The sequence below is a fragment of the Xyrauchen texanus genome, chromosome 13 (genome assembly GCF_025860055.1).
Source record: "Xyrauchen texanus isolate HMW12.3.18 chromosome 13, RBS_HiC_50CHRs, whole genome shotgun sequence".
In the NCBI taxonomy this organism is placed as follows: domain Eukaryota; kingdom Metazoa; phylum Chordata; class Actinopteri; order Cypriniformes; family Catostomidae; genus Xyrauchen; species Xyrauchen texanus.
Window position 1 is genome coordinate 7,998,489 of NC_068288.1, and position 72,089 is coordinate 8,070,577.

Below are 72,089 nucleotides of genomic sequence, written 5' to 3' on the forward strand. Positions count from 1 at the left end.
TTTAGTAAGCTAGTTTTTCTCACTGGATTGTGAAAAGTAGGCGTTACATAATAAAATTGATCCAGGTGGTCTGAGGGGTGGGGTTAAAGAGTAAATCATGATTTCAGCAGAAAAGAAAAGTTGTTTTAGAGGTGGAGCAAATTATTATTAGGAATAATGTGCACAATAACATCAACTAACAGCAACTAGCAATGAGACAGTACAGTAAAGACAACCCTTGGAGTAGTAATAAAATATTTTATTAATATAAATGACAATGGAGTAGGTTTGGTCTTTGGCAGACTACATCTGCTTTACGCATGCTGCTGCTGCTGCTACTGCTGCTTGACATTGGTCCATGTGCTGCTGCTGTTGGAAACATGGGTTGCACTTTATTTTACTTTTTATTTTTCAGTATACTTACAGGATACTTACCCAAGAAAGCACTGAGAAATATTAGGTAACTGTACTTAAAAGGGGTTAAGGTTAGGAAAAGTTTTGGGTTAGTCCCTAGTAATTACTGTAGTTGTTGTAATTATATAGTAAGTAAATGTAGAACAGCACTGTAAAATAAAGTGCCACCTGTCATGTATTTACTATCGAAATAATATGATGACGGATAGTCTTGGATTGATGATCTTTATTTGCTGATTAACCAAACAGATTTGTCCGTTAGGATCTCATACAATTCAACTTAAATTGCTTTGGTATACTGCGCACACACTTGAAGGCACGCTCCCTTTTTATCTGTTATTATAACAGCCAATCACAAACACTGTTGCTCTCACAGCCAATCAAATGAAAGTTAACAGTATTCAAATACAAATGTTAATACACAACACCACCAAATCATGTTGCATGCTGCTGCTACTGAACAAAATCTCTATCAACAACCCCCTCTGTAAAGCAGATCTAGACAGTTGGAGCTGGGGAGGAGGAGATGGGTAAATGGCTTGCAATGCTTTACAATGCTGAGCTGCTGGACTTGATTCGAAGCTGTTGTGGTGTGTACCAGTTTTTACTGAAGGGTGTAATTACCTGATTGTTTTACATAAAGGCGTATCAGGAACAGAACCGATTGGCCTGTGCCATATAGAGTTTCCTAACTAAACTTAAAAGGACATTAATAGTCATTTTTGATTTCAAGTTGACTTTAAAAACTGAGCATGACTATTGTTGCCAGTTCCTGTACATCCCATCACATATTTTTTGTTATTGTAACAAGCTCTTGTTCACACTGGTTATTATGCCGATGTTCTGTTTTATACTGCAGTACTCTCATTGATTCTCTAAATATGATCAACACCAAGTAGATGTTATGTGTCTGGTCATATGCACATATAAATCCAATAGCATCATGGTCTTAAGTATAATTACCCTGGGAAATTGACTGAATGCTTTTTTTACCGTCGCCCAGCACTTCAGTCGAGAGCATCAGGACAGGTTGCATACAAAAATGTTCATTAATGTATGAATATTCAAACCATCTCTTCAATATCATTGACACGCATGAACTTTGTGCCGGTCACCATTTGCAACAGGTGACCACAAGTAATTATGCAGATTTATTCAAGACATTAGCATGATTAATTGGGTGCTAACCGAGGTGGCTACACTTGAATTAGTAAGCATTTTGAATAATTATCATGCATATTTTGCTCTTTCTGTGGCTGGGATTTCTGGTAAACAAAGCTTTAATTACAAGAAAACATCTGGGAATAGAATGACCTTCATTAATCTTACGCAAATTCCCTCAGCACTGCACCCCGATGCATAATTATTACATTAATAACAGAGGCTGAACTATATTAGTCCACTTCAGTAAATTCATATTATTGCCCTTTATTAACAACAAAACTAAAAGATATAACCTATAATACACTACATAAAACAAGCTACATTTAAACAATAAAGGAACGTTCCAGGTTTAATACAAGTTAAGCTCAATAGACAGCAGTTGTGGGATAGTGTTGATTACCACAGAAACTAATTTCGGGTCGTGCCGCGTTTATAAAAAAAATAAAAAAGCAATAATCGTGTTACAGTAAGTCATTTACAATGGAAGTGAATTGGGCAAGTCCATAAACATTAAAATACACACCATTTCAAAAGTATAGCCACAAGAAGTAAACATCCTTGTTAACATAATTTTTGTTTGATAAAATTAGTTCTGCAGAGGGTTTACCTGTGATGCATTGTCATGGCATCCGAGCTGTAATATTTGATTTAACTTTAAACTGATATGGTTAGTAAGCTATTATATTGCACGGAAATAATTTTAATAATAGATAATAATAATAGTGAATGGTTACATCTTGTGTCTATACTTTTGAACAGTGTATATCTTATCATTTATGGACTGGCCCCATTCACTTCCATTGTTAATGATTTACTGGTGCTTTTGCTTTTTTTAAATTAGCGAGGGACAAGTGGATTTTTTGTTTTGTTTGTTTTTTGTGATAATTAACATTATGCCACAAATGCTGTAGATTCAGCTTAACTTGTATTGAACCCAGAACAAACTTGTTTCTATATCTTATTAATCAGCTAACTAATTAATATTATAAGTCCAAACATAAAGCTTTTCCAAATAATTTTGAACACTCCGCACAGGAGACTAGGAGTCAAAGGAGTTTATTTCAATACGTTTTATGTTAGCATGTTGCTAGGCTAATGATGCAATACTATAATCAGTATAAAAATAAATAGCCCTCCCAAATATTGTTTTGTTTTTAAACAGTCTTTGCATTTGGTGTGCCTATGGTACCTTAAAATGCTTCCTGCGTAGGCAGCTTACTTGTTTATGGAACAGAGGAAATGTGATAGATGAGAACGGCAGAGAGAAGGGTGAAAGGTTTGTGCTCTCGGCATTGATTCTGCCTCTTTGGCCTGACTTCACACAAACAGATCACCAAATATGAAAAGGACCAGGATCTAGAGGAGGGGATCAGTTTTCCTTGAGCCTAACCACTTTACCCATTAGAGCTCACACAGTCACACACACACACACACACACACACACACACAAACACACACACACTTCATGTCAGGGTTGTCATACAGTAACCTGATCCTAAGGCCTCCTGACATGCTGTGGTCTGGTCTGGGCACTCTCTGCCCAAACACTCTGGCTGTAAAACAAAGGAATTGCTTCCACATGTTTCGAAAGGCTGTATAGTCTCAGGGTACAAACCTTAAGACTTGGACCCTCCTCTACCAGGACACTTCTCTCTCTCTCTCTCTCTCTCTCTCTCTCTCTCTCTCTCTCTCTCTCTCTCTCTCTCTCTCTCTCTCTCACACACACACACACACACACACACACACACACACACACACACACCAAAACTGCCATCTAGTGTTTCTTTGCACTATTATTTTGAAACATTTTCCTTTTCTCAAGACAATTGGATAATTCTATGAAACTGATACTTTTCCAGCATAATTTTAGACTTTAACATTCTATCAGAAAAGATGTTTTAAAATGCTTATTTAATCCTTTTTAAAATATTTTAAAACATATTGGGATATAATTTTGCCTTATTTTAAAGTAGAAGTTAAGTGTGAGTTAAAGTAACAGTCAACAAGGTTTACAGTTGTACAGTTTTGAAATTTTACAAGAAAACTACAAGATGCTTCTTACTAGAAAATGTATTGCTGATATTCCTACAAATACCCAATACTCAATGTCAGGGTTGGGAGGGTTACTTTTGAAATGTATTCCACTACAGATTACAGAATACATGCTGTAAAATGTAACATGTAATGTGTTCCGTTAGATTACTCAAGGTAAGTAACGTATTCTAAATGCTTTGGATTACTTCTCCAGCACTGGTAGATTTTTTTCACTTGTTTTGACTATAAAAACTCTGCTAGGACAGAAAGACAAAATACACATGTTATATATACATTTTATGAAAAACCTAAATATCTTATGCAGTGTTGATTCTAAAACAAGATAAATCAAACTGATCTTGTTTTAAGGATTTTTAGATATTTTTACAGGAATACAATACAACGATTATTATCAAGAAAATGATGTTTGCCCGAATTTCAAAGGTCTTACTAGAAAAACATTTATTGTGATCCAACGTGAATTTATGTGTGAATGTAAAGTGGCTAGAAATAGCATTTTAGCTTAGCGTAAAGCTGATAATTTACACAAGGTTTATTTATATTTCTTCTGCTTCAATCTTCTCTGTCTGCTCATGTAACACGTCATAAGAAAGTGTTTCACCGCTGTTCAAATGCACTTTGGATCGCATCATTTATATGGATAAATGTTTTCCATCTGAAAGGACTAAATATTAAATAAACAAATGACAATAAAATGCAAAGTAATCTCTTCAGTAATCAAAATACATTTTGAATGTAACTGTAGTGGAATGCAGTTACTTATATTTTGTATTTTAAATACGTAATCAAGTTACATGCATTCCATTACTCCCCAACACTGCTCAATGTCAGTTGATTACAATAATAATAATTCAACAAAATCATGGTATGGCTGGTATTGGAAAATATCACACAACATGATAGAAAAAAATTGATAATGTTGATGCAATTATGAGTTTCTTTTTTCTTTTTCTTCTTTTGAATTTAATAGGCAAAACATATGATTGTAACTGGATTGACATATAACCTGTGGACATAACTTTAAATCTTTAATAATATATTCAAGTATTATAACAAATTAAAAATATTACAAGTTAACAAAATTAAGATAATGATATAGTGATCACAAAAATACAAGCATTTTTCCTTATATATATATATATATAATTAACCTGTTATGTTTGTTTAATTGTCACTTGTCAGCAACAGCCAGCCTTTAAAACATCACTCTATCACATAAAACGGGCATGTTATAAACATCCTTTATAGCTGGAATAAAGTGGATGAAGCTTGTTTTAATGTTACGTTTGTTTTAATTTAAAAAAATTACATATTAAGATTTTAAAATGTTATATTGTGACAATGCACAACATACATAGATAGATTACAGACATGGTACACTTTGTCAGCTTTACTGACAGTTCCTGCATTATTCAAGAGATTTTTCCACATACAAAGCAAAACCTGTACCCTGTGCACCTCCACCAAACTCCTAAGCCACTTCTCCTGGCCAGCCTTGACACATTGGTTCTTCATTAACCTAATTAAATCTAACATAATAATGAGGAGGGCTTCTTTTACTGGCTAGCAGACAATGGCTCATTTGCACATAGAGACTTAATGAGAGCAGGACGGCAGGTGCAGACAGAGGATCATTATCAGTAATGACAGTCACCTGTGACCATCCCCACCTTTTTACAAGGTTCATTCCTTTAAAACAAACTTAACAAGAAAATCACAGAATATATAAGTGCAGACAACAGCATAACAAAACACATATTTTATGTTAATAAAAAAGTTAGCACATAGAAAACCATTTTTTTTCACCCCACTACTTAACAAATACAACAAGGCCTTTTGAAGCAGACTAACAAGTCAAGAGTAAGTTTTTCTCTCTGATGGACATAGTGTTGCCGCCCTCTGTTGGTAATACATGCACAAGGTGCAAGCAATGCACAATGCAACAGACCAAATAACCATGTACACAAATATGCTAATAAAATGTTTGCAACATTTTTGCAAGTAAAATCAATCAGCTTTTACGATGCATACAAAGTATAGCCATTATGAAATAGGCTTTATAGAGGATTGCAGAAGTTTAAGATGATGACTAGACCCCGTAGGCAATTATTAATAGTAATTTTGACCTATTATTTTTCCTTCAAATGTCTTATAATATGATCCTCTGATCTAATCAAAACCCTCCAGACAGGTATAATATTAAACTTTATCTCTCTGTGCCACCATTCAGATGTGAATTGAGAATGCCTCTCAAATTCCTGAATTTGAATTGAGGAAGCAAGTAGGATGTGTGAGAGATCAGCCAAGCTTGATTCCACCCTCCACTCAACGATCACTCTCCCCGGATGACTAATCACACACACCTGTTCACTATTAGCAACCTCATCAATTACTTCATCAACCAGCTCATAAAAACACTCACCGTGATTCCAGTCCTTGTCAAGCTTCCAACAGGAACAGACCGTTTCCTCCCGTACCCTGAGAACCCTGAATACCTGAGTATTCCGCTTCCTTACCTGACTCAATACTAACCCGTTGCATTGTTGTTCTGCCATCTCCAGATCTCCCATCCGATCAGTCCTAGAAGAAGGAATGGATTAACGAACTGAGACTGAGGATTATGCCACGATTGAAGTTATCTGGTTTAACTGTTGTTCTCCGTACATCCAGCGATCTTCACCAAACCTGCACCTGAAAACTCACCTTATACTCACCTTGCACGATTACCACCTAAAATAAAGCTGTGTTTGGATTCACTTACCTCTGCCTCCTTGTTTATATCCTGACAGAAGGCTTGACCCACACTGCCAGTGAATCCAAACAACCCGAAGACTGCACTTCCGCAAACCCCGCTTCCTCTCTGGTGTACGTCGCCAACTCCGCTTCAAGACCAGCGCTCTTCTCAGGTCGGGTGGAATATTGCAACGGATTCTTGCTGCAATCCTCGCTCATCCTTGAACAACAACCTCAATTGTATCCTACAAAAGGATCAAAGATCTCCATTATGGACCCAACAGTTCGGCTCTTGGCTCTCAGTCAGGGGAATCAACCCCTGGAGGCTTTTGTCGTGGAATTTTGTGCCCTGGCAGATCAGGTCGACTTCAATGAGGTAGCCCTTAAAGATATTTTTCGTTATGGGCTAAATGAGCCAACTTCTTATATGCCTGGTGGTCGCTGTTCCCTCAGCCTGGTTCAATATATTGACCTCGCCCTACTGTTCGCTGGTCCTGCGTTCACCATGGGGGAGGTGGACACCGAGCCAGTGTTCCACAACATAGCCAGCAAACAAACCCCCACACCAGTCAATTCCCTTGAGCCTGCACAGTCCACTTCATCTGCCCGGAGGAGAAAGAGAAGACGGGCTTCCGTATCCCAGCCCACGCCTGCCCCGGTCTGCGAGCCAGAGCCCACGCCTGCCCCGGTCAGCGATCCTGAGCCTTTGCCAGCCACGGCCAGCGTGCCTGAAGCCACGCCGACCAGGAACAGCGTTCCAGCGTCGCCAGTCGCATCAGCCCGGAGGAAGAGGAGAAGGGGAAAGGTCTCTGCCCTCAAGCCTCCGCCTGCCGCAACCCTGTGCCCAAAACCCCCCCCTTGGCTCTGCCCTCAGCGCCCAGAAAACCCAAACTGGCGCATACCACGGTAACCCAGCCAGCGCCAGCAGCCGTGACCGTCCCGGAGCCAGCGCCAGCAGCCGTGACCGTCCCGGAGCCAGCGCCAGCAGCCGTGACCGTCCCGGAGCCAGCGCCAGCAGCCGTGACCGTCCCAGAGCCAGCGCCAGCAGCCGTGACCGTCCCAGAGCCAGCGCCTGTAGCCTCGACCGTCCCGGAGCCAACGCCTGCAGCCTCGGTCGGCCCCATGACCATGCTCCCTGTTGGCCGAAAGAGAAAGAAGGAAGAGGGCGCCTTCTCCCCAGTCTCTACCTACCTCTGCTCCGCCCTCAGAGCCTTCCACGGCTCTGCCTGCCTCTGCTCCGCCTCCCGAGCTTTCCAGAGCTCCGCCTCCCGAGCTTTCCAGAGCTCCGCCTCCCGAGCCTCCCAGGGCTCCTCCTCCGAGCTTTCCAGAGCTCCTCCTCCCGAGCCTTCCAGGGCTCCGCCTCTCAAGCCTCTCGAGCCTTCCAGGGCTCCGCCTCTCAGGTCACTCGAGCCTTTCACGGCTCCACCTCCTGAGCCTCCTACGGCTCTGCGCTCAGAGACCCCAGAGCCTTCTAGGGCTCCGCCTCCCGAGCCTCCTACGGCTCCGCCCCTAGGGGTCCCCACGGCGCCACCTTCCTCGGCGCCACCTCCAGAGCCTTCCAGGCATCCGCCTTTAAAGCCTCCCACGGCTCTGCCTCCTGAGCCTCCCACGGCTCTGCCTCCTGAGCCTCCCACGGCTCTACCTCCTGAGCCTCCCACGGCTCTGCCTCCTGAGCCTCCAGAGCCTTCCTCAGCTTCGTCTCCAGAGCCCCTTGCAGCTCCACCCCCAGGGTCTCCGGCGGCCTTGCCCGCGCCTCCTTTGGCGCCACCACCCAAGTCTTCGTCTGCTCCGTCTCAGAAGTCCTCCTTGGCTCCGCCAGCTCCCCTAGTGGCCACTCTTCCTCCCAGGCCCCTTGAACCAGCCCTAGCCCTATGGCCACCCCCTAGGTTACCTAAACCTGTCCCTGTCCTGGAGCCACATCCCAGGCCCCCTAGACCTGTCCCTGTCCGATGGACACCTCCCAGGTCCCCTGAACCGGCCTTTGCCTTGTGGCCAGCTCCCGGGCCACCCAAACCTGTCCCCTTAGTGTGGCCTTCTCCCAGGCCTCCTGACCCTGTTCCCATCCTGTGGCCTCCTCCTGACCCAGTCCCTGTCCAGTGGCCTCCTCCTGACCCTGTTCCCGACCTGTGGCCTCCTCCTGACCCAGTCCCTGCCCCATGGCTGCCTCTCAGACCTCCTGACCCAGTCCCCGTCCTGTGGTCACCTTCCAAGCCCCCTGATCCAGTCCCTGTCCCACAGTCGCCTTTCAGGCCCCCTGACCCAGTCTCTGCCCTATGGCTGCTTCCCGGACCTCAACCCAGTCACCTACCAACTTCGCCTGCCTGCTCAGTACCGCATCCACCCCACGACGTGGGGGTCCAAGGTTCGCTGGCGCGGACTCTGGAGGGGGGGTACTGTGAGATCAGCCAAGCTTGATTCCACCCTCCACTCAACGATCACTCTCCCCAGATGACTAATCACACACACCTGTTCACTATTAGCAACCTCATCAATTACTTCATCAACCAGCTCATAAAAACACTCACCGTGATTCTAGTCCTTGTCAAGCTTCCAACAGGAACAGACCGTTTCCTCCCGTACCCTGAGAACCCTGAATACCTGAGTATTCCGCTTCCTTACCTGACTCAATACTAACCCGTTGCATTGTTGTTCTGCCATCTCCAGATCTCCCATCCGATCAGTCCTAGAAGAAGGAATGGATTAACGAACTGAGACTGAGGATTATGCCACGATTGAAGTTATCTGGTTTACCTGATGTTCTCCGTACATCCAGCGATCTTCACCAAACCTACACCTGAAAACTCACCTTGCACGATTACCACCTAAAATAAAGCTGTGTTTGGATTCACTTACCTCTGCCTCCTTGTTTATATCCTGACAGGATGGAGAATTTTAATTTAAATTTTAACTACTGTTTAGGAAGAAGAATTCAAATGGAATGAAATTCATAAATTCAACTATTGTAATACTTTACACAACACATGGTCTATTTCAAGAAACATCAGGTGATATTAATAATAATTGAAATGAGACTTGAACTTTATGGGTTTATTCAACATGTCAGGGAATAAATAAGCATTATTTGTCCAAATTAGTGATATCTGAATTTATAGTCACAAAATGTTATCAACCGGATGGGCCCTTGTTACATATCTAGGTTTGGAATGCAGAAGTAAACGATAATGGAAGACCACAGCAAATTTATATTTTACTAAAAATCACTATTATGCCTTCACAGCTTTTCAAAATAATAATAAATAAAAGAAAGCGGTGGATTATAGCAGTCAGATGAGAGAAAGATGCCAAATTATCTGTCATTCCCTCAGCAGCTGTATTAGAAGCCTCATCGCAGCTGTGGTAGCAACTTTTTTTTAACTTATTCCAGGGTTATGTAGGCTGAATGCAAAGTATCAAGTTATAAATTTAGAGTAATTTCAAAATTGCAAGACTGAACCACATCATGACATTCTGTAAGAAGGGTCCATTTCTTTGAATTTCAATTCAGTAAATGTCTCTCCCTGCTTTTTATTCCATTTCAGCTTCCACATCAGTTCTAAATTTGTTAAATTTTTCCCCAACCCTGGTTAGGCACATTTCCCCAACAATAAATTAGACTCACACTTTTTCATTTTTTCTTTCTTTTTTGAAAGGCGATTGTTATTTATAGTCAATTTGACCCCAGCAAAAACACTGTTTTACATAGGTGCTAGCACATATGCTGATTTTGGGGAAACAAATAAGTTGATATTTTAGCTTAAAGAGCTTTACAGAAGTAGACTGTTGGTTTAGAGATTCCAATGAGCAGGACTGAAGGGAAATGTTAAAAAGGTACTCTTGCAAAGTTAGCAGTTTGGGTGGGATACTGAATCAACAGGGAGAGAATTTTATGGCATATAAAATGAGAGTGAGAGTGGATTAAAAAAATTGAATCTAGAATTTGAATCTAAATCCTGGATAAAACAAATTATGGTCACAGACTCTGGAGTCTTTTTATAGAGATTGGTTACCTCCTTGACATGTGCACAAGGTAAATGCTCAGATGGAGTGTACTGTATATAAAGTAGCAGAAGAATATAAGTTGTAAAATATTAATATTGGACCCTCTGTAGTCATGGAGGTTGTGCCACCATGGATTTTCCCAGCAGTTATTACTCTGGTTAAAAATAAAGAAATACATGATGGGAATGTCTGTCATTTTGTGGAGGGACACAAAAGTACTAACTATTATTCATTCATGCAGATATTTACAGATGGATCTAAGGATCCAGATACTTCAAATACTGGTATTGGTGGGCTCTATTTTCATGAGTGTCCAAAGTGCAATTGGCCATGGTTTGGAGTGCTTGCGCTATCTGTGAGTGTATGAGCACAAACTGTGAGTATATTGTATATAAGTCTAAATTCAGTTCTTACATTTGTAATTTAGAGATTCCACAGGAAGGTGGTAATAAAGTCCACGTCCAAACTCTGAAAATACAGTGGAACATCAAATTATGTCCCTGATGATCGGAGTTGTAGCTATTTTCCAAGCATATAAAAGGAGCGTGTCGCTGTATGTGCACAAAAGAACGTAGGTCCACATTACTATTATTCTAATTCATTACATCCAGTCCATTTACACTACCAACTTCTTATAAATGTGCTGTCTTTGTTTATATCACTGGTGCTTAACAGGGGGTGGACTATATAACTTAGGCTCATATAGAAAAGAAGATGTATTAGATTGCGACTGGGACATAGGTTTCTATGCTACGTTGTTTCTGATGGGAGACACAACTTCGGTCAATGATTTTATTGTGAAGAAATGGAAACAGTTGAACATATTATTGTGCAGTGCAGACAATTTGCACAGGAAAGGAAGGTACCAACAATTTATGTAATATTGAAGAAGGGACATGTTCATTGGAATGGCTATTAGGGGATGGATTGAGGAATATAGATGTATTCTGGCTAAATGAGCGCATATGATTAAGTAATGAAGTGTAATTTGGACATAAGTAATGATTGATAAATATTAATGTAGCCTACATGCATACCGAAATGACAAGATTTGGGTAATGGTGCTGAACACGTAGCAGCCTAGACCTCTCATTTGGATCAGATTTTTTCTTCCTATGCAAAAGACCTTTTCGTTGAAACACCTGACACACACATAAATTCTACTCCACTATCATATCTGGCACAACTTTTAATGCATGTGTCACCTTTGCAGTTTAAATACACTATAACTGTTACACTTTAACAGAGCACTTTAAATTATTAGGATTTATTATGAATAAATAGACGTAGCTAAGGAATTCTGGGCCCCTTGAAAGAAAATTGATGTTGGCCCCTCAACCCATGTCTTATATCCGATCAAGGGTGCTATATACCTATATATGTATATATATATATATATATATATATATATATATATATATATATATATATATATATATATATCCATAATACTCACATTGTGTACAATTTAGAGATTTATATTATTGAATGGTTGTTTGATTTAAGTTTCTTTTTTTTATAGCATATCAGGCTATAAATGGGATAAAATACATATGAGGATAAAACAGTTGCTTTGCCAAAGTTTGCAAGGTTTCAGGCATTGTGTCTTGATAAAAGGTTTGCAAAAAACGCAATTGTCTGGCACGTGACTTATTGGCTTAACATGTCACTTGTGAGTAAGCCAATTTGCTAACAGATAACAAGTCAAAGAACCTATATCAGCTTGTGCCAAATAGAGTTGCATGACTGAACTTTGGTCATTACTTATTATTGAAGTATATTGTTAAAATATTAAAATATAATATGCGAAACATTAGGGTTTGTGACAAATGGATGGCATGCTTTTTTTCATACAGTATGTCTTAGAAAAAAATGCCCTTATTAAAAGCCCTTGGAAATCAATTTCAGGCTGGAAAATATTGCCCCTTAAAAAAAAAAAAAATTATACTAATTTCTGACCCTGATTCATACTCCCATTCTGCCTGACTATGAAAGCAGCAATGGCAGCAATCCAGCTCCAATTCAATTCCTGAATTTGCACTGAATTTGAATTGAGGTAGCAAAAAGTATGTAGAATTGCAATTTGTATTTAAGGAAGTAGAATTCCCCGCGACCCGACTTCGGATAAGCGGTTGAAGATGGATGGATGGATGGATGGAAGTAGAATTAAAATGGAATGAAATAAAAAGAAATTATTAAGACCATTTTTATGTTGTTGTTTTTTTATAATACATTTGACTTTTCAGTATATCATGAAACATGTTAAATTATTATCATATGCATAACAAACAGGATATTTCCAGAAATATTACATTGTAAACAATGTTCTTATATCAAGTAAACAGTGCTGAAAAACATTGAAAGAATTACTTTATTATTGTAGTTTTTTGGTGCAAGTGATTCATCTCAATGTAGCTTTTAAATTACAACATACTTAAGATATTTTTTTAAGTTCAACAAACAGGCACAGCAGCGAGTTAGATTGATGCATTCATTTATTTGAGTTCAAATTGACCTACACAAAATGTTGATGTGATTCAGATCCATTTACCCTCTTCCAGGCATGCACTGGTGCATGAATAATATGGTTCCATTGTTTGGCCATTTGCATGCTATTTACATTATTGTTGTTCATTTTGTCACAGTAGGTAACTGGTTTTATGATGTCAGGATAAGTTTCTCTAATAAAATGATCAATTTGTTGATTGTTAAATTTTTCGTGTTTTATGTACCAAGTGCAGAAGTCTGTGCATGCCATTTTAAAATACTTTCAAAAATAGTGTTCATGTGATGAGTAAAAACGTGATATTATTACTTTAAGACAGCAAGCACATCATTCTACATGAAAGATATGATTATAGGGATGTGCATGAGATGCTCAGAATATTGAAACGTTTAGTTATCCTGTAGTAATCATAATTAAGTTGACAGAGTTTAAGGTATTTTTAATTTGAAAGTTACTTAATTTAAACATGTACAACTAATATGTTAAATGGAAAGTTGAAATTTTAAGTTAATTTAAGTTAACTTATAATGAAGTAGATTAATTCAACTTAAAAAAGCAATGCAGACTTATTTGCATTTCTTTATATTCTACAAACATATAACTTTTTCTAATATTAATAATCAATAATAATGTAATAAAATGTAATAATGTTTCAAATGCCATGTATGGAAATTTGTATTTCATATATTTCACTATATTTAATATATTTTAATTTTATGGACCATGATGGAAGAACACTTAATTTCCAGAAATGCGCTCAATCTATTTAACAATCATATAATCTACTAAAAATATAAACCATTTCTGGTTGCGTACAGCAAAAACTAAAATCTGTTGATGGCTATTTACATTTTTGTTTTTTGAGAAAAAAAAAATATTTCTATAAGTAAAACAAAATAGGGAATAAATAGGCATACTTGATAAAAAAATAACATGTCTTGGACTAATGAAATTGTGTATTGTGACTGTAAATTCCACTTCCTATCATTCAAATTCAATTTCCTGTGGGGCGTGGCTAATTAAATTCAAATTCCAATTTATGAATTGAAAGGGAGTTAATTCTGTAATTCTGAATTTTGCACAACTTTGGTACAGGGTAGCAAGGCCTTGTTTTAGCAAACTATCATCTGGAACACTTACCTAAGCTTGTGTTTCATTCCACATATCGCTTTCCTTGTCTTTCCAGTTCGACCTATGAGCTGCTTCCTCAACTCTTATGGTAACATTTTATTTCATGACACTTATTTTTTTACATAAAATGAAGACCAGAATTAGAATGCCTTTGGTATGTATTAAGGGACATTTTATCTTACCTACACTTGCAAAATGATGACAATATTTCTAAATGAGATTTGCAAATGTTAAATAGACAGAACACAACAGGCTAAGTAAACACATGGATCATACATTAAGATGCTTTCATATCTCTTTGAAGATCATTAGACATTGAAATGTGAAGCCAGTGGGGTATCAGTTATTTTCACATAGGTCCACTAAACAACATGTGTAGAATGAACTGACATTAGGGTCTATTTCATGTCCAGGTCATTTGGCCTGTAGTTGAAGGGTATTTACAAAATGAACAAAAAACAAATCACAGGTGACAGAATAATCACAAGGGTTGGTTACAAACATTTTTATTAGGCAAACGATTTGTGCAGATTTATTTCAGTCAGCACTGCAGTAAAGACACTGATGACAACCCAAAATAGAGACACAAACTAAAAAAAAAGCACAATGAACAATAACTTTAAAAGCTGAAGACATTTTCATGGTACATTTTCTAAAGTTTGCTCTGCTGTATCACAATGCAAGAGTACACCTGTAATCAGTATCACAAGACGGCACAAAACACACAGATGAATAAAAAAACACATTTGTGGGGAAATGCTTATGACAAAACACACAGATGAATAAAAAAACACATTTGTGGGGAAATGCCTATGAGGAACAGTTCACAAAATCTAAATTCTCTCATCATTTACTCACCCTTATGCCATTACGTGTATGACTTCTTGCCTCGCTGCCCTATCAGTCAATGACTCAACAGACAGCGTTGCATACAAAGGTACCTCCAGAAACTGGTTTTGGACAGGCTACTGAGGCAGCATAACGTCACATCGTTGCTAGGATACAGCAACCGTTTAACGCCATCTGGTGTCCACTAAAAGTAACGCATCTGCTTCATTCAAAACAATCCAACCACAATGGTCTGATAATCTAGAATAAAATCAAGAGTTTTGGCAATACCCAATTGTATATTTAATAACGAAAATACTACTTTCTCGATATAAATGTAATAAGTTCGAAAAAGTGAATAAAAACATACATTTATACACAAATTGGATATCAACTGTCTCTTCGGATGACTTTTTTCTTCTTCAGCTCTACAGATCCACATGCAGATTTAATAGACAACGAAGGATGCATCTATGCTGCCTTCAAAAATCGATCAGATGAAGGTATCTCAGTAGAAGACACGAACATTGAATTCGGACGTGCATTGGTCCCTTCCTGTCTCTGTATACAGCCTCCGGAGGCAGCATTTTGCTGGCTTTGGACGCAGCCTTTCTTTCATCTGCTGAACTCAAATAAAGATTTTTAGAAGAATTTCTTAGCTCTTTTAATCCATACAATGCAAGTGAATGGGTGCCAGAATTTTGAAGCTTCAAAAATCACATTAATCAGCATAAAAGTGATCCATAACAATGCATTGGTTAAATCTATGTCTTCAGAAGCAACATGGTGTGGGTGAGAAACATCAATATTTAAGTCCATTTTTGACTATAAATTCTCCTCCCTGCTCAGTCAATCTCCAATTTAACTTCTTGTGTTTTTGGTGATTCACATTCTTCATGCATATCACCACCTATTGGGCAGCGGGGGGAACATTTTGGCAAAAGAGGATTACATTTATCTGTTTCTCACCCACACCTATCACATCACTTCTGAAGACATGGATTTAAAGTCATATGGATTACTTTTATGATGCCTTTATTTGCTTTTTGGAGCTTCAAAATTTGAACACCATTCACTTGCATTGATTGTATTGACCTACAGAGATGATAAATTCTTCTAAAAATCTTCATTTGTTTTCAGCAGAAGGAAGGAAGTCATACACATCTGGGATGGCATGAGGGTGAGTAAATGATGAAATAATTTGTATTTTTAGAGGAACTTTTCGTTTAAACTAAATCCCGAATAAAACAAAGTATGGTTAGAGACTTTTTTTATAGAGTTTTTAAAAGATACAAATTTTGGATACATCCTAGTCTTCGTGCTTCCAGTTCCGGGAGGTGGCGATGATGCTCCAAATAGTGGTGGCCAATCGCTTGTACACACATAAGAAGAAGTCACAGGCAACGGGCATGTCCGGTTCAGTCCCCACAACAAACATGGCGAATCACAGTCGTTGTTTACAAGTCTGTCTTCTCGCTTTGAGAACTTATTTCAACATTCAACGTAATTTACTTCAACGTCTATGTTCAGTTCAAAGAGCATGTCACAAGCAGCGTCTTCGCACAAGGCGACAGGTAACGTTTTTAATGTTTTACAGAGTTTCCACGCGCCCTGGAAAACCTGAAATGTATGCAGTTTTCAGTCGTAGAAAAGCAGTGGAAAGTGTCAAAAGGTAAACGTTCTGGAAAATATGATTAGGCTGTATGTTTATAGTGTTCTCTTTTATTTCTAGGAAAAATGGATAACCGTTTACAACCTTTATTTAATCACTTTATGATTTTGCCTAATGATCTGTTAAGCATAATTAGTGTTTTTTAATTATTATAAAATATGTCGAATTTATTTAAACATATAGTTACGTTCGCTTTATATCTACATGAACTTCTCATCAGTTTAGCATAATATAATCTTTATTAAATATATAGATTACATGCTCAATACAGCATTTTTGACATAATATTATTGATTACCTCAAACAAGAAGATCATTTTGATTTCTCCTCTTAATCTATATACAGCTGTGGAAAAAATTAAGAGACCACTGCAACATTATCGGTTTCTCTGGATTTACTATTTATAGGTATGCTTGAGTAAAATGAAATTTTAATTGTTTTATTCTATAAACTACTGACAACTTTTCTCCCAAATTCCAAATAAATATATTGTCATTTACAGCATTTATTAGCAGGAAATGACAACTGGTTAAAATAACAAAAAAGATGGCGTGTTTGCAGACATAGAATAATGCAAAGAAAACAAGTTCATATTCATTTTTAAACACAATACTAATGTTTTAACTTAGGAAGAGTTCAGAAAACAGTAATTGGTGGAATAAACTTTTTTTCTTTTTATAGTCATTTCCAATTGTATACCTGCCGTGATGCCGTAAACCCTAAAACGTCTGTAAAACAATGATTTAAACAACTTTACAGCTCAAAGCCATTAGTTGACTAGTTGTCACACGTTTATTATATTATTTTAATTACTTATATTGGGGGGCATCAGAAATGGTTTGAGTTCCAGGGCTGAGAAAGAATGTTATAAGTAACATTGCTAACACTGTTCAACATTACAGAGAAATGCTAAACCGTAATAATGCGCTTTTAAAATATAAATTGTACAACTGCATGCATGAAGTGAGCATCAGCAACACCGGCAAAAGCGGTAATGATTATGAATGTGTTGGAAAAACCAGCTAGGAGACTGCCTTATCATTTTGTTAATTTATAGAGAGAAATGCACATTAAGGTTGTGCCGACAGACGATGATCTCAGGGATCGATGATGGTCAGAGTGATCACCAATATCTGATGCCTTTGAAGATGTCAAGAAAATATTTGGCTCATTTTCCCATTAATGTATAAAGTAATTATTATCAAATTAATATTACAAATACTTTTCCCGTAGCCACACAGACACTCGCTTGAAGAAACACTTTATTATATTATTAAGAACAGGTGACAGAAAAGTTGTCTATGCGCATGTGTGACGCTCTGTTTGTACGGCGGTGTGCAGTCTCGTTGAACACGTGCATGTAAAAGGTTCTCACTGTTTCTTGGTCTCTGTCGTCTTTTTTTTTTTTTTGCAAGAACAGTATCGTATATGAGTGTACTGCAAATGAAAATGAACGAAAATTCACTGATCCCTCAGCCCGGGTGCTGCTGATTTAATTGGATATTGCTATATATATATATATATATATCGTGAAGGAGGGAACAAAACAAATGTATTCACACACATAAAATGTTTTCCCAGACAACGAAATACCCGACCGTTAGAGAATGCACAGATGAAGTAGGTTAGTTTCCAAAGAGATGTTGCCCTTCATAACTGTTGTAAAGCCATCTTTCAAAAAGTTGAACAACACACATTTTAATTGCACTTCATTTTTTTCCATTTTCAGTTGAATTTTTTGTTAAAATAAAATAAAAATTGCTTTAATGTGTAGGCTTAACCCTGCTTAACGAAAATTACCACCTAGCGTCTAACCAGTGGTAATACTGTTGTTCTTCAGTTTCCTGTTGAGGTTTATTTTATTTTTTTCTGCAACCAACCAACCAACCAATAAAAACTTGGTGGACCAAGACTCTTCTCATCGACTAACGTTTGGTCGACTATTAAAATGATAAGCTTCACATTTCTGCCTTTTAAACACTCCAAATCTTGGCCACATTCACTTTCATTCCAAGTGTCACCTGGATTTTTGCCTCTTTATTTTTAGAAAAGAAGATATGAGTCCATAATTTTTTTTATGCTAATCAACATTATGCCACAAATTATGTTGAGTTATTTTCATGCTATTAGACAATGTGTTCATCTGAATTGAAAAATCCACTGATTCTCTTCACAGATAGCCCTGGTTATCATGAATAGACGGGCATCTGTTGTTTGGACACATCCCCAAATGCAAAATTGGTGGGATACCGTTGTACCAGAATTCAGTCCGAAGCAGTTCATCCAGAACTTTAAAGTCTCGCGGGGGTCTTTTGACTACATCTACTGTCGTCTCAAGCATGCAATGGAAAGAAGGAACACTAATTTCCGCTTGTGTATACCTGTAAGAAAGCGAATCGCCATTGCCCTCTGGAAGCTGGCCACAGGCAACGAGTACAAAAGCGCAAGTCAACTTTTTGGTGTAGGCGTCAGCACTGTGTTCAACTGTGTGCAAGACTTTTGCAACGGCATAATTAAAGTTCTCCTGCCTGTACACATAAAATTCCCAGATTCTAGAAAGCTGGTGGAGATGGCAGATTGTTTTGAAGATCGCTGGAAGGTACCACAATGTGTTGGTGTGATAGACGGAAGCCACATCCCAATAATAGCACCTGAAGAGAATCCTCGAGACTATTTTAACAAAAAAGGGTGGCATTCAATAGTGATTCAAGCTGTAGTGGATGGGGAAGGGCTTTTTTGGGATTTGTGTGTTGGCAATCCTGGGAGTATACATGACGCAGGGATCCTAAAGCATTCTCAGCTGTGGAACATGTTGAAAGATGGACAACTGATGAGCCAAAACAAAGTAAATATCTCCGGCCATAATGTTGGACACTACCTGATTGGAGACTCTGCATACCCCTTGCAAAACTGGCTCATGAAGCCATTTTCAGGCACATTGACCCCACAGCAGTGCAGGTACAATTTCAGGTTGAGACCTGCAAGGTCTGTTGTGGACAAGAGTTTTGGGAGGCTAAAGGCACGATGGAGTTGTCTTTTAAAAAGGAATGACTGTAAGCTGGAGCTGATAAAGAAGATGGTAATGACCTGCTGTGTGCTACACAATATCTGTGAGGAGAATGGAGATGACTTCAGTGAGGACCTTCCAGCCATGTATGTGAACATGCAGCCCCCTATCCAGGCATTATCTGAGCATGGACAACCAGAAGGAACTGATGTACGATCTGCATTGTTGGACTACTTTAACAGACAGAAATAGTGAGATTATTTGAGCACCAGTACCTTTTTTTTAACTTGTTGTTTTTTGTTTTGGTTTTTCACTACTTCTTACTTTCCTATTTCAAACCTGCTAACTTGTACACATTTTGACATCAGTACACTGGTACGATTTGTCACTTTACGCAAAAAGCTGGTGATGCCTTTGTTTTCAATTGTGCACGTGCAGTACTCAAGTCTAACAGCAAGAGGCAGGAACGTCTAGCCTGCCGAAAAGTAGAAGAAGAAGAAGAGTTCTAGGTCCTCGTGGTGGCGTAGTGACTTGTCTCAATCTGGGTGGCGAAGGACGAATCTCAGTTGCCTCTGCGTCTGAGAGTGTCAATACGCGCATCTTATCAGGTGGCTTGTTGAGCACGTTACCGTGGAGACCTAGTGTGATGGAGGCTCACGCTATTCTCCACGGCATCCACACACAACTCGCCACGCACCCCACTGAGAACGAGAACCATATTATAGCGACCATGTGGAGGTTAACCCAACGTGACTCTACCAACCCTAGCAACTGGGCCAAATGGTTGCTTAGGAAGCCTGACTGGAGTCACTCAGCTCGCCCTGGATTCGAACTTGTGACTCCAGGTGTGGTCAGCGTCTTTACATGCTGAGCTACCCAGGCCCCTCTTGTGACCATGTTTAAGCTAAGGAAGCCAGCACCTTATACAAAACCTGTCCATCCCATATTCCATGTTCATATGAAAGTCTGTGTAAAGATGACGTTAGACAAAGTTTGCTACTGAGATTTGATTTTCTTTATCACTTTTATTATGAATCTTTCTTTTATCATAAGATATTACCTACAGAGCAATACAATTTAATTACAGTATACACCTATATGGTGTCATGCTGTGATGTAGAACAGTTGATAAAAGTAGTTCATATTAACATTACACTTGCTAGACATATTGGTCAGTGCCTATATTGTAGGCTTTCTTTTATCATAAAATATCAACTACAGAGCAATATAATTTAATTACAGTATATGCCTAGCGGAAAAATGAATAGGCTTTAAATTAAAATAATAATGTTCTTGACAATCTGGGAGCGTAGTGGGATTATGAAAAATAATACATTTTTATTTTTATTACATGTACTTTTTTGTGTTTATCACTGTCTTGTTGTTGTATTTGTGCACTGGAAGCTTCTGTCAACAAGAAAATTTAAGTGTACTTGGCAATTAAATTCAATCTGATTGTAATCATTTTCTAGATATATGAATACAAGACCATAATATAAAATAGGTAAAGTATATTGCTTATCCAATATCATATAGCCAAAGCCCATAACTGTAAAATAAAATTAATAATATTCTTAAAAGAAGATGGTGGTGGGTTTAAGTAAATGATGGCCTAACGAAATTAGACATTACATCATTCTATGTTGGGGGCTGGCCCTCAACCTCCGATCCAACAAGTCCCAGATGTGCTCAATGGGATTGAGATCTTCGCTGGCCATGGCAGAACACTGACATTCACTGGCACAACCTTGAGGCGGATGGGCTACAACAGCAGAAGACCCCACCGGGTACCACTCATCTCCACTACAAATAGGAAAAAGAGGCTACAATTTGCAAGAGCTCACCAAAATTGGACCGTTGAAGACTGGAAAACTGTTGCCTGGTCTGATGAGTCTCGATTTCTGTTGAGACATTCAGATGGTAGTGTCAGAATTTGGCGTAAACCGAATGAGAACATGGATCCATCATGCCTTGTTACCACTGTGCAGGCTGGTGGTGGTGGTGTAATGGTGTGGGGGATGTTTTCTTGGCACACTTTAGGCCCCTTAGTGCCAATTTGGCATCGTTTAAATGCAACGGCCTACCTGAGCATTGTTTCTGACCATGTCCATCCCTTTATGGCCACCATGTACCCATCCTCTGATGGCTACTTCCAGCAGGATAATGCACCATGTCACAAAGCTCGAATCATTTAAAATTGGTTTCTTGAACATGACAATGAGTTCACTGTAATAAAATGGCCCCCACAGTCACCAGATCTCAACCCAATAGAGCATCTTTGGGATGTGGTGGAAAGGGAGCTTCGTGCCCTGGATGTGCATCCCACAAATCTCCATCAACTGCAAGATGCTATCCTATCAATATGGGCCAACATTTCTAAAGAATGCTTTCAGCACCTTGTTGAATCAATGCCACGTAGAATTAAGGCAGTTCTGAAGGCGAAAGGGGGTCAAAAACAGTATTAGTATGGTGTTCCTAATAATCCTTTAGGTGAGTGTATATGCTACCTGTCAAAAGTTTTGAAGCACACTCATTCTTATATTATTTTCTTCACATTATTGAATAATAGTAAAGTCATCAAAACTATGGAATAACATAAATGGAACTATGACAATTATGTTGTGACTAAACAAAATCCAAAATAAATCAAAACTATGTTATATTTTAGCACCTTCAAAGAAGTCACCCTTTGCCTAGAATTTGCAGACATGTACTCTTGACATTTTCTCAACCAACTTCTTGAGATATCACCCTGGGATGCTTTTTAAACAGTATTGAAGGCGCTCCCATCTATGTTGGGCACTTATTGGCTGCTTTATTATTTGGTCCAAGTCATCAATTTTAAAAAAATGTAAAATGAAATAAAATTAATATGGTGGCGCACAGTTATATTTTTGTCTACAAAACTAATTTCAAACATTTAAGCATGTGCCTTCAGATCAAAAGATATTTAAGATCATGAGAAACATTTCAGTCAAATGTTTCAAAATGTTGGACTGGTAGTCTATTTATACTTTGGTATATAGGCTGTTTTTGAAATTACCCCCCTTAGAAGTCACAAGCACTTCCAATAGGAATACATTTCCTTTCCCAACTTTTGGTTGTGAAAGGGTTAAATTTGTATAGTTCATATATATTCCCAGGCTGAGATTAACTTCCATCTGGTTTTCACCATGTGGGGTTATTAATTAATTCATACACTTGAAGACATGTCTTTAATAAATCACCCTCCTGTGATTTACAATTCTTTATCAAGTGTTTATACCTCAATTCGAAAATTCTGAAGAAATGGTGTTCGCACACCCGCTTGTATAGGCCAACAGCGCGCTTAAAGGGCACAAACACCATTGCCAATCTCAGGTTTACCATTATTGTACAAGGGGTGCAACTAAGCCATCAGAAGTATTTCCCCATAGCAACTCTCACAATGTCTCGTTCCCTTCATCTCAGGGAACCGAGGTTACATGTGTAACTGGAGACATTTTCCCAGTCCACACTACCCATTGAATACAGTGTTTTCAAATGTGTATCCACTTGGGAGAGTTTTCAAAAATATCACTTTTCGCTGGACAAAAACTCCATCTCAGTGTGGATGACAGACCAAAACGTAGAGAAAAAGATGTTTTCAAATGTATCTGGATTAATGTGGATGTAGTCTAAAGATGTCTGGTAAGACGTGTGCTACATCCATCAAGATGCAGAACAAGCTGTATGACGGATAAATGCTAAGAGACATGACAAGTGTGAGTGTGTTAATCAAAAAAAAAAAAATGAAAAGATGGTTTTGATTAACTAAAAAATACAACGTTGGTTCGGATTTAGCAAAATGGTCACCAAAGTTATCTGGTTCTAATGGTTCCTTTATTGTGGTCGATGAACCTTCATTGAATGCAAATTTAAATTTTTCCATGCATGGGCTTGCACTGGACGTGTCATGAAGATGGCACTAGCGTGAATAAGGTCTATGGGACAGCTATATTGACAAGGACAGAGCTTGGGAACCTACATTTCGAAGTATTTAGGAGGGAAATACAGAAAACAACTACAAACTCTGCTATTCCTCCTACAAACAGCAAAGATTCAAGCCAGTGTACTTTGTAGATGGGGAAAGGTTTTGGGGAGGGCAACAGCCAAAAATGTGTCATGTCTGTGGTTGCTGCTTTAGTTTCATGTGGTAGTCGTAGTAAGCTGGCCGTGATCTCTTTATGACAAGTGGTTACAGGGGAGGGGCTTGGTGACATCAGCCAAAAAGTAATTTCATATTAGAACAAGTTTATTACATTTTGATTAAAGATCATAATAATGTGCACCAATAAACATTTCACAATGAAACCAGGAATGAGTACTTTTTGTTTTTTTTAAGTAGCCTACATAGGGTTGAAATTTCCATTTGTGTAGGTAAAAAGTGTGCAAAAGAGAATAAAATGTGTAGAAGTCCTGTGTTCACTGATTGTTTGCCTCTTGTCCCTCCATTACAGCAACCATGCGTCCCAATAGTCCTAGCATAGAATTTGTAGCTTCATCCATTTTCTTAAGAATGACAGCATTAAGTTCTCTGGCATGCTCCATAAACCGTTCATCAGCAGTTTGTAAGTATTCCAACAGCTCCTTATTTGAACCTTTCTTCCTTATTCTGATCTGCCGCAGACACCTTCTTGGTTGTGACTGAGAAGAGCTGAAGGACGATTCAGCTCGCTCCAGCACATCATCGACTTCCACCAAACTGTCTTTATGCAAAAAAAGAATAGCAGCAAATTACTAAAAAGACCAAGTGCCGTTCACATACCAAAACAATTTCAAAACAATAATTTCCAAATAATAATTAAAAAAATCAATGTAAACAATGACACGCTTCCTGACTCCACGTGATGCGTGATTTTTATTTTATTTTTTTCAAGTGATGTGTGACCCTATCGACAAGCTTATGTCATCCCTCTCATGAGCTCACGTCAGAGATGTATGGAAGCGAACATTAGTATATAAGTATTGATTTGTTTCTCAAAATAATCTATCCTTTGCATTCAGAAGAACTTTGTCAACTGGATTATTTTGATGCACCCTAAATATGCATTTTGGACCGTCAAAAAATGGAGTACATTCGCTTGCATTGTTTAGAGGAGGAGGCCTAAAATGAAATCCTAATAGTCTTAAATTCTGTTTTGATGAAGAAAGAAACTCCGATACATCTTGGATGGCCTGAGGGTGAGTAAATTATCAGCGAATTTTCATTTTTGGGTGAACTATTCCTTTAAATTAGCTACTAAAAACTTTGTTACATGTAAGCTGCTTAACTAGATGGGTATCATAAACCAAATTTGTCCTTATACAGCATAGCACTGTACACAAATAATGTTATAAAAATATGTAGGAAAGCTAAAAACAAAGTCAAGGAATAGTGAAAGCTTACCAACATTAGATACAGTGGGTATCAGTGATTGCGCTTTCGTCTCCAGCATGGCTGTTGCTGAATTAAAGGCCCCAGTCAATTCTCTCGCTTGTAGGTGTTCAAGTACCTCCATAACGTCGTAGTTGGCCGTTTTATTGCTCCGTTCACTGACGCATTTACGTAGGTCCTTCTTCTGGTCCCTGAACTCTTTCTTAAGTTTTTTAAGCTTGTTTATGACTTGTTCAGATGAACGACTGAAACCAGCGTTCGCCATTTCTTGGCATATCTCGTCGTACACTTTTTTCTTTCTTGTCAAGGTCTCCAATTTCTCCTGGATATCCGAAGAAGACCATATCCCAAGCAGCACGCTGGTTTCCTCCAAAGACCACTGCTGTATGGTTTTGTTCTCGGGTGTTTTGCTGCCTACAAAGAAACATAGTTACAAACTTTGCACAATAGTTGTTTCCTTTGATAAACACTTAACATTTCCTATTGATGCTGCTTGGTTATCATTTTGATTCCAACTGATTAGCCAATTAATCATTTAGACCGACTTCAGCTATCAAATAATTCACGCACTCACTCACTCACTGACTGACTACATGGACACCAAAATGTGTCTTATTGCGAGAAAGCGGCGTTCACTTTTACATGCACTGTATAAGCAGCGTCCTCTTTACTCCCGTATACATGTGGCTCGATCAGCAAGCAGCTTTCTACACAGCAACGTAATTGCCTTGCAACACTTGTGTAAATAACAAACATGACATACAAGGAAGACTTCGCTATTTTATTCTCCCTTGCCTTGCTTATCTCCAGTTATTCCACAGTTGTTAGTGTTTGTTTTCTTAACTTTCCAACGTGACCTGCAGCAGAATTGCGCTACAATAGCGGGGTTTCACTATTACATAAAACTCAGCGATTCCCCCAATGTACGAGCTCATATATGCGAATTTGAGAGACAGTCAATATTTTATATTGGTGTGAATAAATGGGTATAGTTTATATACCTGTAAGAATGCCACTTAAGCATTAAGATGACTACATAAGCCATGTTAAAACCCTTAAACCTTCAAGCGGCTTTAGGAAATCAGTGTTCTCATTTACATAACGTTTCAGCTGCTTTCTGCAAAAACCCTGGAATTAACATTTTTCTAAACCAGGATTCACTGACAAAAAAAAATAAACATTTTGTTAATTCATGATTTTTCCAAGTCTGGAAAACACTTAAAATTGCCTGATATTTGCATGTTTTCTGTGACAGCGGGAAACCTGGCCAAGTTCACTATTTTCACATTCATAAAATATTTATTACTTGACCTTTTTCACAGACTGTGATGCATTTCAGCCTTGTTTAGCAGCATTAATCTAGCAAACTTTATTATATTTGCACTTTTTAATTATTTAGTGAAAATTATTAACATTACACTTTGTACCATATTACCCTGGAATAAAAATTACAAAAAAGTACCACAGATGCGATGAGGTTTCTAAAACAGCTGCTTTTAGAACTGTGAACGAATAATTATTTTGAACCGGTTCGTTTTAGTGAATTAATTGAACCAGTTCACCAATTTGGTCAACTGGTTCAACTCATTGACAAAAAAGCGTTGAGTGAGTTGAACCAGTTCACCAACTCTTTTTAGTGAATGAGTTGAACCAGTTCAACAAATTGGACTGAATCCTTTGAAACAGATCGCATCTTGAATCAACACTGATCCACAAGTTACCTATCTTAACCTGTCTCTTGGATGTGCCTGACACTCCAAATCGAAATGAGCTGATAGCTGGGAGTAATATGATCCTAGGACTGGTGATATCTGCTTTTGCCAACTCTTCTTTGCAATGAACCACTCCAACTAATTCACAAATCGGACAGAACACTCGGGTCGCAACAGCTCTCTAGTCAACAGTGCAGTGAGTCGCTCCTAACAGTTCTTAATTCAACAGTACACCGACTCGCTCACAGCAGTTCTTGAGTCAACAGTACACTGAACTAAGAATTGCCTCTTTTGGAAGTGTACGACATACTGAGAACAGATGAGCTGCTGACATTGAGCATGCATGTGATTAAGGGGCAAAATATATTTTGCTGAACAGCAGAAAGTATCAGGACAGCAAATTTACACTGTTATACAAGCTGTACACTCACTACTTTACATTGTAACAAAGTGTAATTTCTTCAGTGTTGTCACATGAAACGATTTGGTTAATTTAGAAGATATCTACAGATGCAAACAGACAGAGGGTAGTAGGCTCAAAACAAACACCATCTAAATGTGTATTTTGGAAGTTCTCTTTCCATAAGAGTAAAAGAGGACATGGAAGCGAAAACCAAATCTCAATATTTTGTAGAAATCTGTTGAGTATGAAACAATTGTGTGAGTGTGAGGGAATGAAAATAGATTGGTTAGGAAGTCAGAGTCGTGTTAATATATTGAAAATTTTGTTAAAATATATATATTTTTTTAAATAAATAATTGAGAGGTGCCCTTTTTTTTTTTTTTCCACTTGAGCCCCTGCCCTCCAAAATGTCTGCAGGGTAGCCACCTATATCACCTGCAGGATGGTAAGTGTCACTCTTCATTTCATATCGTGAAGAAAATTGGCAATACGCAGCCTTATTAATAAGAGAGTTTGTTTTTGGTGAGTTAAAGATGGATTGAAGGGAACAAAATGGTGAGAGTGGGTAGTCTTTGCCCCATTATTATACACTGCAACAAAATACGTTTTTGATATGTTTTGGCTTCTTTTACAATATAAATATCTAAAACTCCTTTAAAACAATGTACATTTACATTAGTAAATATAATGCAGAAGAAAAAATTGTTCTCTGAGAATGTTGAATGCAATATAAAAAATACAAATATTTTAAAATATCTAAGAATCCTTTAATAATAGATGCATTCACCAGAGAAGCAGCATATAAGACATATATACTTGCTTTTAGAGAATAGATTTTGTCTTTACTGCACTCGCAGAAATATAAGTGAAAACATGTACTTATATTTGTCTCTTAAAGCAAGTCTAAATATGTTGCTTCTCAAGTAAATTTATTTTGAGACAATTTTGAAATGGAAAACAAGACCAAAACACTTGATCATAATAGGAATTTTTTTGCGGTTAATTTTTTACTGAAATAAACTTAAAATGTACGTCACCCAGGGAAAGAGCCGTAGGTGAGCCGAAATTGCACACCAACCCTTCCATTTTTAAGCAGGCACTCACTGCTAATTCGGACAGACATGAAACAATAACTAAAGTGCTTGGCATGTTCATGTGGGATTTCCATGTATGATTAAAATACTCAAGCATCATTATCACAACATCCCTTCTCGTATAGCAAGGTTATTCCTTTTATAGTGATGTACAGCTTCCAAATATTGAATATGTTGAGTTTGAAGTGCACTTTATGTTGATTAGTGCAGGTATTAAGTTAAAATGATGATTTAGTAGAGAAAATGTTTGTTTGTTTTGTTTTTGTTAAGGACCCTGACAAAAATTAACCATGGTTTTACTATGGTAATACTTTATAATATTGTACTTACCAGGACTGCGGTCACCATGGTTTTCTAATATAAAAAAAAAAGCAAAAACTGAACCGTACCGAAATGGTTACCATTAAACCATGATACAAACTGAACTGTGAAAAATTTGAACAGTTACACCCCTATTATTATTATATAGTAAGCAATATCACATAAGCAAGTGTACTGAAAATCAGCATGTTGTGATTCAGCCATGGCAGCCTTTTGCCTCAGGTAATCAGATTGTTTTCATTTATTGATTTCATATAATATATATATATATATATATATATATATATATATATATATATATATAGCTCTGTTGTGCATCTTTTTTTCTTTTTACCAAAAATGATATAATATATATATTTTAAGGCTGTCAATTTCTTCAGATATCTTGTGAGTTATTGAATGCATCTTTAGAGTGCGCAGCAGTGTGTCAACCGCTTTTCACCTGTTCCGTTTCTGACGAGCTTGCTGCACTGCACGCAACAACAAACTCAGCGTGAGAGAGACGTGAACAGATGACTTTTGAAACAGATCTTTTTCATGAATCATCCGAAAAGAACTGAGAATTTGAACTCAGGAGCTCAGGTTAGCAGTTTGAATCAGATTCACTTTCTCAGCGAATCAGCCGTCAGTGAGTACTAGGAGTGCAGACTTTTTAAAATAAAAAAAAAAGTCTGACCATTCTCTATTGACCTCTCTCATCAACAAGGCATTTCCATCCATAGAAATGCCACTCACTGGATGTTTTTTGTATTTGGTACCATTCAGACCATTGTGTGTGAAAATCCCAGGAGATCGGCAGTTACAGAAATACTCAAACCAACCCGTATGGCACCAATAATCATCCATGCCACTATCTAATCAGACAATCATATGGCAGCAGTGCAGTGCATAACATCAGGCAGATACAGGTCAGGAGCATCAGTGAATGTTCAAATCAACCATCAGAATAGGGGAAAATGTGATCTCAGTGATTTGGACTGAGAATGTTTGAATATTTCTGTAACTGCTGATCTCTTGGGATTTTCATGCACAACAGTCTCTAGAATTTACTCCGAATGGTGCCAAAAACAAAAAACATCCAGTGAGTGGCATTTCTGCAGATGGAAATGCCTTGTTGATGAGAGAGGTCAACAGAGAATGGCCAGACTGGTTTGAACTGACTACGGTAACTCAGATAACCACTCTGTAAAACTGTGATGAGTCTAATATCATCTTAGAATGCGATTATGAGATGTGGGTTGGAGCTGTTTTGGTGGCACGATGGGACCTACAAAATATTATTCAGGTGGGTATTAATGTTATTACTGATATTTGTATATAAAAAAAAAATAAATAAATAAAAAATCAAGCTTTTGATGCTTGCACACAACTATTACACAAGGTGCAAAAATGTATTGATGCTCAAGAAGACAACACACTACTATATGCATACTATACTTTATGTAAATATCTGTAATGTACACTCACCTAAAGGATTATTAGGAACACCTGTTCAATTTCTCATTAATGCAATTATCTAATCAACCAATCACATGGCAGTTGCTTCAATGCATTTAGGGGTGTGGTCCTGGTCAAGACAATCTCCTGAACTCCAAACTGAATGTCAGAATGGGAAAGAAAGGTGATTTAAGCAATTTTGAGCGTGGCATGGTTGTTGGTGCCAGACGGGCCGGTCTGAGTATTTCACAATCTGCTCAGTTACTGGGATTTTCACGCACAACCATTTCTAGGGTTTACAAAGAATGGTGTGAAAAGGGAAAAACATCCAGTATGCGGCAGTCCTGTGGGCGAAAATGCCTTGTTGATGCTAGAGGTCAGAGGAGAATGGGCCGACTGATTCAAGCTGATAGAAGAGCAACTTTGCCTGAAATATCCACTCGTCACAACCGAGGTATGCAGCAAAGCATTTGTTTAGCCACAACACGCACAACCTTGAGGCGGATGGGCTACAACAGCAGAAGACCCCACCGGGTACCACTCATCTCCACTACAAATAGGAAAAAGAGGCTACAATTTACAAGAGCTCACCAAAATTGGACAGTTGAAGACTGGAAAAATGTTGCCTGGTCTGATGAGTCTCGATTTCTGTTGAAACATTCAGATGGTAGAGTCAGAATTTGGCGTAAACAGAATGAGAACATGGATCCATCATGCCTTGTTACTACTGTGCAGGCTGGTGGTGGTGGTGTAATGGGGTGGGGGATGTTTTCTTGGCACACTTTAGGCCCCTTAGTGCCAATTGGGCATCGTTTAAATGCCACGGCCTACCTGAGCATTGTTTCTGACCATGTCCATCCCTTTATGGCCACCATGTACCCATCCTCTGATGGCTAATTCCAGCAGGATAATGCACCATGTCACAAAGCTTGAATCATTTCATATTGGTTTCTTTAAAATGGCCCCCACAGTCACCAGATCTCAACCCAATAGAGCATCTTTGGGATGTGGTGGAACGGGAGCTTCGTGCCCTGGATGTGCATCCCACAAATCTCCATCAACTGCAAGATGCTATCCTATCAATATGGGCCAACATTTCTAAAGAATGCTTTCAGCACCTTGTTGAATCAATGCCACGTAGAATTAAGGCAGTTCTGAAGGCGAAAGGGGGTCAAACACAGTATTAGTATGGTGTTCCTAATAATCCTTTAGGTGAGTGTAGATTCTGATGTGTAAAAATAAGGGTTACAGTGTCAGTTGCCTTTTATAAAATTTTTGTGGCCATACCGTTACCTTAATGTGACATTTAATAGTAAAATACTATGTCACGGTCCACCACTGTTTATAAATCGTTGTCACATGAACTGATGTTTAATGAGTCTTTTAGCTTTGTGTTGTGCAAGTCCATTTTTGTCTTCTTTCCTTCTGTGTACAGTGTGTACTGTATTTTCAAATGTATGTATCCATTCTTGCAAGGTAATGACCAACTGACCATATTTTTCTGAACTTACTGAATCAATAGATTTATTGTTTTATATGTAGCTTTATTTTTTAAGAGTTTAAAGTGAGTTTAAAGTGCCTTTACAGGGATTTTAAATTTTATTAGACAGGTTGATTGAATTTCATAAAATTTCATAGTATGTATTCCACATTTATTTGAAATGAAGAAGTTGAAGTCAAACTTTGCCTTCTAATATCTGGTCTATACACACATGTTGCATAGGTCCACACAAAGTTTGGCTTACATGAGACTAATGGGCCTAAGGTGCCTGCTTTGATTATTTGACACTTCTTTTGGGCTATTGCTTGGACTCCTTTATCACTGTCTGTAGCTATATTTATTATTAGCTACAGACAGTGAGTCTATGGCAGCCCTTAGCACCATCTTGTAAAATGTTATTTGAGGTTTAAGTAATCTATAAATTTAAGTGCCATGTGCAAAATTGTTGGTGAATGGTAAGTAGCCTGGAGCATTACAAATATAACTGTTGTTATTCATAAAAATACTGAGATCCAACATTATACAAATGTGCCTTTATGGCATTAATGTGAACAAGAACATAGATGGGTATACTTTTTAGCTCCAGCTGTGTACCAGGGTATAATTTATAATGACCACTTTGTTTGTAATTGTGTGTGTTATATTTCCCCAAGTGACAATTCCAACATTTCGGAAAGGAAAGGGAGCTGCAAGAGTAGACCTCTGGGGAGTTGCTGGAGATGTAGATGCAGTTGTACTTAGTTTCCTGAACACTGAAATTTTACAAGACACCTCTGGAAATTCTGCAGTCTGGTCAAGATTGGCAAAATATTTTTTTCAGAGTGACACATCAAAAAATAGTATGTATGTTGTACATACTATTGTACTATGCAAGTACTATGTACTATTGTAAGTGGTGGTGGCGTAGTGGTCTAAAGCACATAACTGTTAATCAGAAGGCCGCTGGTTCGATCCCCACAGCCACCACCATTGTGTCCTTGAGCAAGGCACTTAACTCCAGGTTGCTCCGGGGGGATTGTCCCTGTAATAAGTGCACTGTAAGTCGCTTTGGATAAAAGCGTCTGCCAAATGCAAAAATGTAAATGTATGTCATATATATGCAAGTAAATATATAGTAAATATGTCGTGTGGAGGTACAATAGAAAAAATATCAGAGGCCTAGTTGAAGCACAGCTGAAAGAAACAAGTTTTCCTGTAGGAGAAGAGTGCTGAATATTTACTCCGAAAAGCAAGTCTTGTGCTATATAAAGAATCATAAAGAGTGTTTAGCAGTTGGTTTCATGTCTCTAGGTCAAACGATCATTGATTTGAATATATTTAGAAATATTTCAAACATTTACATGATACATGACTATATTTATTTGAAAACATATCGAATGCATATTTCACAAACAGACTTGTCACTAAAGGGATTTTTTTGACAACATTTAATGTTTTTTGTTATGTCATAATATCAAATGCTTAAATTTATGTATATGGCTAATAACATTTATACGGATGTATATATATATTTAATATTATAATTAGCTGTCGATTTAACACGTAAATTCAGTGCAATTAATTTTACAAAAAATAACTCGTTAAAAACATTCATGCAATTAATCTCATGCCCACTGACCATAATAAGGAAGATTCCTGAGAAATGCAAGCTTGTAGTTCCACCTGTTTACTCCAGAGGGCAGTGAGTGAAATTTCAGCTGTATGAGCAACACAGCTTATTATAGTGACGAAAACACTTAAGCAGAACTACACAAACATGTGTTAAGTTCTTGCATTCAAAACACTCGAAGGAGCGCAAATGCGATCTAAGGGATCTCAAGATGTGTTTAAAGATAACTATCTATAATTATATATTGATATAAATATGTATAATCATCATATATTGAGTTACTGTTATATGAGGGGCTTTCTCAGCAAATATTTGTATATGCGATTAATCAATCGGGACACCATGTAATTCATTTGATTAAAAATGTTATAGAGAGAGAGAGAGAGAGCTTTGTGCTAGGCAAAGAAAGCCTATTCTTTCCAAGTTAGTTTGGCTTGAAAATGTTATAGGCACGGAGAGTTTAATGGTTATTGTCGCGAATGTCAAACGAATGTGAAATATAATACTAACTTAAGCCCTAATAGCTAAAAAGCCCTAGTAGCTAGCCCAAATTTCCGTACAAATCTTAACAATGCATAAAAATAACGTACAAAAAAGGTGTAAAAGAAGGCCTACAACAAAGATAGAATATAGATAACATACATACCGAGCTCAGTTGCGGAGGAATCGGGCGATTCCGCGTTTGTATCCATGGCCGTCGCTGAATTCAACGCCTCGGTCACTTTACTCGCTGGTCGCTGTGCAAGAACTGACTCTAATATAACGTCGTAGTTAACGGCTTTCTTACTCTTATTTATTTTCGTCTTCTTGTCCCTGTAGTCCTTCTTAAGTTTTTTTAGTTTGTTTACGATTTGCTCGTTCGAACGAATGAAGCCAGCGTCCAACATCTCTTGGCTTATTTCGTCGTACACTTTTTTCCTCCTTTTCGTGCGCTTTAGTTTCTCCTGGATCTCCGTGGAAGACCATATCGTGAGCAGAACTCTGGTTTCATCCGTAGACCACTGCTGTGGGCTTTTGCTTTCGGACATGTTGTTGTTTACAGTTAATAGGCACTCCTAACTGCAGACTTGAGCGCGATAGCTTGCCTAGCCAGAGCCTTGTTTTTTTCTTCTTCTTCTGTTTATTTGCAGCTCGCACTTAATAGTGCATTACCGCCACCTGCTGGAACGATCTCTTATTTCGTTCATAACGAAATAATAATCACGTACTGTTTCATTCTGTCCCCACCATTCGCACAGCCCTGTTGGATGTTTGGATATTAACTGCAATGTTTTATTTAGACCTGTATGCCCCAACCTATTATATTCTCTTCCCTCCTATTTCTTCCACTGTTTCTCCCCTTCCCAACTTTTGCTTGTATTCCATATAAATGTCTTCCTTTAATTTAATTATTCCAATACTTTGTTACAATTCCTGTAGCATCTTTTGTTTTATTATTGATTTGATTTCTGACCTACAGTGTGATAATTCAATTTATACCACCTCTTTTTCCATAGCTTACTTTGCTAATCTATCCGCTTCCTCATTTCCTTTAACTCTCACATGAGCCGGTACCCACATGAACTGTAAATCTATTCCACTTTGTTGTAAGATGTATAATTTTTGAAGAATGTCCAATATTATATCTTGCCTTGTTTCTGAATGTTGTATGTCAAGATTTGCTAATGCCGAGCATGAGTCTGAGCAGATAATCACGTTATATTTTTGAATCTTTTATCCATTGTACTGCTAACAGAATAGCCATCAGTTCTCCTGTATATACCGATACCTGGTCTGTTATTCTTTTCTTCTTTGAGAGCTTTAATTTTGGAATAGTAACTGCAAATCCTACTTGTCCTCCATTTGGGTTTTTTAATGCATCTGTGAATTTATGAATATTTACTTCTTTACTCTTTGTTACGTCCTTTTCATCTTTACCCTCTTTTTGTCTGGCCTCCAATAATGTTAGATCCACCGCTGGTTGCGGAAGAATCCACAAAGGAATTTGTGGCAGTATCACTCTTTGTGCAAACTTGTATGTATTTAGACCCATTTCATTTATCATCCCTTCAATTATCCACCCAAAACAATTATACTTATTTATCCCCCTTTCCCAACATGACTCTAATATCTTCAGCGTTGGATGTGATGCATCCTGACTTTTAAGATTTGTCCAGTTCACTGCCATTAGTTGCTGTCTTCTAATATAAAGAGGCATTTCACCTACATCTACCTGTAGTGATGAAACTGGTGTTGATGCATATGCTCCGCAGCAAGTTCTTAATGCCTGTGCTTGAATCCTGTCCAGTTTAACTGAATGCAATTTTGCTGCTGTCCCAAATGCCGAGCTTCCATAATCTAATACAGATCTTATCATTGTTATATATATACATTTTAAAGCCATTCTGTCTGCTCCCCACCCCTGTCCTGACATACATCTCATTACATTCAATACTTGCTTACATTTTCCTACCATCTTTTCTATATGCCCTATCCATGTCATTCTGCTATCCAACCATACTCCAAGGAATCTTATTCAAGAACCCCATTCTATTTCTTTATTATATAATCTCAACTTCAACTCATTGTCTACTTTTTTAATTTGAGAATATGATTGTCTGTGATTTTCCACCAATAATTTAAATCCCCACTTATATGACCATTCTACAACTTCATTTAATGCCCTTTGCATTTTCTGGACGTTGTATTTATTATTTCTTCCTCTGACCACAGTGCTCCATCATCTGCAAACAGCGATCTTCCAATGATCTTGACTACTTTTCCAAAGACATCATTAATCATTATTAAAAATAGCACTAGACTTATTGCACTTCCTTGAGGGGTGCCATTTTCTACAACACCGCTAGATGATATGGAATCTCCAACTCTAACTTTTATCATTCTCTGTTTAAGAAAATCATTAATCCAGCTAAACATCCTGCCACCTATCCCCAGTTGCTGCAGTTTCACCAGCAGACCCTCTCTCCATAGCATATCATAGCTTTTTCTATCAAAGAATACTGCTACTACTGACTTTTTATTTTTTAAGGCTTTCTTGATACCGGCCTCTAGACACATGACAGGATCCATTGTTCATCTTCCAATCCTAAACCCACTCTGGTCAGGTGAAAATGTCCCCTCTTTTTCTATATAGTACATTAATCTATCCATTATCATCCTCTCCATTAATTTACCCTTATGTGATGTGAGAGCTATTGGTCTGTAATTTAGCAGTATACCTGTGTCTTTTCCTGGCTTCCATATTGGCAGCATCACTGCTTCTTTCCAATTTTGGGGTTATGTTCCCATCTTCCAGGCTTTTTATTTTCCTATCCTATCTCCACTTATTTTTTCCATAACATTTCCGGCAATTTCTATTATTATTACTATTGCTACCTATAATACATTTCCTTAGCACCCTCCAGTTGGTTATTCCTCCTACTTTATTTGTTGTTAGCGATAAGTCTAGTGCTGCTTCTTCACCTGATCTCACATTTATCCTTGTACCTTCACTAGCATTAAGGCACACTAAATTCATATCATCCATCAAATCTTCTATTTTCTGACCAATTTCATATATTGTACCTCTGCCCCACAAAGTGCTATGGTCATTAAGTTCCCCACACCAGATTATCCTCTCCCCACTTTGACATGTGCTTCAGGTCATCTAAAATCAGCTTTATACAAGGATTATAAAAGTTTATAATAACAACACACTTGTCATCTACCCACACCTCAATCGCCACACATTCCATTTTACTTCCCTTCCCCAACATTCTATATTGTATTCTTGACTTGAACCTTGTTTCTTTCTGCTTCTTTCCATTTTATGGTGGATTACAAACCAGTGTAAAAATGTGTACAGCCATGGCCAAAAGTATTGGCAGTGACATCAATTTTTGTGTTTCGCAAAGTTTTCTGCTTCAGTTGTTGTGTTGTTTATTCAAATTTTTTCTAGATTATTGTGCAGAGTGATCAGATGCATTTTAAATTTCACAGTTTTTTGGCCCTGGCACAAAATGACAAGCTAACATAATTTCACTACAGCAGCACCTGGGCAAGTGTGAATGAGCACTAGTCAGATGAAATCACTCAATCATTTTGATTGGATTATAAGAGCAGACTGGTTCCTATAAAGGAGGGAAGAAGTGCTTCCAATCATTGTGGTGTTCTTGTTAGCAATAGTTACCTCTAAAGACAGACATGCAGCCATCATCTCTTTGCATCAAAATGGCCTCACATGCAAGGAAATTGCTGCAAAGAATATTGCACCTGAAAGAACCATTTACTGGATCATCAAGAACTTCAATAAGAGAGGTTCAACTGCAGTGAAGAAGGGTTCGGGATGTCCAAGAGTGTCTAGTAAGCAAATCAGCTATGGAATCGTGTAACCACAAGTGCAGAGCTTACTCAATATTGGCAGCAGGTTGGTGTGAGTGCATCTGCACGCACAGTGAGGCGAAGGTATCAAGAAGGGCAACAAAGAAGCCACTTCTCTACAAGAAAAACATCAAGGACAGACTGAAATTCTGCAGGAAGTACAAGGATTGGACTGCAGAAGACTGGTGCAAAGTTATTTTATCTGAAGCCCCTTTCCAACTGTTTGGGACTTCTAGATAATCGATAGTCTGGAAAAGAAAAGGGGAATGCTACCATGAGTCCTGTGTCGTGCCAACTGTGAAGCATCCTGAGACCATCCATATGTGGGGATGCTTTTCATCCAAGAGAGTGGACTCTCTCACAATTCTGCCCAAAATCACTGCCATGAATAAAGAATGGTATCAAAACATCCTGCAAGTGCAACTTCTCCCAACGATCCAGGAGCAATTTGGTGATGAAATTCTATGCATTTTCCAGCAGGATGGAGCACCATGTCACAAGGCAAGAGTGATAATAAAGTGGCTCGGTGATCATTGCATTGAAATTTTGGGTCTGTGGCCAAGCAACTCCCCGGATCTTAATCCAATAGAGAACATGTGGTCAATCCTGAAAAGGCGAGTGGACAAAAAGAAGCCTACAAATTGTAATCAACTCCAAGCACTAATAAGGCAAGAATGGATCACCATCAGTCAGTATTTGGCCCAGAAGCTGATATCCAGCATGCCAGAGTGAATTGCAGAGGTTATGAATAATAAGGGTCAAAACTGTAAATATTGACTCTGCATATATATAATTTTTTTTCCAATAAAAGCCTTTAAATCTCATGAAACACTTATCATTGTTTTCCAGTATACCATAGAAACATGTGAAAAAAGAATCTACAAATACTGAAGCAGCAAACTTTGCAAAACACAAAATGTATGTCACTGCCAATACTTTTGACAACGGCAGTATACCCCAACCTACTATATCAGAGACCCTTGTTTTGAAAATGCTGGTTTCAAATGTTACTTTTTCAGTCGTCTTCAGGAAGTATATAAAAAAAATGCCATCCCAGATGTGTATGACTTTCTTTCTTCTGTAGAACATAGACAAAGATTTTCAGAAGAATATCTCAGCTCTGTTGGTCCACACAATGCAAGTGAATGGTGACCAAAACTTTGAAGTTAAAAAAACATATAAAGGCAGCAATTAAAAATAATCCATAAGACTCCTGTGGTTTAATACATGTCTTCTGAAGCAATCTAATCAGTTTTGGGCGAGAACCGACCAAAATATATCTCCATTCTCACTGTACATCTTGCAATTGCAGTCTCTAGGCACGATCTTGATTTCAAGCTTGATTGCACTTCCTAGTGTTGATGCGCTAGAAAGCGTAATCAAGCTAGAAATCATGATTGCAAAGAACACTGTTGTTAAAATAATTTTTGAAAATCAGACAAAAAGACAAAGCTAAGATCTGTGTACTCACCATCTTTAATGAGGGCATGAACTACAATGTGTGTTACTGCATGATCAATGGGTCACTATTATAATAAAGAACAAAAAAGTGAAGTAGCATATTGAAAGTGTGAAAAGGTGGCACATCGTTTCTGCCAATTAAAAGCATTTAATCTAAATGCAAACATTAGCCTATATTTAGAGCAGAATTGTCATTTATTTTAGAGAAGTACCTGCCTTAGAGCTTCAGAGATGGGTGTGCTTCTCATCTGTGACTTAATTGTTATAGGCTATCAGGCACAATGAAGAAGTTTCATGAACCTTTTCATTTTCCGATTGGACATTTATTTTATTTAAAAGCTGGATGTACCGGCAAAGTTTAAAATTCTTGTTTTAGCACAGCGGATGATTGACAGGTAGCTACTTTCACCCAAGAATTCGTTGATTTCACCAGACTTGTGCTTTTGGAGTAAAAAATATCTTTAAGCCTATCCACTGTCATGTATATGCCATTATAATGGATGCTATGCCCCTGAATGTAGTATTTATAAAATTAAAACAAGTGTGATGGATAAAAACACACCATGACTGAATTTTACAACTCAGTCCGTCAGAGTGCTGGATAAAGATTTTAGGTGTGTTCGACTTCATGCGGTGCTGCTCAGACCGATCGGTGCTGGACTTGAAGCAGTGCATGTCTGTTAGAATAAAGCTTTTTTTTTTCGGAACACTGAAGTAAACATTTGCAGGGAAAACTTCAACAGCAGGGAATGGGAGATATTATTTTCACTTACACATTTGCTCCAAGTCCAAAATAAAAAATTCACTATTACATTTGAATGACTTTCCAGAAGAGGACAAAATAGAGAGCAGTGCATTAAGACAGTCAGATGGGAGAAGATGACAAAATGTTTCTGCCAAATCAAAGGACTTGATGACTACAGACCCATTACTCTGATGTCTGTAGTCATGAAGTCATTTGAGAGTTGGCCCACCTGATGAACACCACTGAACAATTTCTGGATTGCTTGCAGATTGCCTACTGAGCAAACAGTTCTGTTGATGATGCAGTCAAAATGGTACTGCATTACCTACTTCAACTAGACAGACCAGGGACTTATGCAAGTATATTATTTGTTGACTTCAGTTCGGCTTTTAACACAATCAGCCCTGCTCTCCTATGGACTAAATGAACCCAGCTCTCTGTTCCTACCACTCTCTGTCAGTGAATCACCAGCTTTCTGACAGACAGGCAGCAGCTAATGAGCATGGGGAAATTCACCTCCAGCACATGTACAATCAGCACTGGTGCCCCACAGGGATGTGTTTTCTCCCCACTACTCTTCTCCCTGTACACAAATGACTGCACTGCCAAGGACCCCTCTGTTAAGCTCCTGAAGTTTGCAGATGACACTACAGTCATCGGCCTCAACCAAGATGCAGATGAGTGTACTTAATGAGGAACACCTCAACATTACCCCGGCTCACCATTCTGAACAGCACCGTGGCAGCAGTGGAGTCATTCAGGTTCCTGGGCACTACCATCTCACAGGACCTGAAGTGGGAGACCCATCTAGACTAAATTTTGAAAAAGGCCCAACAGAGATTTTACTTCCTTCGCCAGTTGAGGAAGTTCAACCTGCCACAGATCCTGCTGATAGAGTTCTACTCAGCAATCACTGAGTCTGTCCTCTGAACCTCTATAACTGTCTGATTTGGTTCAGCAACCAAGTCAGACATCAGAATATTTCAAAGGATAGTTCGGACTGTTGAGAGGATTAGTGGCGCTCCCCAACCCACCCTGCTAGAACTGTACGCATCCAGAGTGATGAAAAGTCACTCTTGACCCCATTCATCCAGCACACTTCCTTTTTGAACTGTTGCCCTCTGGCCAGCACTATAGAGCACTGAGCACCAGAACATCCAGTAACAGGAACAGTTTTTTCCCTCAGGCCATCCACCTAATGAACAGTTAAAACTGTCCCCAAATACTTTCCTTTTGTCAATACAACCATGTGCAATATTCAATCCATCCATTCCTACTTATATCCATATTTCATTTATATTCTTTAACATATCCTACCTCTTCTTCAATGCATTACATCACCTGCACATAACTGTATATCTGTATGTAATTCAATATTCGAACAACATTATTGCTCTATTGTATATTTCTCTTTTTTCATCTGTTATATCTTATTTTTTTATTTGTATGTCACTTTATGTATATATGTTTAAAGGTTTATTATTTATGTTGTATTTCCATATGAGGAAAAAAAATGAAAGGGATTTTTACTCCTAGATCCAGACTATTGATTTCCATTCAGTCCTTTAGGCAGCCTTGCAAAATCTAGACAAATGTAAATAATTTGGTGATTTAAGAGTGTTTTTATAAGGAAGGAGGACTGTTATTTACATGAGGGCTTTAGCCAATAGGTGGCAGTATGTACTTGTTTATATGTGAACTCTAAATGAAAGCTACAATATATATAGCCTTAAGAGCTAAAGGGAAATCCTTTACCTTTACTTCTAAGCAAAGCATTCATATTCCAGATAGTCCAATATACCAGTAAGATTCTAGAAGGTCTATTAAATCTGAGAAGTTATTTTTTTATTCATAGCACACCAGCTTTTATTCACACTGCAGAGCAATATATACTAACAAATACATTATTGCTTGACTCCATGACCAGGGAGAATGAAGTTTAAAAAATGTTTTTATCAATATCTTAACAATGCACTTTGTTATAGAGTAGATCTCCAAGGACATTTGTGAAAAGTTGTGTTCATTTGACATGACCGTTTACATTATGTTGTATTTGAGTAAATTCGTGGAAGAATGTGGATTTAGAGTAGGAGCAAGACCTTAAAAGCACATACAAAGGCAATTATTTATGTTGTTGACACTGGGAGAGGTAGTTAAAAGGTGATTTAGGGGACCAAGCAAGTCCTGTGACAGTGCTGATATGAGCCAAACCGAACAGAAGAAGAGTTGAATGGAAAGGAATCAGTGCCAGAAATTTAGGCGGGCTCGCTGCCAAAATGCCACCAAAAATGCCTTTGTAATGAACAATTCTGTTTTTATTCATTGCATCTGACATAGTTCTTAATGTTCTACTACAGTCTTAGTTATACATATTCTGGCTTAAAATCTGAATTGATGTACATTACTTAGTAAGATGAGGTAATAAATACTTAAATCAATTTTTAACAAAGTATTTAACATGAATGGATGAGGCATACATTTGTTTTAAATTATTTAAAGAAAATGCCCCAAAATATCAAATCAGGGGACAAATATTGTTATTTTCTGATACTGACTCGAATGGAATCGAAAGTATTAAGCAATTCTGATTGGTGAATTCTCTGAAATACTTGAGTTTGATTGGTAAATTATCCCTTACCAGCACATAATCATGGCATATGGCATCAATATATCATATAATTTTTGCTGCATCATTCACATTATGTGTTTCTGCTTAGTCACAAAAAAAACAAAAATGGAAGGAAACTCATGGCATCTGCATTAATATATTGTTCTGATTCTCACATTTCCTATTTCATCTGCCTTTTAAACACCAGATGATAGATGTCTATGAGGTGTGGATTCTTGGCTCCTTTTCATTTAGGCAATGACTCCAGACCATGAGCAAGAACCCAAATAACATGGCACTGAAATTAAAATCAATGCAGGAGGAAACACTGCCACTGCCAGAGGGAGGTAGACAAGGTCACAGGCCGGTATATTATACAGACCCAGTACCACAATATTGTCCAATAGGGCCACATTTAATCAAGAAAAGCGGTGTTTAATCCGTTTCATAAATTATATTTCTGCACAAAAAGTGGTAATGGGCACAGGGAAGATGTGGAGGGTCAGTTATTAAATGCAGAAGTGTGAAATCCAACTGAGTAATTAATCATTAGCAACAGGAGAATCCCTGTTGCATAGCCTCTGGATGAAGAACTATAGCAAAATTTATGAAGAAATTAATTGTGCTTGCTTGTGCAAAAATGGCCGTCAAATTGCTAGGGTATTGTGTGTGTGGTTGCCGGGGTGTTTTGAGGTGTTTGCAAGGGTGTTCTCGGTGGTTGTTGGTTAGCCCTGGTCAAAAGAGCCCACCCTCAAGTCTTTATGATATTCTAATAATTATATGGCTTGAATCCCTCCATCATTTTTTACTCACAATTGTGCATTTGTGTGCTGATCCTGGATGTCTCAACCCAGTGGAGAACGTGAGATTACCTCTGTATCATGGCAACGCAAATACATCATGCTCTCCACCCACTTGTGAAGCTTACCAGAAGCGATGATTTAAAAGTACTTAAATATTGTAAAAATTTTTCACACCAAAAGTGATTCTGGTGAAGAAAGAAAGTCGTACACACCAGGGATAGCATGAAGATGAGTAAATAATGAGAGAATTGTCATTTTTGGGTGAACTATCCCTTTAATGCTGCATTCCATTCAAAGTCAGATGTGGGATATTCCTACTTGATATCTCTGATCTCCGACTATAAAGGCATTCAGCTGCCAGATGTTCAGAAGATGACATGTAAGGAAACAAAACTGCAATGCTTCCGTTAGCTTAGCAGGTGTTTGACTGTCACCAGAGACGTCTCCCAGCAACCCAATTGATAAACAATGCTGCAACGCTAGCAATTGTGCTACAGGTGTACGATTACCAAAAGAGTGCATCATTTACCATGTTTTGAACATCTGTCTCAGCAAACGTTTGTTTAACAAGCTGTAATATCATGTGATGGAGAAACTTTTTCTCATTGATCAATATTATTTAATAAAAGTGAATGACTTCATGCACCTGCATCTCGGCAAAATCTGAGTTGAAGATTTCCGCTCGAATTTCCAATTTGAAAGGCTGACTTCAAGTGACTTTTCCTAATTGGAAGTTGGAATTTCCAACTTTCCAAGCTGAATGAATTGCAGCATTTGTTTTTAACCTTATTAACATTTACCAGGTGAAAGATATAAGTCTGATTGGATAGAAAACTATTAGCACACCTTTTGTCAACAAACCATATGACTTGAGGTCCATAAAATTACACAACAAAATTCAAAGCTGAAGTGTATAGTGTCTGCGCCACTAGCGAAATCGAACTGAACTGCCAGCATAAACAATTAACCTGTCAGCATTTGGGTTTGAAACAACATGAGGGTGAGTAAATGAAAACGGTTTTTAATTTTTGCATGAACTAACCCTTTAATTGGCCAAAGCGGATGTGGTTTTCAACAAGGATTTCAAAATGGCCAAATACTGACAGGTTAATTGATTTATAGAGGCCAATAGAGTCAGTCTAACTAATCTGAAACTCTCATATGCTTTCAAAACATGTAAGATACAGGCCTCGCTAGTTGAATGATATCTTGCAGTAACCTTGGATGAAAGCGTATTTTGGCAGAGAATAGCAGTCTGTATCACTGATCTGAACTAGCATCCTGTTCCTGTTGACTTCTGTGCAGTTTGTCTGGCTCGTGTTGCTGATTAGCCAGGAGCGAGAGGGAGACAGAAGCACAGATGGCTAACTGTGATTTATTTGAGCTGCATGGCAGAGTCTGTCTTCAGTGTCCTGGGTCAACCATGTCTCAGTTTCTCTCTCTTTCTGCCCCCTCCCATTTCTTCCCTGTCTCTGTATCTTCCAACTTATTCAATGTCAGGACAGCACATGACTGTTTATATGACTTCATATGGGTATTCATGCATTGTGACCGTGATTTTACCAAGTATTTAGGACCAGCCTTTTGTTACAGAGATAGGCCAATAATTGGTTTGACTGATATTTTTGAAAGGTTCATTAATTAATAAATTTTATATTTATTACGTTAGGAGTTTACATAACCACACATATTGTTGGCTTATTGAGCATAATTGGAGGAAGGTTGTGCATGTAAACACGCTTATTGTCTGTCAAGATCAGATTCCATTTTTAATTAAAGCTATAATTTTAGTTGATTTTTGTATTATTATTATTATTATTATTATTATTAATTTTACCTTGTGTGCTGTAGCACATGAATATATGGGTAGTATTTGCAATAGGATGACCGTATGAAACACACTAGCACTTCAGGCACAACAGCTGTTCAAGCAAATGCTTGGAGAACATATCTCCCTCACTTCCTCCTTTCATCTACACTTCCATCCATCCATCTCCTATGATTTCCTCTCCCTCATTCATCACTTGCTCATTTTATCTCCCTCTCTCTTTCCCTTGATCTTCCACCTCTATCCTTCTGTTCACTCTGATCTGTTTTAGCAGCCGCTTTGTAAAGCTTTAAGCTCTGCCTGATATTCCATTTGCATTTGCTGAATAATTTGGCTGTAGATATCAGCTCTTGTTGCAAGGATGGCATCCAGTGGCAGATTTTTTTGAAAAAAATCATCAGGACAAACTAGTTGAATTCCATACAAATCCAGTGGTTAAATCCATATGTTTAGAAGCAATATGATAGATGTGTGTGAGAGGCAGATCAATATTTAAGTCCTTTATTACTATCAATCTCCACTTTCATTTTCACTTTCTTCTTTGATGTTGGCAATTCGCATTCATTGTGCATATAGCCACCTACTGGGCAGGGAGGACAAATTATATTACAAAAGGACTTTTGATCTGTTTATCAAGACATGGATTAAACCACTGGAGTCTTATGGTTTACATTTATGCTGCCTTTATGCCCATTTTGGTGCTTCAAAGTTCTAGCCACCATTTACTTGCATTGTATGGACCTACAGAGCTGAATTATTCTTCTATAAATCTTTGTTTGTGTTCTGCAGAGGAAAGTCATACACATCTAGGATGGCATGCTGGTGAGTAAATGATGAAGAGAATTTTCATTTTTGGGTGAACAAGCTGTTGTCCTCGTTGACAACTGAGCTACAGTACATCCTTACAAATGCTTAGTATTGTGCTAATAGTATAATAGTTATAATGATGGCGTCCTGTACCACACATAAATTGCCACATTTATCAGTGTCGACCTTACACAATTATGACAACATTTCTCTGTTAAACACTGTAGTCATATCTGGCTTGGGTTCTTTTGCTCCTTTGAAATGACAAACTATTTCCTTTTTTCATCCTGCTCCCTGTTATAATGAGAATCTGTGCTCAATGAAGGCAGCTTGTCGTGAAATGGAGCAAAGGTTGTGTCTTTCTGGTTTAAACCTATATTACCAGGCTTGGACAGACCACTTGTGTGATTATAAAGAAGCAATTAAATCTGCCAGTTCTCATTATTTTCCCCAGATAATTGTTAACAATCCCAGACAACTTTTTCATATTATAAATAGAATGCTCAAATGTAACCGTTCCACCAACTTGCCTGTTTCAACTCAACTTTGTAACAAATTTCATGATTTCTTTAGCACTATGATTGCCAGTGTTCATAAACACATTCTCACCACTCCTTCTGTCTCTTCTCTCAGTCTGTTCTGTTTTCCTGGCAGCAATCTCTCAAATTTCTCTATTGACCATGTTTCTCTAGGTAATGATGTATCATGTATGAAAGCTTCCACTTGCATTGTTGATCCTCTACTGACTAGTTTTGCCTCTTTGTGTCCTGTTGTCTAACAAGGAGTATAATAAATGACTCCTTGTGCACTGGTGTTGTGCCAGTAGCATTTAAAATTGCTGCTGTAACTCGTATTTAAAAAGATTGACATGGACTTGGACAACTTTAACAACTTTCGTCCCATCTCTAACCTTCCTTTCCTTGCAAAAACCTTAGAATGAGCTGTTGCCTCTCAATTACACAGTCACTTGACTTCATCTTTTTAAGCCCATTCAATCCGGCTTCCGTAAACTCCACAGCACAGAAGAAGCAGGTTTAGTTAAGGTCACTAATGACTTGTTAATAGCTTTTGAGTCTGGTTCTCTTTCTAATCTAATCCTTGATCTCAGAGCCACTTTTGACACTGTGGATCACACTCTTTTACTCACGCGTCTTGAAACTGTCTTTGGTGTCTCAGCGATCTAAACTGGTTTAGATCTTATCTCTTAGATTGTAGGCAGTTTGTCTCCCTGGGTGACTGTAGGTCAGAGATTGGTTCGGTTCATTTTGGGCCCCTTTCTTTTTAGTATTTACATTTTTCCTCTTGGTCAGCTCTTAAGATCTCTATGTCTTAATTATCATTTTCATGTAGATGACACACAGATTTACATTCATTCTAAACCTGGTGATGATGTGGCAGTCAATTTTCTTTAACACTGTATTGCTGAGATAAAAATATGGATGACTTTGTGAAGCTGGCACTTTAACTCTAAGCGTGGATGGCTCTGCTTTGGAATTTCAAACACAACTAAAGAATCTAGGAGTTATATTTGATGCGAGTTTGTCATTTGATCCACATGTGCAGAATACTGTAAAAAATCCTTTTTCATCTAAGAAACATTGCAAGATTGCACCTTATGTTATCTTTCTCTGTGGCTGAAAAGAAGATCAATACTTTATGTGGCAGGTGGAATACAAATAACAATGGTTAAACTCAGACAATTAGCAGATTACGCCACAATGGGATTTACACCCAAAGAATTAGTTAGTTTATTCTAACAAGGCACTCAAGTTCGTTGATTGATTAGCCAGAGACAGTGGTCCAGTACAAAAATAGAATTTTATTTTTGTTTAAACTCAAAAGCACACACACACACAATACTTCGCTCCAACAAGTGTTTGGTCTTCACTGCAAACCTATAAGCTAATTTATCACAGTAAACAAGACACACTATACACAAAATCAACAACAAAACACACACAATCCTTACACTCTAATCAGAACACACACACACTCATCAAAAAGGGAAAGGGATAGTGCGGAATCTTACCAGTGGGAGGCTAGTGGCTCCAGCAATGAGCATCCGTGGAAAACACCCCAATCACACGTGCTGAGTTCACACACACACATAAAGGAAATGACCACACTCGGTGAACACACAGCCACTGCACACACCAAGGGACCCACCACCGCCAGAGGCACTGCTCCCACTGACCGTTCTTCGCAACTGAACAGAGGAGAGACAGATGAAAAGTTAACCACACATTTTCATGCACACAAATTACAGTAGCCCGGTGGCTAATAAACCACCCGTTCTAAGCCCAAGATTGAACTAGGGCTAACAATATGAATGAGACAAACAAAACACCATAAATCAAAATGAACAATCAAACATAAACAGAACAAAATAAACCATACACAATAATAAACAGAATGACAAAAATGTCACATTGAGGATCAGCAACTTCCAAGGTCTCCCGTCAATGTGAACAAATCAAACAAACAAAAAGAATCAAAACAGAACAATCACACAAATAGGTCCATCACTTTGGATATCGACAGCAGGAGAAATACAAGAGTTCAAAGAAATAAACACCGCAAACAACTTAGCCAATGCAAGTTGCCCGTTTAACTTGAAGTAACCGCGGGACCGGTGATATTGGTCCCGTGGAAAAGAGCAGCCGGATACGACGAAGAGACCGTGGGCTGGCGTTACGTGAAAAACATTCAAAAGCAAAGCAGCAGATGTTCGGCGTAGATGTAGCCAACCAGCGGCCACCGACTACATAGCACTCCCTGAAATACACAGGATGTCTACTTACAAACATATCCCACCGTAATCATTCACTTATCACTCAGTGTAGCCACATACATTACCTATGATTAGCAGCGTCTCTTATCACATCACTCTTATCTTGGAGTCCTTGCACTGGCTTCCTGTCAGGATCTGTGGTACCTGTTAATTTTCTCAGTGCTGGTCAGGATGCATGAACTAACAGATGTTTATTTTTTTTATTTTTTTTAATTATTATTATTATCTTTTTTAAACCCCTTTTCTCCACAATTTGGAATGCCCAATTCCCACTACTTAGTAGGTCCTCGTGGTGGCACGGTTACTCGCCTCAATCCGGGTGGTGGAGGACAAGTTGTCTCCATTCCTGAGACATCAATCTGCACGTCTTATCACATGGCTCGTCGTGCATGACACCGCGGAGACTCCCAACATGTGGAGGCTCATGCTACTCTCCGCGATAACTTACAACACGAACCATTGAGAGCAAGAACCTCTAATCGCGAACACAAGGAGGTTGCCCCATTTGACTCTACCCTGCCTAGCAATCAGACCAATTTGGTTGCTTAGGAGACCTAGCTGGAGTCACTCAGCACTCCCTGGATTTTAACTCTCTGACTTGAGGGGTGGTATTGAGCGTCAATACTCGCTTAGCTACCCAAGCCCTCACAGTTGTTTATTATTACTGGATGAGGATTTTTAAAATGCTTTTATAAATAGTGCTGAGGCAGATTTTCATTCACAGGCATGAATCCTTGCAATAGACCTTTTAGGTGTTTCCACCTTATTTAGCAGCGTAAATCAAATATCCTTGTTAATTTAACCATAAGAATTTAGAATCCATGGTTAATATCCGTGAAATGCTTTATTTACATGTGGCAAAAATATTATATATAATGTATATATATATAATATAAAAGAGTTATTCGTAAGATTTTGTGAGCCTAAATGGGAAAACACTGTGTGGGTAATGGAGCTGTTGCTATGGTTACGGATGGTGGCTGCATGGTGCTTTAATGGCCAGGTGTAACTTTCAATTCACGTGAAACAGAAGCTTAAACACACAAATTCCAAAATATAACAGAGGAATTTGATCTACCTTCATATCCATCAAAAAAGTGACTTAAATCAGCTGATTGGCTGCATTTAAATTGGCTGCAGTCCACATCGTTTAAAGCATTGCTTTTGTACAAATTCACCGCTTTCAACAATAAATGTCATTTTTAGTCATGATCAGACTTTAAATTGCCTGCTGTAAGCAATGTTCCCATTATTAATCATAGTCCACAGGGTTATTTGTAAGGTGTTGTGGACAGTATTTATATTGCTGATTCTTTATGTTGGGTTATCTGACATAACAATGGATGGCTTTAATAAACTGATGCAGAAGAAAAAACTGTTTAATGCTGTGAACTACATGTTGTGCACCCACAATAATCCTACATTTACACACTTTTGAAGCACTCTATTTACAATGAAGCACATCACTGAGCTCAGTGCGCATAAGCGGTGCAGTGCCCTAGATTGGAGCATCTCTTATTACCTCCTGTGTTAGGTTACAAACTGGTAATTACAAGGGTGTTATGCTATTAATGTGGTTTATGAGGGCTTTTCTAGTGTCCCCATAATTCAAATCACTTAAAAAACATACTAAATTATATTTTTTTGAACATGTAAAAATGCAGAAAGTTTTTGTGAGGGTTAGGTTTAAGGGGTAGGGTTAGGGGATTGAATCTATAGTTTGTATAGTATAAAAATCATTATGTCTGTGGAGAGTCCTCATATGGATTGCCGCACCAACATGTGTGTATGTATCAGTTTTCTTATCATAGGGCTTCCCTTAGTGTCCACATATTCCCGCCTGTTTATATTCATTGAAGACACGACTCGTATCTGATATTTGTTTACATTAATCTCCTGCCCAAACTCGAGAGATTCCACTGCTGATAGCTTTCGCTTATGAGCGCCACGGTTCACAATCAGGTTCACAATCAAAAGTAAGCAAAATTGCACACAAATAATTAGGAGAAAAAAAAGACTAAAGCAACTTTTCACTGCTGCCATGGTAAGCATGGCTTTAATGATTTAAACATCAGTTAGAAGATTGTGGCTAAAGCCCAATTTGGACAAGATTAGTTTTCTGGACATATGTCCATAAAGTATGTATTACTGTGGACATCTGTAATATTTACCATCAATTTGCATGCACGGGTTGAGCAATGTCTTTAAAAATGTGCTTATTAATTACACAGGACATATTAAACAAGATCATATACTGTATCTGTGATTATAAGAAGAAATAGATTGGACTATCTTGCTAAATACAACAGAACTGCTGACATTAACAAGCCTGTAATCATGTATTACATTCTTTAATTTAAAATATGGACAATCACTTCACATTATGTAATTTTATGTTTTGAAATGATTTTTGCTTTTACACGTGTGCAATAATATCCGATCTGTGTCAGATGTGAGTAAAAAAATCAGATTTTTTGTGATTTTGGTTTAAACACAGAAACAGCAATCAACAAGGCCAATATATTCTTCCTCTCATTTGATTCAGATTATTAAAGGAATAGTTCACCAAAACAGTGCTGTCAGGACAATTTTTGAAGAATGGTTTCTTTTGTGTTCCTTTACTGTAACATATCATTTTGTGCAATTTTCCAGCTTAGTCTCATAGAAACACCCACATTTTTGCTAAATGCTTTTTACGTGGCTCGTTGTATATATATCGCAGCAGTTTCCTGCTGAAATGAACACTAGAGGCGCTACAACAGCAATGACTTTCATTTCCTTTCACTCAAATCACAAGTAAAATGGCATATTATCAGTTTGTCCACACTTAATTTTTGCCCTGTTCCTCACACAATGCAATCTTGACATCTAAACACTTCTATAATAGCACATGATTTATAAGATGTTGTTGATTCCAAAAGCAACTACATTTATAAGCTTTTTCAAGCATGATCAAATTACATGGCAGATAAGATGTTAGAGCGTTATACTGTATATATATATATATATATATATATATATATATATATATATATATATATATATAAAGAATCTTTGTGAAGATTCTCTGATATATGTCAAACCCACCAATAGAGCAGATGTGAAGTATCAGTCTGTAATTACAATGGAGAGATTTCTGAGACCACCAAATTCGAATCCTTCAGTTTCAGGGGTCAAACCCAAAAGACAACGATACAATGAGCAGTATTTAAGTACATTTACATGGACAGGATCAGATGGTGCACCATGACTTTATGTGTCGTTTGTCAGGAGATTTTAGCTAATGACAGCTTGAGACCTGCTAAAGTCTGCAGACACCTTGACACCAAGCATGCTGAGGTAGAGGGAAAACCTCCTGAGTTTTTCCAAAGAAGCCTTTCAAGGTCAATAAAAACTTGTCAGAGAATTTGTCAAATTAAATGTAAAGGCCACTGACGCTTCATATCGCGTTGCGCTGCATATTGCCAAGGCGGACAAAGCACATAATGTAGGAGACATTGATTCTGCTGGCAGCCAAAGATATGTGTTCCTTGATGGTTGGAGAGGCAGCGGCTTCTAATCTTGATTCTATTCCAATCTCTGACAAAACAGTGTGTCGGCACATCTCTTACATGGCACAGGATGTGAAGAAGCAAGTGTTAGACAGCATCAGGCACAGCCCATTTTTTGCACTCCATATTGACGAATCCACTGATGTGGCCAGCTTAACCTATGTGAGGTATGTGAAAAACATGGACATTCAAGAACCGTTTCCATTAAGTAGACATTTGTCCACAAGGTTTCACTGATGTCCTTCGGGTGGGCCAACACCAGTCTCTCAAATGACATCATGACCACAGACATCAGAGCGACAGGTCTGTAGTCATTAAGTCCTTTGATCTTGGGTTTCTTTGAGACGGGGATAATTGTGGAGCGTTTGAAGCAGCTGGGAATTTCACACTGCTCCAGTGATCTGTTGAAGATCTGTGTGAAGATGGGGGACAACTGGTCAGCACAGGTTTTAGACAAGTGGGTGAAAAATAGACTGGGCCCTGTGCTTTTCTTGTTTGCTGTTTCTGGAAGACCTGGCACACATGTTCTTCACACATCTTAGGTGCAGGTAGAGTAGCAGGAGAGGTGAGGAGGAGGGTTGCAGGATGTGTAAATGTTTTGTGCTGTGATGGTCAGAGTGGGTGTGGTGTGTATGGCCTTTTCAAATCTACAGTAAAATGTGACATTTAGGTTATCATCCAATTGTTGATTCTCTACAGTGTTGGAGGATGGTGTCTTGTAGTTGGTAAAGTCTTTCAGGCCTCTCCACAGTGATGCAGGATTGTTAGTCTTTTCAGCTTTTCAAAATAGCTTATTTTGGCCACTCTGATCTCCTTTGTCAGTCTGTTTTTGCCTGACTATACAAGATTTAATAAAATTTTTGGAGCAACTCTTTAACCTTATAAAGCCACACGTATCATATTTGATACAATATATTTGAAGCCTCCTCATCATTACGATGTGTATGAGATGTCTACTGTGTTCTGGTGAAAGTTTCCATGCTCTTCTGGAAGTAGAAGAAAATTTCTACAGTTTCCAAAATAGCTACCTTCATGTTTTGATGCACTCATCTTTTTTATGTAAGGTCTTTGCTGATTTTGACAAAGTAAAATGAACAATAATGTTTATATTGTAACTGATATTTCAAGTTACCGATATTTCATTAGTATTTATTGCATTCACGCAACATGAGCATAATTTTATTTTGTAGAAAAAAAAGTCTAAAAGAAAATTGGCCCCGGGGCCCTTGCTCGTTATGATCCCCCTGCATGTATGATAACAGTGAGCGCTTCAATTTGAAAACAGGCAAATCCCGGGGATTTTAGGCTAATTAAAAAAAAACCTGGTTTGACTTTTTTAAGGACCAACTAAACAGACATGATGTCACCCCAAAACCAGCAAATATTACAGCTTTACATACTTACATTACAACTTGTGGACAGTTTTGCTGCTTCCTTTGGTGATCATTGTGCTGCACTGATAGACTGAACACATGTGAATGCTCTGACATTGCGTTCCGCGTATTTCTTCTCCCTCATAACGAATATTATCCATAACAAGCAAATCAAACATTAAACTTGATTGTCACTAGAGGGCGAAATGCAAATGTTGCATCCGCTGGTCAGAGATGGTGAAACAGCTGTGTTTTTTCCTGTCAGTCATTGATGCTCTATGGCAGTTTGGGCACACCAAAATGGCTGCTTGAACACATCCGGTGGCTTCACATCCTGATGGGAGTTTACCGTTGCATCAGTGATCCAGTTCTATATATATATATCAGTGAAACTAACCCTTTAATACTTACATAATCCTAGTTATACCTTTAAAGATTCTAATTCTTTAAATCATTACGGGTATTTTTCGGATTATGCTGTGAATTACAAAGCATTCTGAAAATATTGATTATGCATTAAACTACCTCTATAATGCATTGTATATCAGTGGTGGACAGTAATGAAGTAAATGTAATTCGTTACTGTACTTAAGTAGCTTTTTTGCGTATCTGTACTTTACTGAAGTATTTAAATTTGGGGAGACTTTTACTTTAACTCCACTACATTTCAAAGTCAAATATCTTACTTTTTACTCTACTACATTTTCAAAATCAGTCGTTCCTTTTTATTTATGAGTGGATAAAAACGTAACTGGTCAAACGAGCCACCAATCACAGTACAGCGCGCACTTTGTTTTGAACTTGCCTTGGCGGCATCTACTAAGCGCGAACCAGGGGTGCGTTTCCCAAAAGCATCGTTAGCCAACTATGGTCGCAAGTTCCGTCATTATCATCATAGTTCAACGAGTCGGTGTTTCCCGAAACCATCGTTCCAACGAACATTCGCAAACAGCATCGCAGAGTTGTGTGGTTGGAACGACAGCTCTCGACCTGTGGTTAGAAGCAGTTTCTTGTTATTATAACATGTGGGCTTAATAAATTATTATCTTGAGCCAAATAAGCAAGATGACATTCAGTACAATCAGTATCTTTTATTTAGAAGACATACAAATGTACTTTATGTCTTTAAGTTTGTCAATAGATTTAAAGCACCGTTTTTGAAGAGTGCGCATGTGTGAACGTGCTCTAGTGCGTAAGAACGAGCCTATGATTGAATCTGGAAATAAAGCAAATAACTGAGAAAAATATGAGATAGTCCTCAGATGACATGACCGTAATTTATAGCAAAACATCAAGCATTAATTCGATCGCAAAGAGAAGTAGTTTTTACTCCACCACATGTGTGACATCATTAACCAACGTGGTTGAACAACCAATTTGCGACAATACTGTTTCGGGAAACAGTCGTGACTAGCAAGTTGATTTCTTCAACAGTGCATCGTACTACGGTAGTGGAGCAGCAAGTTACGTCGTTGTACGGGAAACGCACCCCAGAGCCGTTAAATATGAGAGTTGCGAACATAGAGGGTTGCGACAGTGATCTCGCCGCCGCGCGGTCACGTGATTCGTGTAGCTCTCAATAGTTCCAAATGATTGCCAATGATTTTAAGCGGGGCAGAGAGCAGCAGCTATAATTGCAGCAATTATCGGTAAATATTGACGCATAATGTACATTGCTTATTATGTTGACACTAAAATGACTTGCATATAATAGCATTTTTTTTCTGGGGAGTAGCAGAAACACTGCATTAATACGTTTTTGTGTTTAATTTTGGATGGAAATTGGCTGCTCCCATAACATAGAATATATATATATACACACTTCATAGAAAGAATTACCAAAGTGTCTTCTCTAGAGAAAAATTATTCTTCTGTGAAGGCAGGCACATGCTAGTATTGTGGAGGATGTGCAGTGTGTAACATTATCCTGCTGACTGAGAATGAATGGAGGTGTATGAAGCTGCATCAATCGCACATCAATTCAGCTCTTTCACACACTGTTCCTAAAGCCCAAAGTTCTTGATGGAGGGAGAGATGAAGAAAGACGCAAATGTGCTTATTGAGCAATCAGAGAGGGGAGGACAGGTGAAGAAGCCAGGTGACCATAAATCACAGCCTCTCAAGAAGGACAATGAGACCCTGCCCCCTTCAATCCTAGAAGACCTTGGGACCACTGACAATGATTTGCACAATCTACACAAGCAAGCCTCAGCCATATTGACTAGCATCTTTTGTTCCATTTAGCACTGAAATGTTTAAATGACTAAGTGAGCTACACCTTATAGAGCGAAACAAGAAACAGGAAAATCAATTGCAGGGTGTTAGAACAGGTTGTTCATAACTGAAGGGTATACCCTGACACCACAGAGTTCAAACCAAATTAATTGGTTTGAGACGCTTATATTAGAGCAATCATGATGCTGTGTGATGTCAGAAAACATTTTTCTTTTTCATTTGTGTTTCATGTGCATTTGGAGCACATATGTACATGACACATCATATATTATCAAAGCATGTTAAATTAAATACAGTAGTTTTTTATTGCCATTGTCACTTTTTCACCTAGAATGCATTACAGAATTCTTACTTTAATTCATTTCTTAATTAATGTAATAAGTCTTAGGAACATTTTGTCAGCAACAATAAAAAAAAAAACATTAAAATAATGAGGCAATTTTGCATTGAAAATTGAAAGAAAACTAATTGCAGGGGCAGACCTCTGGCGCAAACTGGATTTTGAGGACATAAGGCTTTTGTTAAATCGATAAGTATCATGGCAGATTCCTGGTGAAATTAACTTTATTTTTCCTTTTAACACAAATCACAAGTAAAAAGGTAGACTATCAATTCATAGACACTTACTTTTTACCCTGTTCCTTGCACAGTGCTATCTTATGACATTAATCACTATTACTATAGCTGTTTGCGTTTCATAACCAATACGTTTACAGGCTTGTTCGAGCGCAAGCAAATTGCGAAGTAGCTCAAGTTGCACTTGTGATGCAAAGGACCAGGGTACAAGACCTGAAGAGCGTGATGAGTCGATATGTGAGGCGAAAGTGTCATAGAAGCACCACAAAATGTGCTTGTGTCAGCAACTGCCTTTTTCATGTCACATTTACTTTTTCGGACACTTTTGGTTAGGTTTAGTTTTAAGGTTTATGGTAGGGGAGGTAGTGAGGTTTAAAACATAACAGAGCATTAAAGGGTTAGTTCACCCAAAAATGAAAATTCTCTTATAATTTACTCCCCCACATGATATCCCAGGTGTGTTTCCCAGCAGAACACATTTGAAGAAAAATAGAAAAATATCATAGTTAAATCTTAAGGTAGGTCCTTAAACTGTGGATGGTGGACTGTATCAGTTTGTTTACTCACAATGCTATTTTTGTGTGTGTGTGTGTGTGTGTGTGTGTGTGTGTGTGTGTGTGTGTGTGTGTGTGTGTGTGTGTGTGTGTGCGTGTGTGTGCGTGCGTGTGTGCATGCGTGCGTGCGTGTGTGTGTGTGTGTGTGTGTGTGTGTGTGTGTGCTTATCCTGGATGTCTCAACCAAGAGAAGAACATGAGATTATATCCATAACATGCCAACACGAATATGTCACAGGATAGACCACGTGAAATCGGCACTCTTGTTAAGCTGACCTTAAAGTACTTAAATATTTATCCTTTTCACACCAAAAGTGATCGTGCCACTTTAGAAGACATTAATTTAACCACTGGAGTGATATGGATGATGTTTAAGCTGACTATCAGTTCTTTCTGGAGCTTTATATGTCTGATCACCATCCACTTGGATTTTAAGGACCTCCAGGGCTGAAATATTTTTCTATTGTACTTAAAATTTCTGCAGAAGAGAGAAAGATATCATGAGGGTGAGTAAATGATGAGAGAATTTTTATTTTTGGGTTAACCTTAAAACCCTCATCTGTTTGGGAGAAAATATAACACGATCAGTGGGTATTTTGCTATGGAACTGCTGTGATGCATTTTAAAAAATCACGAAATATTATTTTGCAAATATGTCTGCACTGTCATGTAATTTTCAGGCTGGTTAATAGACATGGGCTCTGTTTCAAAACCTAGTGACCTGCCTCACTGTCCACTGTCATCCTTAGGCAGCAGGGGTGGAAAGAGTACTGAAAATCATACTCAAGTAGAAGAACTGTTACTTTCCCCAAAAAAATGTGTGAGTAGAGTAAAAGTAGCTGACGTAAAAGCTACTCAAGTAAGAGTAAAAGAGTAGCTCATTTAAAAAAACTCATGAGTAGTGAGTTTTGAGTACTGAGTTGCAAAACATATGCCCCATTATAATGAACTCTGTATGCCAACTTGTAAAATACATCACTTATCTATGATAAACACTACATGAATCTGATTCCAAAAAATAAAAGGGAGACATGATAACAGAAATTAAAATATTAAAATGTTATTTTCAATTCACTGATTACCATTTTATATCGTAATGTATGAATCATTTACATAAAAATCAGTTTATGTGTAGGGTCTACATTTCCCATTTTTGTGCATAAAACATGTTCAACAATCCAAGGAATGCGAAAAAAAAAAAAAAAATAAGCAGGATCACTCTGCATGTCATGTCCTGCACAATAGAGGAGGTAGAGCAGGCATGGGAAAAATAGTTTGGTACAGGGGTTACATCACGCTTTACTCACCCTCATGCCATCCTGAATGTGTATGACTTTCTTTCTTCTACAGAACACAAATTGAGATTTTTAGATGAATATCTCATGTGAATCGGTGCTAAAATATTGAAGCTCCACAAATCACATAAATCAGCATAAAAGTAATCTAATCCATGTGCCTCCAGTGGTTTAGTCCATGTCTTCAGAAGCGATATGATAGATGTGGTGAGAAACAGATCAATGTTTAATTCCTTTTTTACTAATTCTCCTCCCGGCTCAGTCAATCTTCACTTTAAATGTCACTTCTTCTTGTGTTTTTGGTGATTCACATTCTTCAATCACATCGCCACCTACTGGCCAGAGAGAAGAATTTCTAGCAAAAATGTACTTAAATATTGATCTGTTTCTCACCCACCTCTGTCATATCAATTCTGAAGTCCTGGATTAAACCACTGGAGTTGTATGTACAGTGAGGAAAATAAGTATTTGAACACCCTGCTATTTTGCAAGTTCTCCCACTTAGAAATCATGGAGGGGTCTGAAATTGTCATCGTAGGTGCATGTCCACTGTGAGAGACATAATCTAAAAAAAAAAATCCAGAAATCACAATGTATGATTTTTTAACTATTTATTTGTATGATACAGCTGCAAATAAGTATTTGAACACCTGTCTATCAGCTAGAATTCTGACCCTCAAAGACCTGTTAGTCTGCCTTTAAAATGTCCACCTCCACTCCATTTATTATCCTAAATTAGATGCACCTGTTTGAGGTCGTTAGCTGCATAAAGACACCTGTCCACCCCATACAATCAGTAAGAATCCAACTACTGACATGGCCAAGACCAAAGAGCTGTCCAAAGACACTAGAGACAAAATTGTACACCTCCACAAGGCTGGAAAGGGCTACGGGAAATTGCCAAGCAGCTTGGTGAAAAAAGGTCCACTGTTGGAGCAATCATTAGAAAATGGAAGAAGCTAAACATGACTGTCAATCTCCCTCGGACTGGGGCTCCATGCAAGATCTCACCTCGTGGGGTCTCAATGATCCTAAGAAAGGTGAGAAATCAGCCCAGAACTACACGGGAGGAGCTGGTCAATGACCTGAAAAGAGCTGGGACCACCGTTTCCAAGGTTACTGTTGGTAATACACTAAGACGTCATGGTTTGAAATCATGCATGGCACGGAAGGTTCCCCTGCTTAAACCAGCACATGTCAAGGCCCGTCTTAAGTTTGCCAATGACCATTTGGATGATCCAGAGGAGTCATGGGAGAAAGTCATGTGGTCAGATGAGACCAAAATAGAACTTTTTGGTCATAATTCCACTAACCGTGTTTGGAGGAAGAAGAATACCATCCCAAGAACACCATCCCTACTGTGAAGCATGGGGGTGGTAGCATCATGCTTTGGGGGTGTTTTTCTGCACATGGGACAGGGCGACTGCACTGTATTAAGGAGAGGATGACCGGGGCCATGTATTGCGAGATTTTGGGGAACAACCTCCTTCCCTCAGTTAGAGCATTGAAGATGGGTCGAGGCTGGGTCTTCCAACATGACAATGACCCGAGGCACACAGCCAGGATAACCAAGGAGTGGCTCTGTAAGAAGCATATCAAGGTTCTGGCGTGGCCTAGCCAGTCTCCAGACCTAAACCCAATAGAGAATCTTTGGAGGGAGCTCAAACGCCGTGTTTCTCAGCGACAGCCCAGAAACCTGACTGATCTAAAGAAGATCTGTGTGGAGGAGTGGGCCAAAATCCCTCCTGCAGTGTGTGCAAACGTTTGACCTCTGTAATTGCAAACAAAGGCTACTGTACCAAATATTAACATTGATTTTCTCAGGTGTTCAAATACTTATTTGCAGCTGTATCATACAAATAAATAGTTAAAAAATCATACATTGTGATTTCTGGATTTTTTTTTTAGATTATGTCTCTCACAGTGGACATGCACCTACGATGACAATTTCAGACCCTTCCATGATTTCTAAGTGGGAGAACTTGCAAAATAGCAGGGTGTTCAAATACTTATTTTCCTCACTGTATTACTTTTATGCTGCTTTTATGTGCTTTTTGGAGCATAAACATTTTGGCACATCTTCACTTACATTGAATGGACCTACAGAGCTGAAATATTCTTCAAAAATCTTAATTTGAATTCCGAAGAAAAAAGTCATAGACAGATGGCATGAGGATGAGTAAACGATGAGAGAATTTTCATTTTTTAGTGAAAAATGTATTTAAGTAGCACATGGGGGGGCCACATTGTCCTCCTTTTGAGATACAATGTTCAACATTGATTTAGTTCTTGTATCTTTTAAGCCCAGAAATAATTGTGTTCTCATGTTAATCCATGATGCACAATTATCTGAAGTCTGTGACTGGAATTTTTTGCTGAAGTATTGCTCTGCAAATGTTGATACTTTTCTGTCTTTATAAAGGCTAAGCATAATTATAAATTATTTTATCATCTCTACTTTCCTGGTAATTTATTATACCAATTAACACGCTCTCTACATCAGGCATCAGTATTATTTAAAAATGAACAATATTTTCAAAAATGTCACTGTTTTATTCTATTACATTAATACTTTTAAAGCTACTCAAATTATTCAGCCAAAAGTAGTGAGTGGTTTTCTCGTTTTCTTGTTAATGTTGTTTGATTAATAGCCTTTATATGACATAGCCTAATAGACAGTTCTCAATTTGGTTACATGTACATTTCAAGTTCAACATTTCGATGCAAATACGCTTTTTGTCCCACTGTTTAAATTCACTTTAGACATAAAGTACTGCTTTACATTAAATCTTTATCAAGACGGGCATTGGCGGAATTCTAAAGTGTATTTGACCATTTAGGTGCGTAACGACTCGGTTCCCTGAGAGGAGAGAACGAGTATTGCGTAAGTAGCTTACGCTATGGGAAAACTCAGTTTCTCGAGAAATATTGAAGTCTTTATGTAAAACGCATTGCAGCTGCACAGCAGACAGCAATGAGCGAGGCAGCTCGGTCATTGGCTGTGCTGCGGCAACTTGCTCGAACCAATGGCGGGCGACTCTGAACAGCGACCAATGGTAGCGCCATGGCCAGCGCTCAGAGCCCGCCAAGATGGGCGTGGCTAGGGCTATATATTAGGCGCCCCGTCATGAGAGTTCTTTAGGTTCAATCGACTGAAGCGAACTGACCAAGCACAAGCACAGCAGCTTACGCAATACTCGTTCCCTCCTCTCAGGGAACCGAGGTTACGTTAGCAACCGAGTCGTTCCCTCTCGAGAGGTCTCTCCTATTGCGTAAGTAGCTTACGCTATGGGAACACCATGCAAAACGCCGTGCTTGCTGACTTCGCTCTATAAAGCCAGAGGCAGATGCCTGAGCCTTAAAGCAAAGTGATTATTCAACGAGCCGGCCAACGGCGAGCTATATAATGGGATAATACAGAGCGCCTTTGCCCCAAGGTGGCCCATGGTGGAGCGCTCATTGTAAAACATAAGCACATATCTTATGTACTGATTTTTTTTTTTTTTTACTTACTGATATGCATAAAAAACCCTCTAAGTCAGTCAGAGACGGACCTTATAAGGGAGGAGATAATGCTCAGCAAATACATACTCCAGTTCATACTACAGTCAGGCTGATAGAATGTTGGAATGCCATGAGGGGACCTGTAGGTTATAAAACCTGATAAATGTCGAAGGCGAGGCCCAGCCTGCCGCCACACAAATATCTTCAATGGGTATCCCACTCGACCACGCCCATGAGGAGGCCATGCTCCTCGTAGAGTGAGCTCTGACACCTAAGGGGCATTGAAGGCCCTTGGCTTCATAAGCCAGCGCTATAGCATCCACTATCCAGCGCGATATTCTTTGCTTTGAAACTGCGAGACCTTTAGTGCGGCCGCCAAAGCATACGAATAATTGTTCCGTCTGTCTGAACGGGGCAGAACGTTCCAAATATACTCTGAGCGCCCTGACCGGGCAGAGTAAATTAGCGTCGCTTTCGTCTGCTGGAGACGATAGCGCTGCCAGAGATATAACCTGTACTCTGAAGGGTGTGGAGAGCACTTTAGGAATATACCCGTGCTTTGGCCTAAGGACAACTCTGCAGTCGTTAGGTCCAAATTCCAGGCAAGCAGCGCTTGATGACAGCGCGTGCAGGTCGCCCACTCTCTTGACTGAGGCGAGCGCCAGCAAGAGCGCAGTTTTGAGCGAGAGCTGTTTAAGGTGCACGGTTCGGAGAGGTTCGAACGGGGCACTCTTGAGTGCGTCCAGGACCGTGGCCAGGTCCCAGATCGGCACCGAGGGGGGGGGCGAGGAGGGTTCATCCTCCTAGCGCCTCTTAGGAAACAAATGATTAGGTCGTTTTTCCCTAATGAGCGTCCCTTGTCAGGATTGTGTGACGCCGCTATGGCAGCCACATAGACTTTGAGCATGGAGGGTGTGCGGCCCACCTCCAGCAGCTCTTGCAAGAAGGCGAGTACACTTGGTATCTCGCACGATTTGGGGTTCAAGCTCTTGGTATCACACCAGTCACTGAACACTTTCCACTTTTGGGCATATAAGCGCCTCGTAGAGGGCGCTCGCGCCTCAGTGATGGTTCTCAACACTCCACTGGGGAGGTTCTCGGGAACCCGTTGAGGGGCCATGCATGAAGGGCCCACAGATTGGGGCGGGGATGAAGAATCATCCCGTTGGCCTGCCTGAGGAGGTCCATGGGGCAGATTGCAATCGGCCATGGGGCAGATTGCATCATCTGCATCAGTTCTGGAAACCACATCTGGTTCTTCCAGAGTGGGGCTACCAGGAGCACTGCACATTTCACTTCCCTGATCCGACTGATGACCTGAGGTAGCATCGCGATCGGGGGAAAAGCATACAAGGGGCAGTTCGGCCAGACTTGGGCGAGCGCGTCCGTGCTTTTTGAGAAGAAAAGAGGGCAGTGCGCATTTTCCCTGGAGGCGAAGAGGTCGACCTCTGCCTCGCCAAAGGTTTGCCATAACCACTGAGCCGTCAAGTTCACTGGGAGAACTTTGTCTCTGGACAGCATGTCCGCTCCCTGGTTCAGGACGCCTGGCACATGCGCTGCTCTCAGCGAGCGCAGGTTGTGCTGTGACCATAAGATGAGCTCCCTGGCCACAGAGTGCAGGGAGCTCGACCTGAGTCCACCCTGGCAATTTATATACGATACTACCGTCATGTTGTCCGTTCGGACCAGGACGTGTTCGTTTTTCAGGTACGGAAGCAGGGCTCTGAGAGCCAAGGCGACCGCTTTCATTTCCAGACAGTTTATATGTAGGCACTTTTCCGGGTTTGACCAAAAGCCGGAGACAGGCCTGCCCTCGTAAAGGGCCCCCCATCCTATTTTGGAGGCATCTGTCGTGATCATTTTTCTCCATGTGTTCACGCCCAGACTCATGCCGGTTTGATACCAGTCGATGGCTTTCCAGGGCATCAGGGCTTTTATACAGCCGTGATTCGCTCTGATTAAAAAGTGGCCCGAGCGCCACGCGTGAGTGGGGACACGGCTCTTGAACCAGCGTTGGAGAGGACGCATGTGCAACAATCCTAGCTGGAGTACAGCTGATGCCGAGGCCATGAGACCGAGCATCCTTTGAAATCGTTTGACGGGGACGTGCGCGCCCGCTCTGAATGATGTTGCAAGGCGCCGAATAGCGAGCGCGCGCTCTGATGAGAGGCGCGCCGTCATCTGCACTGAGTCTAGCACTATTCCCAGAAAAGAGATATTTTGGCTGGGGGACAGCACGCTCTTTGCAAAAATGATTCTCAGACCCAGGCATTCTAGATGGCTGATAATCCAAGATCTGTGCATTGTAAACTGACTCTCTGATTGTGCTATGATTAGCCAATCGTCAAGGTAATTCTGTATTCGCACTCCCCGCTGTCTCAGGGGGGAAAGTGCTGCGTCCATACATTTTGTGAATGTACGGGGGGGCCAATGAGAGGCCGAATGATAGTACTGTGTACTGGTATGACTGTCCCTCGAAAGCGAATCTCAGAAAAGGCCTGTGATGAGGCGCTATCGGGATGTGAAAGTAAGCGTCTTTTCAAATCCACTGATAGGAATCAATCCCCAGGGCGAACTTGCACGAGGATATGTTTGGTCGTTAACATTCTGAACGAGCGAATCATTAAAGCTTTGTTCAGATGTCTGAGATCTAGGATGGGGCGGAGGCCACCGTCCTTTTTCGGGATGAGAAAATAGCGGCTGTAAAAACCTGCCTCGCTCATAGAGGGAGGGACAGTTTCTGTAGCGCCCTTCTCTATCAGTTTGAGCACCTCGGTGCGTAGAACATGTGAAACATCTTTCCTCACTTTCGTCTCGACCACCGCTGAAAAGCGGGGTGGTCTGCGAGCGAATTGAAGCGAGTAACCGTGTTTTATTATGTTCAAAACCCATTTCGGTATGTCGGGGATTTTTTCCCAGGCTTTTGCTCGCACAGATATGGGCTGAATGCTGGCTGGGGGCGTGTCGCAGTGACGTATGGGCCCCACCGGCGAATCGCCTTGTGCTAACACTGAGCTTACAGCTCTCAGAAGCGCGGGCGCGCGCTGAGTAGCTTTGTTGAGTGCCGAGTGCAGGGGTGCGTGTGAGATTACAGGCAGGCGTGCTATCTCCATAATGCTCGCAGCATGAGCTGGAGAAATGTTTAAAACTGTATCGACAGTGTTTACGGGTGGGGGTGCATACATTGTAATAGGCACGCGCGCCAGTTTCTTGGCTCGCGCGTCGCATATGTGATGCTCGCGGCATGAGCCAGAGAACTGTTTGAAACTGTATGGGCAGCACTTATGGGAGGGGGTGCATATACTGTAGTAGGCACGTGCGCCACTTTCATAAAGCCTCCCGCTCGCGGCGGGGGGTTTCTGGCCATGCATACAGTGTTTGTGTGTAGGGGTGCATGCATGACAGCAGGCACGCGCGCTACCTTTATAGTATTTCCCGCTTTTACTGGGGAAGTGTTTATAACTGTGGGAACAGTGCTTGTGTGTAGTGGTGCATACATGACAATAGGCACACGATCTACATTTATGGGGCGTCCAGCTGGAGCTGGGGAAGTATTCGGCACTGTTTGGACAGTATTGATATGTGGGAATGCGCACTTTAGTGTGGACATGTGACCCCTTAGTGACACAAGCAGAAAATGACTCTTTTTGTGATTTTTGTGTGTTGCCGTTAAAACGGCGTTTGATTGCAGGTGAGCGAGTTCTGTGACTGGCCCAATGACTGCTGTACAAACATTTCCAGCCACCTGTAAGGGGACTGGGTAATGTTTTACACGTTTTGGAGAGAGTGGTCCGGCTTTTGCGAGACACGCACTCTCTCTAGTTCGTCGTGAACTTCGGGGAAGAAAGGGGAGGGTCTCTGTCGAGGGGCCTGCCGGCGCCCCTGTAGGAACCACTCGTCCAGCCGGTTGCGGGTGGGTTCTTCCGGAGAAGATCAGTCGAGCCCGAGGTCTTCCACGGCTTTTAGATAGGATGCGGACGATCTCCGAGTCCATGCTGGTGCCCGTGCTCGTGTCCGCTAATGTCGACGGCGTGGGGTCGAAGGCCGAGCCCGGCCAGTCGTCGGATGCAGCGTTAATGGAAAGGCTGTCATCCTTTTCACCGTCGCTCTGTTGGAGGGGTGCTGGTCCGCCTGCGTGAAATGGACTGGCAGTGGGGAGTTCTCGGGTAGTGGTGAAGCATGCGGGGACTGGCCCGGCGTGACGTCACTAAAGTCCGCGTGCTCTGGCGGCCTCTGTGAGCGGCGCTTTTACTTGTGCGGCTCGAACAGAGGGGACGGCAGCACGGTGGTAGCAGGCTCGTTCGCGGCGAAGGCGGCGAATCGAGCGTGCAGCTCGGTGAGGCCCAGGGAGTCACATTCGGGGCATCCGCCTCGAGTGAGAGCAGCTTCTGCGTGGTCGGGTCCCAGGCAGCGAGTGCAGATAATGTGACGGTCCCCGTCAGGAAGAAGGCCTCTGCACGAGGCGCAGGTGGAAGGTATTTGGAACAACGCCTCGAAATTGCTCTTTTACTAAAATACAAAAAGCATCACAGAGGCGAACACTTGCAAAGTAGCTTAGCAAAAGGATATCAGGGTGATGCGCGCCGGATGGCGTAGCAGAAGGCTTTGAAGGCGGCTGAAGGCGCCGGCATCCTCGTAGCAGTCCTGCTGTAGGCTTGTCGACGGCGGGTGAAAAGACTCCAATAATCCGGAGGATCCAGCGAAGAGAAGGTCTTCGCTGAAGGAGATTAAATCTAAAGAACTCTCATGACGGGGCGCCTAATATATAGCCCTAGCCACGCCCATCTTGGCGGGCTCTGAGCGCGCGAGCGCCCCACCATTGCCATTGGTTCGAGCAAGTTGCCGCAGCACAGCCAATGACCGAGCTGCCTCGCTCATTGCTGTCTGCTGTCCAGCTGCAATGCGTTTTACATAAAGACTTCAATATTTCTCGAGAAACTGAGTTTTCCCATAGCGTAAGCTACTTACGCAATAGGAGAGACCTCTCGAGAGGGAACCGCATTAGCGCTCAAACAATAGCCACCTGTCAATCAAACAGCAGCAGCTACAGACATCAGGAAATAAAAAGTAAATCTTTTATATTTCATCTAGATCAACCAACCAGTAGTGCTCTTGCTATCGCAATTGATATACTGAACACCCCTGTTCTAGACATAGGCTAAATATAGAAAGCTACTCAAAAGTTTGATCGAGGACATCTCTCTTTTTTCCGATAAACATCTAGATCATTTTATTGCCCAGCCCTATTGATAACATTGCATTAATCTCTCACAGCAGCCCAATAATCTCATTTATAGATAGTTAAATTACAGGCCGAGATGTTCAGCTGTAAACTATGCTTGAGGCATTCTCCAGATCCATAACAGTTGGAGCCAGATCTGCAGCTGCCGTTCGTTTATTATGTGTGATTTCATTTGACTGGAGTCACAAGACTCTCTCTAGCCAATCATGTTCATAGAGCAAAATAAAATCAGGACAGGGAAGTACCGAACACAGACGGTGGGAAAATAGCACAGTAAAAGCACAGTTACAGCACTTAAAAAAGTAATTTTTAAACTACTTAAAAAAAGTACAATTCTTGGGAAAAAGTAGTTAATTACAGTAATGTGAGTATTTGTAATTTGTTACTTTACACCACTGTTAGGCAGCCATGAAAGAACTTCATAAGTGATTTGGAACACTTCATGCAACAGGTGAGCTAACATTTATTCACAAGCTCCACACAAATTTGCACTCCCTCATGAGAACAGCACAACAGATTGTGTTAATGCTGACTGTTGGTTTAAGTAGAGTTAGCCATTAGCACATGTTGCTAAGTTAACATGATAATTATAAGCACAAACAATATCAACACATTCTCACACCCCAACTCGTCACCCAACTCGTCACATACGGACGCTCGGGCAGGACCCCTTGGCGTCGCTTATTGACGCGCCGGGTGTACCTTTGGTGTCATTTTACGACGCGTCCGGTTTCGAAACATAAAAAAACCAGTTGGAGGGCCATTGTAGCCTATTCCTTTTGATTTTTATGGATTGCGGTCTCGACTCTCGACCCGTTCGCGGCGTGAGCTTACCCGAGACGTGACATTTCAACGCTACACGCTCCGGTTCGGAGATATGTAGAACGGCGTCATTTTACGACGTGTCTGAGGTTTTAAACATCAAAAAACAGTTGGAGGGCCATTGCAGCCTATTCCTTTTGATTGTTATTTATCGCGGTCTCGACTTTCCACCCGTTCGCGGCGTGAGCTTACCCGAGACGTGACATTTCAACGCTACATGCTCCGGTTCGCGGAGATACATAGAAGTCTATGGGACTGCCCTGCGAGTCGAAAAATGACGCCAAAGGTATACCCGACGCGTCAATATGTGACGAAACTGCCCGAAGCGTCCGTATGTGACGAGTCGGGGTGAGAATGTGTTGACAATATACAGCACTCATAAATATGTAATAGTTCAACAAGTATATGAAAATCAGTAGCTCTGTTTAAAAACCTAGTATCCTTACATAAATCAAGAGGTCATGGCAAATTTGCCTCAAACTTGCCACAAGTTCACCACTGATCATTTGCACATGCAACTGAGCTTTGGGGCAAATTGTCCATTGTTGCCAAAGGTTTACTGCAGGTCCACCACTACTGGTGAAGAGCTGCAAACTTCTGGCAAACCATTGCAGCGAATCACAAGCTCATTAGCATGTGAAAATAATGAGTGGCAAATTTGTGGCAAGTATTGGCTAGTTTGCCAGAACTCTATATTTTTTTTTGTAAGGGTACCTAGACAGCATTGTAGAGAGATAGTTCACCCAAAAATTACAATTCTGTTATTATTTACTCACCACCAAATGGCTCCAAACCTGTGTGATTTGTTTTCTTACATGTAACACAAAGGGTCATTTTTTTTTTCAACTATTGCGATTAGCCATGGGAAATGGCTGTCTAGGTTTCAGGAGCTCACTAGGTTTTGGAACAAATCTACTGACTTTCACAAGCTTTTCAAATGTTAAAATGATCATTTATTTATTTGCGCATGAGTTCACAAGTACAGAGAGTTGTAACCATGAGATCCACTTCACATAGAGTACACTGCTTTATACAGCTGTCCCAGTGGTACCATTATTTTCTTTGTTTTTACTGCGCTTCACATGATGGAAATTTTTCCTGTATACAGTAAGAATGAGAAGGAGAGAGGGGGTAGTGTTCATAATTTATGACTGACAGGCTCAGGCAGCCATTAGATGCACATAATGAATGGATTCACTCGGGCTGTGTGACACTACTGGGCCTGCAAATTGAGCCGTGATGTTCAGACAAATTGGAACTGTCACACATAAACACAGTCCTTCCTTGCTGGAAATCTGTCAACACAAGATCCGCCCACTCAACAGTAAAATAAAATCATAAGACAGCCTTTTTACATTCTGATGTGCAAAATGTGATACTGCAAAACTGTCATTCTGTTAGCTCAGGTCCACGGATGTCTTGTGGCTTTATTTGCAGGTTTACCATGTGATCTAATCATCGCTGTGATATATGACGCACTGTGAGGGGAGGACAACAGGTTATGAACTCACTCGTATATGTAATGGCCCATTTCCATTGGCTGCTCTTCTTTTATTTGTGTAATATGTGTCTTGGCCTTGGTCCAGCAGTGGAACGTGTGTGGTGAGGATTGCGACCACATGCAGGACTCATTGCCTGCCGCCCTCCATAACAAATAAATTAAGTCCTGAGTCCTGACAGGCCTTACTGAATACACAGTGAGACAGAAACCAACCAATTACATAACACCCACACACATTTTATGTCATTATTGTTTTTTTAAAATAATTGCTTGATTTACAGTGTGGTCCAAACTACTGAAAATGCATATATTTTGATTTTTTTTTTGTAAATGAATGTAAGGATTTTTCATTTCAATAGTATCACAGTAAACATAACCAGAAATTGTTTATTATCAGTATTGATTATTTTCACATTTGATTGAAAAAATCTAGATTTTTAATGTGGTCTCACACTTTTCATCCCCACTGTAAGTATGACAATTTACTAATGAAATATGGTGCTGCTGATGTGGTTGAAATGTCTCTCTAAAACTGATCATACAAGATCTGTTTGATTGTGGTGGCCCTTTGCTGTCTTCTCCTGAAAAACGCTCCATCTGGGGACTCTGTGAGTCTCTCTGGATGTCAATCTAATGTCACACTGTTATGAAACAGATGACCGGGGCATAACAAATTTGAAGTTGCATATATTGTGCCACTACAGGCCTACTCTTAAATGTAGATACATTAAAAATGCTTTTTTTAATGTGTGCCAAAGAAAAGGCATCTTCACACTTACTGTAAAGGAAAGCTCATGAAAAGAGAAAGAGAAGAAAAAGAGGAATGCTAAGCAGTCCTGTCAATGCTATGATGATAACTATGATTACATAAGCTTCATACAGTAGTTTTAGATATAGATGCTTTTAAGTTTGAGCTGACATTCCATAAGACTTCAACGCATTCCATGTTTGGCATAAACATGAGGAATGCTTGTCCATGCAAAACTCCTTGCCATGATGCTAGGGTGTTGGGTGTGGGTTGCCAAGGCATTCTGAGTGGTTATTAATGCATTGTTTTCTGATTGCTAGGGTATTCTGTGTGGTTGCTAGGTGCTTATTTATAGAGTGCAATATGCACACCTATTTTTTCAGCTGCCTTGGTTCTAAAAGTATTTTTCCATAAAAATGTTTCTATAAAGTTAATATAAAATCTAAAGCCATGAATCAAACCAACGAACTCCAAGGTGAATCGCAACATTACAAACTTCGATTTGAAACAAAAATGGATTTAAACACGGGACAAAAAGACAAAGGAACAAGACATTTTGGGGGCATAAACTACTGTCCCATTCAGCATTGCGGATGATGTAGTTAAATAAAAATATTATAGAAAAGTATAAAACTGTTGATTTAAAATTGTTCATTATAATTGTAGAAACAAAATAGTTTATGTATTGCTAATCATTCTGATATATACAAATAGATATTATGTAGTTTGAGAGATTAGGAAGAGCAACTCGACTGCATCATTCACAGTGCATCATGGGAGTAAGTGGTCATTGCAGAGCTCACTTAGCGTGCTTTGTAGTTTTGCCGTGATTTTCTGATTGGTCGAACTTTCTCTACAGGATCATGGGTAGTGTAGTTCCTCACCAGAAATTGCTATTTTAAATATATGTATATATATATATATATATATATATATCTCTCTATATATTTTTTTTATTATTAAATTGAAATAACATGGACTGTTGGCTTCAACAGAAGCATATATCATCACTTAACAACCTCAGCGCTCATGGTAGGTATGTATTTAAAGGTTTAAAATGTATTGCTAAAAATCTATTTCCCTATGGAGAAAATTAATAGGATTTTTAATTTAGGAACACAGCTGTTGCACTCTGTTGGCCCAAGTCAAAAGAGCCTACCCATACATCTCTATGATACTCTGCTCCCTAGATATGTCTTGGATCCTTTAATGTAGGTATTGGGGATTGTTATGCATGATTTAAAGTATGCCTGGCAAAAGTTGCAAGCCCAATCACATAGCAGTATTTGAGATTAGCATTCATGTCCGCAGCAAAAATGGTGCAAAGTTCTGCATTAAAGTTTAATATGTAGGGTTAAAAATGACATGCCATAATGCACAAAATCTCAAATGGATAAGCTGTGTGATTGGCATAGTGAAACAGAATGCAGTCACAGTTGGGCACATATACTCAATCAGATCAGTCATATGGCTTCTCCAGAGGAAAAATGTTGGCATGTTGGGATGGCAAATCGCCCAAGGAGACCCAGAGATGAAGTATATCACAGGTTTTGTAAATATACCCATAAGTAAAGGCACATACAAACTTGTCTTTTTAGACTCAATGTCTTAATAAAATGTAAAAAATAAAATTAATAAATAAATAAATAAAAAACAACATCACATAGAGTTCTTATAATGTCATGTCTAACCTAACTAATGTAGTTTGCATGGGCAAGCACCACTCACATTTTCTTACAAAAAAGTAATAATCAAGTTTATGCATGGTGCTTTGAATTAACAAAGTACACAGTAGTTTATATACAGTTTTTATTCAAGTGTAAATACTTCATGACTCTGCATTTAAAATAAAAAGGTGCAGGGTGTAGTAAATGAGCAAGCTCTTAACCTTGTGCAGTGAGCATTAGCTTTTTGTGTCGACTGTGCCTGCTTACATCAAGAAGGCATCAGCATCTGCTTTCAGTTGGACCATCTCCCCACCCACCTGGCACCAACCTTCACAATTTTGGTGGCATTATGCAGAAAAATGCAGTCGGTTAGTGGTATTTTTATTCAGCCAGTATGAGTCAGTCTTCTGGCTCCAGTCTGTAAGCTTTGAACTTTCCCCTCATCAGAAGGCAGCCTGGAGCTTCATCACGACTTGGAAAACAAGACATTTTCTGCTGTCAGAGGTCACCGATAATTAACACAACTCATCCAAATGCCAACCAAATGCTGTATGTGTTAGTGGTATCTAAGTTTTATTTTAAAGGAATAGTGCACCCAAAACTGAAATGTTTGTCAATATTTACACACCCTCATGACGTATAATTCCATACCTGTATGA

The 72,089-nt window shown here is 39.4% G+C and overlaps 2 protein-coding genes across 4 annotated transcripts; one reads left to right on the forward strand and one right to left on the reverse strand.

The window, feature by feature from the left end:
* The first annotated feature begins 16,213 nt into the window (after window positions 1-16,213).
* zgc:113227 (uncharacterized protein LOC541506 homolog) lies at window positions 16,214-23,606 on the forward strand. Of its 3 annotated transcripts, XM_052140838.1 has the most exons (3): window positions 16,214-16,312; window positions 16,407-16,481; window positions 18,658-23,606. In XM_052140838.1, the coding sequence occupies exon 3, from the start codon at window positions 18,673-18,675 to the stop codon at window positions 19,738-19,740; it is 1,068 nt and encodes a 355-aa protein (XP_051996798.1). In that variant the 5' UTR covers window positions 16,214-16,312; window positions 16,407-16,481; window positions 18,658-18,672; the 3' UTR covers window positions 19,741-23,606. The 3 variants fall into 3 exon arrangements, with proteins under 3 accessions (XP_051996798.1, XP_051996796.1, XP_051996795.1); XM_052140836.1 differs by having other exon boundaries at window positions 16,227-16,481; XM_052140835.1 differs by lacking the exon at window positions 16,407-16,481 and having other exon boundaries at window positions 16,227-16,383.
* Window positions 23,607-23,743: 137 nt separating this feature from the next.
* Window positions 23,744-34,060, reverse strand: si:dkey-261j15.2 (uncharacterized protein LOC794828 homolog). Its single transcript, XM_052140839.1, has 3 exons — window positions 33,607-34,060; window positions 24,896-25,297; window positions 23,744-24,215 (listed from the first exon to the last, which is right to left on the reverse strand). The coding sequence occupies exons 1-3, from the start codon at window positions 33,986-33,988 to the stop codon at window positions 23,932-23,934; spliced, it is 1,068 nt and encodes a 355-aa protein (XP_051996799.1). The 5' UTR covers window positions 33,989-34,060; the 3' UTR covers window positions 23,744-23,931.
* Between the last annotated feature and the right edge of the window lie 38,029 nt (window positions 34,061-72,089).

Coding starts and splice junctions, on each gene's coding strand:
- si:dkey-261j15.2 (XM_052140839.1), bottom strand. CDS start 33,988: ATGTCCGAAAGCAAAAGCCCACAGCAGTGGTCTACGGATGAAACCAGA. Junction 25,298..33,606: donor TTCCTCCGCAACTGAGCTCG/GTATGTATGTTA, acceptor GTTTCTTTGTAG/GCAGCAAAACACCCGAGAAC. Junction 24,216..24,895: donor ACCCACTGTATCTAATGTTG/GTAAGCTTTCAC, acceptor TTTTGCATAAAG/ACAGTTTGGTGGAAGTCGAT.
- zgc:113227 (XM_052140835.1), top strand. CDS start 16,246: ATGGCGAATCACAGTCGTTGTTTACAAGTCTGTCTTCTCGCTTTGAGA. Junction 16,384..18,657: donor GTCTTCGCACAAGGCGACAG/GTAACGTTTTTA, acceptor TTCTCTTCACAG/ATAGCCCTGGTTATCATGAA.